Here is a 72,089-nt window from a genome sequence, read left to right on the forward strand (position 1 = left end):
GTACTTAACATCTCTTCAACACGTGCTAAATGTACGTAACACGACCTAATAGGTTGAAAGTCGGTTTCGAATACAATGCGGTCGTGAAAATTCAATATTCATCAACAACGAATGTTACTACACAGTATCGGCATAAGCTAACGTGTGTATCATTTGCGTTCAACGCTGATTGACCTTTTCAAGATATTCCGGATTGATTTATACTGCGCTCGATATAAATGGTCAGTGTTATTCATTCAAAGAAAACTGTCACATTATAATTTTTTGTTACAATCTGCAAAGGCATAGGATTTAAGCGTCAGAAGCTACGATTTACAATTCCTTGGACGGATTTGACAGTATTTTCATTTAACAAAAAGTAAAATTCCTGCTATTCATTAAGCAAAAAGTAATATAATTACATAATTCAACAAGTTTACAGCTTGATTTTGCACAGTGTTGTAGTGTTGTGTGACTTTCTCTGTTCACTGAATTTCTGAAAGTAGTATTTAAAATGTAACAGGCGTAAGGGAGTTCCATCCACGAATGAGGACATAGATATTTACTATCCAAGATTAAAGTACAATAACAATCTAAATATATCTACCAGATAGATATACAGTATGCCTTCAAAAAAATAACCTAACTGACGCTATTCGCGGTAAGCATGATTGGATTGTTGGTGAGTTTATCAGATAATTTAAACCCAAACAACCACAAGCCACAGCTTATCCACCGTAACTCTGTATTATATTATACATGTTTCTAAAGCTTGCAACCGCTCCGGGTTAAACATTCTTTGCCCGATACCTCCATTTTTTAACTCGTCGTTGGGCAGCCTAGTTTGACGAATGGAGTCGCTCAGCGGATACCTCAGGGTTTACTTATGGCAAGTAGGACATGTAATCCTACTGTAGAATTCGCTTTACGTGAGTCTAAGAGAATTCCAACTCACGGGTGTCACCTATCGTTACTCACGACATAATGATAATCATTGCCGACAACCTTATCAGAGTTAGACCTTGAGAGAACTTACCATGGTTGTATGAACTTTTAAATATTCGGTACCTTACTTAACTAGTAGTTAACTTACAATCTAGACAGTAATTAAAGAATTCATGACACCAGCAATTAGAAAAATCACAAGATATTTATTAATAAAATATTGAATAACTAATTTCATATAATGCAACGCATTATTCAAATTAACTGAGAATATGTAATGAAAATGAGTCAGCGCTGGCTCGTATAATAAAATTAAATAATATTCAGTATTTAAATTATTTAAAATGATCAGTTCCTTTGTGAAGTTGAAGTTCAATATTTGCTCATTTACAACAGATCACTGGACACATCTGAGGTCCACCTCGCATTTGAATTATAAGTATAACATCGACACAATTAACTCGTTCCGAAAGTTCACTTTCTTTAGTCGTATTTAAACAATCTCACTTGGATATAATATCCAGCCGCAATACATCACAAATAGATTAATAAATTAAGTGTGAATTAATTGGAATTACTTTTAAGTAGATCTGAGTGAATTATAGGAAATCGAAAATAGAACTGAATATATTAAGTTAGGTTTTAATAAAATCCGAAAACATGATTTTGTTGCAACGATCTCGTTGTGCATTGAAACTCCTTACGAACTAAGGCATTCTTTCCTAGTGCCAGTTAAATACGGCTCCTACTCTATCCTTTCCCTAGCTGAAGTTCGTTAAAGAAATGTATGTTCAAAACGGAGAATATTAACCAATCTAGCTATCTATCTAACTTCAGCGTAATCTTTGGCTTTCTCACACATGCCCTAATAGGTTCAATGTCCCTTTTATTAGTTATCTTTCAATAACATTCAAACACAATGCAAGCTACTTTATTCTCTTGCAATTAAAATGGAAGCGCTAAACTGTGAGGTTTGGAAATCATGATCTCATATATATATATATCGGTGTCGCAATACTTCTGCTTAACTACAGCTATTCAAAGTCGTATTATTCTATATTCATTATAAGTCATCTATACTGAGATACAATTTCGTCACGAGCATACATCTATACTAATAAATCCAGTTCGTACCTTGGCTTATATAGCTCCCGCGGAGTGGGCACTCTTACGCAAATAAATCATATAATTCACTTGTAGTGTGGTATAACTTGAATAGCAGGTACACGAAGATCCTGCATCGCATAAAAACCTTCTCAAATCACTATACAAAACTCGAAACTTTCATCTAATTACCATATTCATTTTTTCATAACAACATCAATCCATTATAAACACCGTAGCCTCCATAAAAATATATCGTGTTTCCCAACTTGATGACTACGAGAAAATACCACATTGATTCTTAATAATAATTACAAGTCGCAGATTCTCATAACTTACATATGAAGTTCAATGCCCTTTCTATGAACCAAACAAATGCGTAATTCCATGTTTCTTTCTACACCGCGCACAACCATACGTGACGTCAACTTCATGCATTACTTCAATGAAATCTCTATACACTCCCAGTATGTCATTTCAATCAGCTGTTTCATATTTCTCTACAAACCTCACGCTTCTTTCAAATGTTCAGGTCGATATAGCATAAACTATTGCTATATTATTAAATCGTAACTTCAAACTTAATTATCTTACACTTTGTTGGTAATCATCACTTGCATTGCTATATTATCGGTCTACAATTGCCATCAGCACATACCTAAGGTACATGTATAAGCAAACCAAAAATTATGCCAAAAAATGTTATGAATGACTTAGCTCGCTCATGGTTGTCTCTGGTCCAGCTGTTCCATTCCCAATGGATGTAGATGGGTCTTCGGTTCGGTCACGGGTTAGACATCTGGAACGTCATCCGCTCCTTCGTTCTGGTAGTACTTTCTGGTTACCCGTCTCCTTCCTTCGTCATGGTTCGGTCGGATGGTTACCCGTCGCCTTCCTCGTCATTTCCAGGTCGTATGGTAAGATGAATTGTTCCCAGGTCGGTCCATCATTTGAATTTAGCACATCATCTTGATCATCTTCTTGATAGTCTCAATGTTGAAGATAATAATGCTATATACTGCCATTTCAGTATTCTTCTCTGACGTCGTTTATCCTTAATTTAACTTATTTTTATTTTTCTTCGTATCTTCGTTGTATCCGCACTTTCTTACGTAACGACTTCAGAACATTTATTTTCGTCTCAACTGATTTTGAATTCAGGCGAAGACTTATATTTTATTCTTATTCAATCGTTGTATTCTTTCTTTTCTCTTATACAATCCTTTGCTTCTCCAAAAGAAATATCCGATGACGGTAATTGCGTCCGCTCTCGATGTCGTGAAAATTCAAGATGAAGATTATATAATAATAATGTTTTTTCTATTTTTTTGAAAACAATACTGTAGACCGTCCTCTGACCGTTTTACTCGAATACATGACCATTCCGAGAAGTATATGGCCCTCTGAGACATCATAGCAGGTGACTATTCCTTGCTTGTTTTAGATTACAAGGCCCATACCTTCGGTCGGCGCCACTTTGTAATCTGTCGTGGACGTGCGAACGGGCACATTTATTGTCCCCCGTCACGGACAAAATATATTGGTCACAATATATTTTCCTTTCTTAAACTCGAATCATAAATGTGCCTTCGCTTCTTATACATATTCATTGTCATATTGCGACAGGCTAATCGATTTTAATATATCGACCGTTTATTATCGCTCCTGATTTAGAGATGTTCTTTGCTACACTCGACTGTATTTATGTAATCAGCTGAATCTTTCCTTCAATAAACATAATAAATAGAAATTTCAAATGACTTGCGGATGATAATTTGATATAGGTATGTGTCTCCTACATTCTTGGCCTTTTAATCTTCTAGTTCTGTGGTTTCATTAGTCTGATTTTCTTGGTAATAAGGCTTGATGTTACAAGCATTGTGTACATTTCTGTACTTTCCATTCATGCTTGTTAATTCGTATGCATTATTTCCTAGCACACGCTCTACTTTATATGGGCCATTGTATAACGGTAGGAACTTCGCACATACTTTATTCAGTGCATTAGACATTGGTACTGTTTTAATTAATACAAGATCACCTCGTTTGTAAGGTTCATGGAATTTCTTGTTTTGCATCCTCTTTAATCGTTTTTGTGACTGTTCCAGTAGTTTTTCTTTTATCATAGTCTCTATTTGCTGTGGATCTGGCATATTAAATATTCTGTCCCAACTCCTTTCCGGATGTATATTCTTGTGAGCTACACTGGGAATCTGTCCGATGGATTGATTAATGGTGTTATTCAAGCTCCTTTCAATAATACTTAATATCTCCACCCATTTCCAATGCTGTTGGTTGCAGTATATTCTGCCAAACTTGGCGATTTCTCTCATGTATCTTTCTACAGGGTTCGCTTCTGGGTGTCGTACTGAACACATTGTATGTCTGATACCTTCATTTTTCATTCGTTCACGGAATATTTCAGACGTAAACTGTGTTCCTCTATCTGTGAGTATTTTCTTCGGCTTACCCATTTCAGGAAAAACCTTTTCCACTAGGGCCCGTATGACTTGCTTAGCATTGCCTCTCTGTATAGCTTGAAGTGAAATGTACTTGGAAAATATGTCAACAACCACTAGTGTGTACCTTTTTCCTCTTTTTGCGGTCGGTAGCTTGCCAAAAATATCTACCGCATATATCTCGTGCGATCTTAATGGAATGATTGGCACTGGTTTATGTCCGCATACATAGTTGTTGTGTTTAACACGCTGGCATATGTCACAAGTTTTAACTAAGTTCCTGACAGATTTTCGTAGTCCCTTCCAAGTGAATTTTTCTTTCAACGTACTGATCACTTTGTCTATGCCCGCATGGCCCGTGATGTTATGGGTATGCCAAATCAGTTCTTTTTGCAATACTCATGGTATTATTATCCTTCTTTTCCGGTCAACTCTACCCATAATTTTGATCAGTATTCCATCTACAATCTCATAACTGTTCTGCCATTCAGAATCCGGTTCCTTCTCTGTTAACCTGTCGATGATATGTTTTAATTCTTTGTCAGACTCCTGGAATTCCTTTAGTTTTTCGAGCTTTCTCAGTAGTTCTTGCTCTCGAATGTCTAACTCGATTTCTAAGATGTGTTCTTCTTGTTCTGGAGGGTTCCTACTCAGAGCGTCAGCTAAAATGTTTTGTTTACCACTGCAATGCTCTATCTTCAAGTCAAATTGCTGCGTATATAGCATCCAGCGCGTTATCCTCTCGCTTACCATGACTGCCTTTAACCCAAAAGTTAATGCTTTATGGTCAGTTCTTATGGTCACTGGGTATCCATAAATGATTCTTCTCCACTGTTGTAACGCGTGAATTATCGCTAGAAGTTCAAGCTCGGTGGTAGTGTAGTGCATTTCATGTTTCGTTAATTTCCGGCTGGTGAATGCCAGATATGTTCTTTTCTGTTCTTCTTCGTTTTCCTGATACAAGCATGCACCTACACCGATACTCGATGCATCTGCCTGAATTATAAATCTTTTCTCATAGTCTGGATATCCCAGTTTTATGCTCTGTTTCATCATTTCTTTCATCTTATTGAAAGCTTGCTCAACCTCGTCATTCCACTTCCACTTGTTATTAGCTCTCAATAAATTGTGTAGTGGTGCGGCTGTCTCAGTATATCCCTCACAGTGGTCTGAGAAAAATCCCGTCATTCCTAGGAATTGTCTGACGTGCTTGACCTTTGTCGGCCGAGGAAACTCGCAAATAGCTTTAATCTTATTCCCTCGCCATCGATTAAGTGTCCAACAAAAAGTACTTGACTTTGGCAAAATCTTGACTTCGAGATATTTATTTTGAAACCAGTTTTCTGCAGATTTTTGAGCAACTTTTCTAGGTTAATGCAATGCTCTTCAAAAGTGGAACTTCCGAAAACTATGTCGTCGATATAACAGTTAATAAATTCCTTCACTTCGCTAGTAAGGCTTCTGTCCAATGCTCTCACCAGAACGGCAGAACTATTCTTCAGTCCGAATGGAAGACGACAGTAGGCATATGTTTGGTTGTTGAACATAAATCCGGTTAACAACCGTGACCTTTCCTCGAGGACAATGTGATGGAAAGAGGCCGTGCAGTCCATGGTCGTAAAGTACCTCTGACCACGAAATTTCTTTACTACCTCCTTGATCTTAGGAGCCCTATTATATTCAGGAATTAGTCTTCCATTGATACTACGCGAGTCTAGGCACACTCTCAGTTTCCCGTTGTTTTTCCTTACAATTACAATCGGATTCAAATAGGGTGTGGTGGTCTTCATGATTATTCCATCGTCTAACATTTGCTGGATAATCGTCTTCACTTCGCTGAAGTACTTCTCTGGTACGTCATATATTTTGCCCATATATGGAGTCCAGTCATTCACTATTATCTTGTACTTGAAGTTCGGTATTTGCCCTGGTTTATCATCGAAAACGTCAATGTATTTATTGATAATTTCGTGCAGTACTTTTTTTCCTTCAGATGGTACGTCAGCTTGAGCTAATGCCTCCCAGATCTCTGTGTTTTCATTATTTACTTCCTCCATGGTTATGATTTCTTCGATCCTTTTTGTCATTTCGATGTCTTCTTGCTGCCTATCGTCTTTCTCTACCAAGGCTGAATCCACTTTACTTAATAAGTCAACTTCCTTTCCCTCAATCTTCAAGTATTCTTCAGGTTGTAACATGTCTTTAAGTTGGATTGTTTCTATAGTTTTATTCCCATCATTCTCTCTGATAGGGAATCTAATTTCATAACGTTCCATATCTATCGTCATTTGGGAAGCCATCATGAAGTCTATTCCGAAAATTATACTGTATTTTATCTTTTTCATTACCAGAAATGGGTGTTCGAACTCGTGTCTACCTATTTTTATTGTTAGATATGCTTGAGTCTTGCATTCTACCGATTTATCTGGAATGACACCCCTGATCTTAACTCCAGATACGGGTATTATTGGTATTTCCATCCTCTTTAATAATTCTTGAAATAGCGTACTTGACATGACACTGATGCTGGCCCCGGAATCAACCAAACAGTGTATTTTGACATCTGCTACCCTAACTAATATTACTGGCAATTTAAATACAGGTTCCTTGGTGTCGCATGTCTCATCTCGGACCAAGTCTTCTGGTCGGATGTCCCAGTGATCAAATTGTGTTATTATCCAACTGCGAATTTTGACAAAGTTTCTATTTTCCTGATTATTTACATCTTCCATCTGAGTTATTGTTCCATTGGCGTTTTTTTTCTTACCGATGGCTCGGAATCAGTTGTACCCCTCTGCGTATTGTTTTCTCTATAACTCTCCTCTTCTCTTTTCCTCTTGTAATCTTGGAGCTCGAGACTCTCTGCTCCTTCGAGGTCTCCATTGATATCTTTGTCTCTAATAGCATCCTCCCATCGGGTCTTATTTTGCCTTTGCTCTCGAAGCTCTTGTATATATCTTCTATTTTCTTCATTTCTATTATACTCATTAGGCCGTCGTTTTTCATTATACCATCTTCTGTTTCTTGGATAGGGTTGGCTCCTATTTCTATTATAGCGAATGTTATTCCTGTATTGTGGGTTACTTCTATTATCTCTTGGTTCCCATCTCGCAGGTTGCTCACCGCTGCATCGACAACAATGTCTTTTTCGTGTTTTATCTTGTGCGTTGAAATGATTCTCCGTCCTGTCTTGATCAGACCTGCTCACTCTACCATTCGTGCTTTCAGAGCTCATGGTGTTGATCGCCTCTACTTGCCTAATATTTCTGGGATTTCTTTCTACTAGGCATGATGATGGCATATCTATCTGCCTCAGCCATTTTTCCATGTCTATAGCGGTCTGTATATCCGTGGCGGCTAACAATCTCTGCACCTCTAACGGTAGTTGTCTTTGTATAGTCTTGATCGCCTCTAACTCACTCGGTGCGCAATCTAAGTCTTGGAAACGGTGAAACTGGTAAGAAAAGAAATCGGAATAGCGTGTTTGCCCTGCATTAGAAAATTTCCTAGAGTAGAGCTCCAATCTCAACTGCTGTTGTATTTCTGAGTCCCAGAATTTTCTCAGGAAAGCAGCTTTAAATTCATCGTACGTGTGAAAGGTGTATTTAAATGCTCGAAACCATATATTCGGGTTCCCATCTAAGTGCTTCACGATTATGCGTAATTTCTTTTCCTCCTGTATTCTCCCTTCCCTAAAGTATTCCTCGATATCTCTAAGGAATTGTTTGGGAGAGATCTTCGCTGAACCGTCGAAGTGTTTGGGTCGATCATCATAATTCTTAATGATATTAATAATGGGAGTGCTATCACTCTGGTTGCTTCCGTTCATCATTTCCATGTCTCGCCTACTCGAGTCAATTATTACTGAAGGTGTGTTTTCCCTTTCCTGTACTTGTGTTTCCATAACTCTTTGCCGTTCACTTGAGTTCGAAAACACGGATTTCGCCGATTGGTTTTCTACCCTCATCTCTTGAAGCTCTTTCCTTATTTGCTTCATTTCCTCATCGGTCTTCTCCATTTTCCGCTCTGAATCAGCCTTATCAGTTTCCATTTTTTCCTTCAGTTCGTTTATTTTGTCAGCTACCTGATCTGAAGCTCGGTTAAATTTTCCTACTAAGTCTTGTTGTTTCAGGCTTAGTCCTTCCATGCCCTTCGCTATTTCATTTATCTTCTCATCTTCTAACCTCTTCATAGTTTCCTGACCTTCTGTTATCTTTTTCTTTATTTCATTTACTTCTTCCCATTTCTTTTCATTACTGCCTTTGATTTCCTCTAGCTTGTTAGTCAATTTGGCAATTTCTTCATCCACCAGTGCTGTGATGATATTCGGATTCTGTGCCACTTCTGCCCTCATTCTGTTTATCTCCTCTCGCATCTCTTGGTTTTTATTTTCCATGGTTTCGGTCAACTCGGCACGCAAACCTTGTATTTCATTCCTTACTCCAAAAAACTCTTCAGTCATTTTTTCCTGCTTCCCTTTCAATTCTTGGATCATCCCTTTATGTTCGCATTCTATTCTGCTAACAATTTCCTCCAGAGTCTCCTTTTGCTTAAGTTGCCACTCTTCTTGTTTCTTGTCCAACTCCTGTATTAGTTCGTGGCGTTCTTTTCTCCTTTCTTCAACTTGCTTCTGATATAATTCCTGTATTTCTTTTTCTCTATCCTCAACTTGTTTTTGTTGCCATTCTTCCAATCTTCGTTCCTTTTCTGCTCGTCTCCTTTCCTTTTCTTCTCCCTGCCTTTTCTCCTTCTCTTCGCGTTCCTTTTTCTCCTTCTGTTTTTCTTCTTCCTGCTTTTTCAAATACTCTAAGAACCATATCGGGGTTCCCTCATGTCTTTCCTGTATTTCTCTCATTTCTTCTTCCTGACCCCTTCTGGTCTGTACTCTTCCTTGCATCGCCATATTTCCGTCAAGTAAAATTCTATTTAGTATGCTTTCTCTAAATTCCTTACAATTTTTCTATTTTCCTAAGGTACTCTAAGTTTCCTATCAATACTCCAAGTTCACAGGATATAAATACACATACATATATATATAACACAATTCACAACTCCTTAAACTACTTATACTAAAATAGTCTCTTATGTCACTATTGTGCACTAGCTTAAAGTTTCTTGTTTCCAGTCACTTATGATATGGATGGACCTTGCTGGAGAATAGCATCATCTTACCAGGTAGACGATGAACAACTAGACCATGAGTTCGGATTTTATCATTTTGAATTCACTCCGGAACTGATCTCAAAGAAGAAAATAAATTATTACTATGTGGCATCTAACCTACACTCAGTAATCACAAGCCTACATAGTGTTTAACATGTGGAGTATTCATTAAATATTACTTAAAAATAACTAATTATTAACTTGACCAGAAAAGAAAAAATAAACGTTTGAGAATCCTCATTTACTCCACAACATTGTTCATTTCATCTGATATAACCATATACGCATACATATTACACCTATTTCACCTTCACAAACTCTCGTCATATGTCTTGCAAATGTTACAGTCCTAATAAATCCTTTCCATTATACCTCTATACAATACTATCTATATTAATCAAGATTATCTGTACTTATTATATTCCATTATAATACGTTCCCACGGTGTCTTCTCTTCTCGCCACATTGGAAATCAATTAAAATTAAACACATACTGGCGCTCCTTATTTTCCTTTCTCGGGTATTCCTCTTTAATCATCCCCGCTGGAACGATAATTAATGTATCACATTCCCACGGTGTCTTTCTCTTCTGGTCAACGTTGATACGGCAATTAAATATATTACACTCCCGCGGTGTCTTTCTCTTCTGGCCCACGTTGGTGCGACAATTTAATGCAACCACTCCGGGTTAAACATTCTTTGCCCGATACCTCCATTTTTTAACTCGTCGTTGGGCAGCCTAGTTTGACGAATGGAGTCGCTCAGCGGATACCTCAGGGTTTACTTATGGCAAGTAGGACATGTAATCCTACTGTAGAATTCGCTTTACGTGAGTCTAAGAGAATTCCAACTCACGGGTGTCACCTATCGTTACTCACGACATAATGATAATCATTGCCGACAACCTTATCAGAGTTAGACCTTGAGAGAACTTACCATGGTTGTATGAACTTTTAAATATTCGGTACCTTACTTAACTAGTAGTTAACTTACAATCTAGACAGTAATTAAAGAATTCATGACACCAGCAATTAGAAAAATCACAAGATATTTATTAATAAAATATTGAATAACTAATTTCATATAATGCAACGCATTATTCAAATTAACTGAGAATATGTAATGAAAATGAGTCAGCGCTGGCTCGTATAATAAAATTAAATAATATTCAGTATTTAAATTATTTAAAATGATCAGTTCCTTTGTGAAGTTGAAGTTCAATATTTGCTTTTTTACAACAGATCACTGGACACATCTGAGGTCCACCTCGCATTTGAATTATAAGTATAACATCGACACAATTAACTCGTTCCGAAAGTTCACTTTCTTTAGTCGTATTTAAACAATCTCACTTGGATATAATATCCAGCCGCAATACATCACAAATAGATTAATAAATTAAGTGTGAATTAATTGGAATTACTTTTAAGTAGATCTGAGTGAATTATAGGAAATCGAAAATAGAACTGAATATATTAAGTTAGGTTTTAATAAAATCCGAAAACATGATTTTGTTGCAACGATCTCGTTGTGCATTGAAACTCCTTACGAACTAAGGCATTCTTTCCTAGTGCCAGTTAAATACGGCTCCTACTCTATCCTTTCCCTAGCTGAAGTTCGTTAAAGAAATGTATGTTCAAAACGGAGAATATTAACCAATCTAGCTATCTATCTAACTTCAGCGTAATCTTTGGCTTTCTCACACATGCCCTAATAGGTTCAATGTCCCTTTTATTAGTTATCTTTCAATAACATTCAAACACAATGCAAGCTACTTTATTCTCTTGCAATTAAAATGGAAGCGCTAAACTGTGAGGTTTGGAAATCATGATCTCATATATATATATATCGGTGTCGCAATACTTCTGCTTAACTACAGCTATTCAAAGTCGTATTATTCTATATTCATTATAAGTCATCTATACTGAGATACAATTTCGTCACGAGCATACATCTATACTAATAAATCCAGTTCGTACCTTGGCTTATATAGCTCCCGCGGAGTGGGCACTCTTACGCAAATAAATCATATAATTCACTTGTAGTGTGGTATAACTTGAATAGCAGGTACACGAAGATCCTGCATCGCATAAAAACCTTCTCAAATCACTATACAAAACTCGAAACTTTCATCTAATTACCATATTCATTTTTTCATAACAACATCAATCCATTATAAACACCGTAGCCTCCATAAAAATATATCGTGTTTCCCAACTTGATGACTACGAGAAAATACCACATTGATTCTTAATAATAATTACAAGTCGCAGATTCTCATAACTTACATATGAAGTTCAATGCCCTTTCTATGAACCAAACAAATGCGTAATTCCATGTTTCTTTCTACACCGCGCACAACCATACGTGACGTCAACTTCATGCATTACTTCAATGAAATCTCTATACACTCCCAGTATGTCATTTCAATCAGCTGTTTCATATTTCTCTACAAACCTCACGCTTCTTTCAAATGTTCAGGTCGATATAGCATAAACTATTGCTATATTATTAAATCGTAACTTCAAACTTAATTATCTTACACTTTGTTGGTAATCATCACTTGCATTGCTATATTATCGGTCTACAATTGCCATCAGCACATACCTAAGGTACATGTATAAGCAAACCAAAAATTATGCCAAAAAATGTTATGAATGACTTAGCTCGCTCATGGTTGTCTCTGGTCCAGCTGTTCCATTCCCAATGGATGTAGATGGGTCTTCGGTTCGGTCACGGGTTAGACATCTGGAACGTCATCCGCTCCTTCGTTCTGGTAGTACTTTCTGGTTACCCGTCTCCTTCCTTCGTCATGGTTCGGTCGGATGGTTACCCGTCGCCTTCCTCGTCATTTCCAGGTCGTATGGTAAGATGAATTGTTCCCAGGTCGGTCCATCATTTGAATTTAGCACATCATCTTGATCATCTTCTTGATAGTCTCAATGTTGAAGATAATAATGCTATATACTGCCATTTCAGTATTCTTCTCTGACGTCGTTTATCCTTAATTTAACTTATTTTTATTTTTCTTCGTATCTTCGTTGTATCCGCACTTTCTTACGTAACGACTTCAGAACATTTATTTTCGTCTCAACTGATTTTGAATTCAGGCGAAGACTTATATTTTATTCTTATTCAATCGTTGTATTCTTTCTTTTCTCTTATACAATCCTTTGCTTCTCCAAAAGAAATATCCGATGACGGTAATTGCGTCCGCTCTCGATGTCGTGAAAATTCAAGATGAAGATTATATAATAATAATGTTTTTTCTATTTTTTTGAAAACAATACTGTAGACCGTCCTCTGACCGTTTTACTCGAATACATGACCATTCCGAGAAGTATATGGCCCTCTGAGACATCATAGCAGGTGACTATTCCTTGCTTGTTTTAGATTACAAGGCCCATACCTTCGGTCGGCGCCATTTTGTAATCTGTCGTGGACGTGCGAACGGGCACAAGCTCTTCTTAAAATTTAATAGTGAAAATTGTAATAATCCGCCTCTGTGGTGTAGTGGTTAGTGTGATTAGCTGCCAGCCCCGGAGGCCCGGGTTCGATTCCCGGCTCTGGCACGAAATTTGAAAAGTGGTACGAAGGCTGGAATGGGTCCACTCATCCTCGGGAGGTCAAATGAGTAGAGGTAGGTTCGATTTCCACCCCAGTCATCCTGGAGGTGGTTTTCCGTCGTTTCCCCACTTCTCCTGGCAAATGCCTGGATGGTACCTAACTTAAGGCCACGGCCGATTCCTTCCCCCCCTCCCTGTCTGTCCATTCCAATTATCCAATCCCGCCACCAGGTCCCTGTTCAGCATAGCAGGTAAGGCCACCTGGGTGTGGTACTGGTCATTCTCCCCAGTTATATCCCCCCACCCAATGTCTCACGCTCCAGGACACTGCCCTTGAGGCGGTAGAGGTGGAATCCCTCGCTGAGTCCGAGGGAAAAACCAACCCTGGAGGGTAAACAGATTAAGAAGGACAAAAAGAAGAAGAAGTAGAAGAAGAAGAAAATTTTAATTCAGCATGCACATTATAAAAATATTTGAGGTTGTAGGCCTAACTCTCTGTTGTATCTGGTCAAAATACGTAAACTGCAATGAAAGTAAATACACTGACTGACAGAGCAAATGCAACACCAAGGAGGAGTGGTTCGAAAGGGATGAAAGTTGGGGAAAAAAACAGAGTCGGCACGGAAGAATAATTGATGTTTATTTCAAACCGATATGCAGGTTACACAATGCGCACGGCATCGACTCAGTAGCATGTAGGACCACCGCGAGCGGCGATGCACGCAGAAACACGTCGAGGTACAGAGTCAATAAGAGTGCGGATGGTGTCCTGAGGGATGGTTCTCCATTCTCTGTCAACCATTTGCCACAGTTGGTCGTCCGTACGAGGCTGGGGCAGAGTTTGCAAACGGCGTCCAATGAGATCCCACACGTGTTCGATTGGTGAGGGATCCGGAGAGTACGCTGGCCACGGAAGCATCTGTACACCTCGTAGAGCCTGTTGGGAGATGCGAGCAGTGTGTGGGCGGGCATTATCCTGCTGAAACAGAGCATTGGGCAGCCCCTGAAGGTACGGGAGTGCCACCGGCCGCAGCACATGCTGCACGTAGCGGTGGGCATTTAACGTGCCTTGAATACGCACTAGAGGTGACGTGGAATCATACGCAATAGCGCCCCAGACCATGATGCCGCGTTGTCTAGCGGTAGGGCGCTCCACAGTTACTGCCGGATTTGACCTTTCTCCACGCCGACGCCACACTCGTCTGCGGTGACTATCACTGACAGAACAGAAGCGTGACTCATCGGAGAACACGACGTTCCGCCATTCCCTCATCCAAGTCGCTCTAGCCCGGCACCATGCCAGGCGTGCACGTCTATGCTGTGGAGTCAATGGTAGTCTTCTGAGCGGACGCCGGGAGTGCAGGCCTCCTTCAACCAATCGACGGGAAATTGTTCTGGTCGATATTGGAACAGCCAGGGTGTCTTGCACATGCTGAAGAATGGCGGTTGACGTGGCGTGCGGGGCTGCCACCGCTTGGCGGCGGATGCGCCGATCCTCGCGTGCTGACGTCACTCGGGCTGCGCCTGGACCCCTCGCACGTGCCACATGTCCCTGCGCCAACCATCTTCGCCACAGGCGCTGCACCGTGGACACATCCCTATGGGTATCGGCTGCGATTTGACGAAGCGACCAACCTGCCCTTCTCAGCCCGATCACCATACCCCTCGTAAAGTCGCCTGTCTGCTGGAAATGCCTCCGTTGACGGCGGCCTGGCATTCTTAGCTATACACGTGTCCTGTGGCACACGATAACACGTTCTACAATGACTGTCGGCTGAGAAATCACGGTACGAAGTGGGCCATTCGCCAACGCCGTGTCCCATTTATCGTTCGCTACGTGCGCAGCACAGCGGCGCATTTCACATCATGAGCATACCTCAGTGACGTCAGTCTACCCTGCAATTGGCATAAAGTTCTGACCACTCCTTCTTGGTGTTGCATTTGCTCTGTCAGTCAGTGTAGCTTATTTCTTACAACGTAAATCGAAGATGACGTGGATTTCTGCCCTCATTCTTTCAAACTCGATATCGCCGCAGTGATCGAGAGTGACCGGGAGAACTTCGCTTAACCTTTACTGCCTGCGACGTAGCCGCCACAACGTCACTGTGGTTGAATAGCATACGCTGCGCTCATTGCCTGCCAGTCCGCCCAGTTACAGTGGTGGGTGCCCGCGGGACGGAATGTGCAGCGTGAGCACCACTGTGGTGTAGCTGTGTGCAGAGGGGTGCGGGGTTTACAGCTGTCGCCAAAGCTGCCCTACTAAATCTGGAAGTCAAGTGTAATGATTTGAAATTTTTCAAATCGATGACTATTAAGGAGTTTAATAATAAGAATAATGTTTATGCGAAATGCTGAACTCTGAGGGACGTTCTAATAACAGACGGAACGCGTTTTTTTAGACTAAATTATTAAGAAAAGCTAGAGTTATAGGTAAAACAGCAATACCTAATTTAATATTGGAACAGAGAGATCTGAAATTTATTACGTGATTTCGAATGAAGTGATGAAACGAAATAAAGTGAAAATGACACTATTCTTTTTATTGTTTACTTTTGGGAAAGGCAATTCAGAATTAGGCTCTGGAGAGCAGAGATTTAAATTACTGGTGCAAAGAAAAAAACACTAGGCATTATAAAACATATTACAGCATCTGTTAAATTTAATGGATTTGGAAAATCTAGAATAGGGTATGCACTTTTAGTGAAGTAAAATGTACATACTGCATTTTCGCGTACAAAATGTTCAAGGCAGTTTACCCATCATGAACATCCACGCTTCTCCCCTGTATCTCTTACAAGTTCTTAGGCTTACGGTCACGTTAACGAGTGTTATACTTCTGTTGGATAAGCCCCAACTCTTCGACCTATAATGAGTTAGTGTTATAAAAAATTGGTATCGTTGATGTGGGGTGGCACATAGTATCATAGAGGTAAGGTAAGTACAGCGTTTTATGGAAGGTGTGGAAGAATACGGGATTTAATACATTACATAACATTTTGTTAGTAACTAGATGGGATATGGATTTATTTTAATAACACAATTCTTATTCACAGAGTAAGGTTTATTTATACAGGAACTGTTAATGTACAGTGCCGATGAAGTTATGGACAACCACCTTGCATATAAATTATTTTATCATTTTGAATTTAGCTGATGAAAGTGCAGTGATTTTAGTTGTTTCAGGTCGTGGAGAGAAGCCAATCGACAATTTCTGCAACAAATACATTATTTTATAGAGTAACAGTTTAAGATAAGTTTTCTTATAAGTTTATAATTATTCATGTGTTCTAATCCAGAGACTAGCCCTTGAACTAAAGTGGCTAACATAAGTGATATCTTACTTAGCTAGTTAAATGATTGATTTATTTATTGATTGATTGATTGATTGATTGATTGATTGATTGATTGATTGATTGATGCTTATATTAGGTGATACAAATAAAACAACACATTATATTTATCTATACAAACATTATAACAAAAAATACGTAATTAAGTATGTGGTAACTGAAATGACGAAACAATAATTAATAGTACATAACCATTTTCACACAAGCAAAACAAATTTAACACAAATATTATACTCATCCCACTTAAACGTATACTAATAGTGGCCAACGAAAAGTCTTAGAGTTACTGTAAATGATTGCATGTAAATAATTAAGAACAATTATGAAACAAGAATGTTAATTAAGTAACAGTTAATTAAGATACATATATACAATAAGATGCAATCTAAATTTGTATGTGTGAATTTATTGTGAGTCAGTGAGTAGCATTTTGACTTTTTTTATAAATTAACTTTAAGGTGCAATTGTATTTTATTAAATGCACGTGGTGCATCGCACTGGTGACATAAATGTAAACTGTGTGAAACGTAGTCTGTCTCAAAACAATTCGTAATTTAATTCAAATTTACCCACCCAAGAACTCTCATTCAGCTGCGTTTAATATATTTTTGTTATACGCCGCCCTAATATTACCAGGAATTCAATTCCACTCGCGGAATGTGAAAACAGTGAAGAAGTTGTCATATATGGCATATCATTGCATAATATTGTATAAAATTTATGTCTTGATGTGAGGAGAGATAAAGAAAATCTCAGGTAACTATTTCACATTTTGTAAAAGCGATTTGGTGTGTGACAAATTGGTTACACTGGTGATAGAAATGAAAATCATATGAAATTTATTGTAATCGTAATGGTTGCAGAACGTAATGTTTCTTAACAGAATGAGGAAACTCGGATGAACTTTTCAGTTCACAAATATAAATATCACTATATATACTCCTAAATCTGGCAAGATATCACATAATTCCCAGCAAGTCATTTTCAGCTGTAGGGAAGTAATGTTTGACTTATTGTTCAAGACTCTGAAAGACTAATTATTATTTGAGCAGTAATGGTGTACACAATGCAGATATTATAGTTAATAGTAATAATACATTTATTGGAACTATATTCTGCTACTCATTCAATGGTCTCAGAGCTGCTGAGTCATGAATCAAGGCCATGGAATACTGAGATCAATTTGCAATTTTTTGTAATTACATATACCAGGATCCTCATTCTTCTTCTCTGTTCGTTTCTCTCGTCTTCTTCCACAGTGCCGATGTTATGGATGTACCTAACCTATGCGTATTCACTGAAACATTTTAGTTTCGGGTTATCTGTGCTTCGAATCGTGGTACTGAAAATATTATACTAAAAATGATTTTGCACGTGCTTTCATGTAAAATAGATGGGCGATGTCTTATTTTTAATTTCAGGGCATATTTGGCAATACCAGCCTTTAACTCAAACACAGAGATATTGATACACGTCGCTATCAAACGGGTTTACATCATATGAATAGAAATCAAGGATTAACTCAATATAATTGGAGCCACATATCTTATGAGTCTTGGCTGACGACTATCTTCCACTGGTCAAGACAGAGTATTGTGTGGTTAGTAACGTGAACCCTAATGCGATGTGGTGTTAGGTTTGTTATTATTCTTTCCCCATTTATTGTTATGAGGTTGAGCGGACTTGGTTTAGGATTTCCATATCAAGGAAACCATCGAAGCATCATCAGAGCCAGATCGAACTGATGACAGTGATGAGTATTTGAAGCACGAAATATGCCCACTTCCGACATTGAGCTTTATGCATTCTTTGCAAAAAAATTCTTAATACTTTTCAGCAATCACTCAAACAATGAAATTGACTGCAAGGCATGGTATTGTGGATTTGTATCGCTTCCTCGCAGGTAAAATTTTCACAGAGACAACTGGACATATAATGTAACGTTTATAGTGGGTACAGGCCTACACAGGAGGTCGATTATATTTTGACAATAGTCAGAATTAAGTCTGACAAAATATCAAATGCGGGAAATGTACAACACTTTGCGCCCGTTCTCTCTTTGAGCAATTATACATTACGGAAAATTAAATGTCGAGTTCAACTATTCTCTTTGAATGTTCAGAGCGATCAAGCAACTTGGCTACACGTTTTGTTGCGTGGAGCTGTGAGCTTGCAATCGGAAGATAGTAGGTTTCAACCCCACTGTCGGCAGCCCTGAAGATGGCTTCACCGTGGTTTCCCATTTTCACACCAGGAAAATGCTGGGGCTGTACCTTAATTAAAAGACGGTCACTTCCTTCCCATATTTAGCCCTTTCCTATCCCTGAGTCGGTGCGACGTAAAACAAATAGCAAAAACAAAACGAATAGAAAGCTGAGGGGAATATAATATAGTCTAAGTCTGAGTACGTAACTGAAATGTAATTCCCTTGGACACTAATTTCAATAGTACCTGCCTCTACTTACCTTTATTCGTCAATCTTGAAATCAAAAGTGTGAAGAACGGCAGCATAGAGCTAGAAGAGACAAAACATCAAGATTAGAGGAGGTAAGTTTATAAACTCGTTAGATAATCTATTCATTGTTAATAATATTTTGCTATATAATTCATAAAACAAGAAAATAAAAAGTAAAACGTGACTGTATCGTCGGTAATTTAATATTTAAACTAAATCTTATGTTCCTACAACAAGACTTCATAATAAATATGATAATGAAATATTGCTCCCCAGGGGTGGGTGTTTGTGTTCTTATTAATACACATGATAATTTAAATACAACACACCACACTACAAACAACCACGGAACCACGCAATAGTGAATGCAGTACATTCTTCCACATAGGGTTGGCATCAGGATAGGCATTCGGCCGTAAATCTCGGCTAAATCCACACTAAAGTGCTGAATCTAGGCAACTAAGAAAACACTAGGCAGGAGAAGAATGACATATTGTTCTTGTTGCCATCTTTTTTGGTGATTTCTCCTCACATAAGATTGGTGACATCATCGAATAATTATTCTATTTTGGGCTTAATATAATGTTAAGATTTAAAAATAAGTATATGATTTGAAAGCTTCTACCTCCCCTTAGCTACACTGTAAATTTCACATATTTGCACATAATTCACTAAAAATCCAAACCCCATAGCGCAACAGCTGCGAAGTACCATGGCTACCAAGGAACCGCTGCTCAGCCCAAAGGCCTGTAGATTACGAGGTGTCGTGTGGTCAGCACGAAGAATCCTCTCGGCCGTTATTCTTGGCTTCCTAGCCGGGGCCGCCATCTCACCCCAGATGGCTCCTCAATTGTAATCACGTAGACTGGATGGACCTCGAACCAGCCCTCAGATCCATGTAAAAATCCCTCACCTGGCCGGGAATCGAACCCGGTGCCTCCGGTTAAGAGGGGAAAATGCTACCCCTACACCGCGAGGCCAGCAAAGAATTTACAAGACAAATGATTGGACAATATCAAAGACCCACATAACTATGTAGCTCCTTTAGCTTTTCTTAGAATTGTCATTTGGACTCGGATTCCAGGAGGCACACTTTCCGAAAATTCGTATTTCAAACATACGAGAAGCTCTTCCTCAAATGCATAACCGAGCCATAATACAGAGAAGGTGATGAAAGATGATGGTGTTCATTGACATTCCAAAGTGTCCTCATTCTGGTGAGAATATAGTAGAGATCGGCACGTACAGGTATGAATACTGAGTTATTTATAATTTTCACCTCGAATGTTACTGAAGTTATCCGGAATTTTTATAGTTAGTATCTCATTTCTGGGACGTTATATCGTGCTGGTCTGTTACATAAGTCTGTTACAAGACCTCTCTCCTGTCTCTTGTTCCTCACATTATTCCAAAGCAGAGCAGGAACACAACAGCTTTCCATCATGGTCATTAGTGCACTTCCCATGTCAGTCATACTGACAAATCAGTTGTAAAATGGTAGAACTGTAGGAATACTAGTCATGGCAATAAAATGGCTATGCAAGAGTGCAATTAAGTAGCGGATTTTTTTACATCGGGATCTCAGGTGCCTTAAAAAATAATTTATTTGAGTAACTAACATTATCGTAGCAATCTAAAGAGATACGTAGGTAAGCAAGCGAATCTATTCAGGTACTTGGATGTTAGTTAAACTCACCTGAGGGTTGCTGCGGTTGTAACACATGTGAATTTGATAGGCAGTGTCGCATGCGTCAACTCCAGCTGAAATACAAGACAGGTTCGATGAGAAATGAGTGAAATATAAGAAACAGTAATTCTTATTATACGTTGGTAGGCTTAACTGTTATTTTAGAAAGAATTTTAGCCCAAGAAGCATACCTTATGGTTAATTAATTAACTTATTTCAATTTAAAAACTTGTAACGGTAATCAGATGCCGCACGTACAGCCTTGCAAGTGCATTTACGTAATCAAATTAAAGGTGATAGTGAAATTCAATTCAGTGGTGGGTTAAGCTGACATTAAACGGTACCATGCTATGCAATCAATCTGTGTGTACAAGCTATGTCTCCGCATGAAAAAACAATGCGCTATAAACACAGCCATACGTATAAAACGCACTATTACCAGAATAGAATAGGCCATTCAATATGAATGCTCTTGACGTGAAACTGATGTGCATTCGACTCGTATGAGGTTGGTCGGATGATGGTGTTCCATGCACTGCAGGTCCCACAGAATATCATTTTAAAGTTTTGACAGATACCCTGATGAGGTGAAATACTATAGCAGTAGGTATTCAAAAAGTCTGCCTCCATGAGATGCTTGTTATTTGCTCTTAACTATCCGATGACTCAATCATTAAGATCTTCATGGTAATACGTATATTATTATAATATAAATATCCCAAGCAACTGGCTTAAAAAATACGTACATGGGACTTGAACCTTCTAACCTTCGAGCTCTGTCATCTATCACACATCCTACCGCGCTAGCCATGTGAGCTACTGCGACACTCGACGTACTCCGCCCACTTCCCAGCCTATACAGTACCGTGCTCCCGGTCTATGCGTCCACTTCTTGTTTTAAGGTACGTGTTCTGCGTATCTGTACTCGTTTTACGGGTTCATTCGAGGTACCCATAATGAATTAATAGTGGTGCTCACGATTTCTGCTACCGGGCGAATTGGCAGTGCGGTTAGGGGCGCGCGACTGTGAGCTTGCATCCGGGATATAGTTGGTTCGAATTCCACTGTCGGCAGCCCTGAAGATGGTTTTTCGTAGTTTCCCATTTTCACACCAGGCAAATGCTGGGGCTGTACCTTAATTAAGGCCACGGCTGCTTCCTTCCAACCCCTAGGACATTCCTCTCCCCTCGTCGCCATAAGTCCTATCTGTGTCGGTACGACGTAAAGCAACTAGCAAAAAAAAAAAAAAAAAAAAATCCTGCTGTTTTCCACCCCGTAAACACACATGTCTGTTATATTCCCTCGGTTTAGGGAGAGGGACCGATGTCTTTCAGAATTGTAGTAAATGTGAAGGGATGGATAAAACTGGATCGCAAGGGGCTGGTGGACCACCCGGTATATGCTTACGCAGAAGATCCAAAAGACTTCCTCTTTTAAACACCTCAGGCAGTAGAATATGTCCAGAAGTTTTAAAGTGCAGTTATTTTATTTTACTATGCATGTTATATATTGAGTCATACGCTTAAGAATGATAATTTCAGTAGCTCAGTGTGAACGTGTCCGGCTCCAAGGCTAAATGGTTAGCGTGCTGGCCTTTGGTCACAGGGGTCCCGGGTTCGATTTCCGGCAGTGTCGGAAATTTTAACCATCCTTGGTTAATTTCGTTGGCACGGGGACTGGGTGTATGTGTCGTCTTCATCATCATTTCATCCTCATCACGACGCGTAGATCTCCTACGGGAGTCAAATCAAATGACCTGCGCCTGGCGAGCCAAACATGTCCTCGGACACTCCCGGCACTAAAAGCCATACGCCATTTTATTTTAGTATGAACGTCCTAAAATATTGCCATTTGGACACAGTGGTTTTAGAAACATACCACACTGTAAGAATGATAAGATAATGTCAGTTAGCATATACTTACTTGTGGTCTTACAGTCGTGGACAATCCTATGTCCCTCCTCTCTGATTTCTGGGGGCACGTTATCCAGCTCCGCTTCTAGAGAAAATACTCCGTCATCTGAGAGCTAGAAGCCAAAAAAAAAAAATGATGAAGTGATTATACTATTACATAATTAATTTCATTTTCTTTAATACGCAATTGTGCTCTCTTGATTGTTCACAATGCTGCCCCGCCCTAAGTGTGTGTCAAGTTTTCTAAATTTGCATTTTTTTATCATTGTAATGTTTAGGGGTCACTCTACCTATTTCTTCAGCGAAGTAGCCGTATATCAGTTAGAAAGTGACGAAACATTCAAGTAAATTATGCCGTACCTCGGACGTTTATTACCGAGAAAGTGGCTATGTAGTTTGGGCCATATAGCTGTAGCTTGCTTTCGGGAGATAATGGCTTCGAATCCCACTGTTGGTGGCCCTGAAGATGAATTTCCATTGTTTCCCATTTTAAAACCAGGCTAATGCTGGGTCTGTACCTTAATTAGGGCCACGGTCTCTTCCTTTCCACTCTCATTCTTTTCTTATCCCATCGTCCCCATAAGACATGCCTGTGTCGGTGCGATGTAAAGCAAATTCAAACGTGTTTTAAAATCCCAGGCGAATTGGCAGTGTCATGTTTTCGTTAAGAATATAGCCGTAACTCTGAGATGTACGTAGTTTTAAGTGAAAGTAGCATCAAAAACATCAATTTAAGAAGTGAGGCGATTTGTAATTTAGAGAATAGGTCATTTCCCAAACTTTTAAGCCTTGACATACGGCCTTTAGGCTTAAGACGACAGAATAGATGTAAAATACACTATTGATTATTTTTGTAAACTTCTAGATTTAGAAATTTTGACGCCGTGTGTAGCAATTAGGAAACCATGGTAAAAATTAGTTAATTACGTAAGGACTGGTGACCTCCATATTGTTCCGTGATCACGCTTATTAGGCATGACACCAAGTATGTGGAAGATTTTAGAAAATACTGGTTGATTAGATAACAGCATATCAGGCTTTGAGATCCCTGGAGGTGGGGAAAATTGAGGCTCTCATTACCCGTAACCTCGATGTTTAGTGGGTTAGAGAGATTATTTGTCTGCCTTATCACCTTTCCCTTCAGGAATTAATACGGTACGCTGAGTGAACCTCAGGGCCTTATGCCTCTCCAGAAGTGGAAAACATGGTTCTAAATTTCTCGACTTTGTCACGGATTTTCCAATCTCTCACATCTGATATTAGGAATCTTAGAGGTGAAGCTTCTACGGCGTGTAGAATTATTTAGTTTATTTTCCGGGTTGAATCGTGTTGTTGTTTTCTGTACATTACGTACAGTTTGCCGCCTGGGAGACTGATTACCTCGGACCGAGTAGGGGTATTTCAGTCGCCTTGACAAAGAACACTGCAATGTATTCGAAACGTCGGCAAACTGTACGTAATGTACAGACAAAAACAACGCGATCCAACCCGGAAAATAAACTAAATTATATTAGGAATGTTTGGTTTAATGATCATTGGCATATGTTGTTCAGACGGTTCATTATTATTTTCGAAAGAATACGTAGAAATATTGCGGTTAAAGTACTCTGATTTTTATATGAAATGGCCCATTAAGAGTCTTCGAAAATTTGAGGTGGTTTCAACAGGAATTAAATCGAACATTTTGACGAGAAGGAATCAATCTATGTATAAACACAAGGAATAGAGATAATTTGCAAAGAAGTGAGTGTGGAGATTGTCTTTTCATTACTCTGCTTTGAGGCTCACTTTATTGTTCAGAAAAGAAGTCTCAGTAGAATAGGGATATACTGTATTATTCGTAAGCTGATGGCAACTGATATGAAAACGATTTCTGGTAAAAAGGTGGAAACAGAAGGAGAAGTATATTCGTAATCAAGAGATAAAAACATGATCACTTTGAAAAAATGCCATAGTTAGCCTTGACAAAGCCTACAGTGAGGATGGAAAATATTAGCCACTTTCTAACCCAGGATACTGCACAATAGCTCAAAACTTCACAGAAAACAGAATTAGTTCAGTTTGCGAAAGCCTACGAAGCATGTTGGTCAAAGGTGAATGTATGAACCGTTTCAGTCAATGGGATCCTGCGAGATGAATAGAGAAAGTTATTTTGTCTGGAAGAGTAATGAACTGGGCATTAGAAAGTAAAAGAATAAGGAGACATACATTAAATGCATTGAAGGAGAGGGATGTAAAATTAGAAGACACCACTATAGTGTACTAGGTGCGATTAGAAGATCTTGGAGACGTATAATTACTGTAACTCACAGGAGCTTGACAGTGAGGTCAGTGAAAGGAAGCCATATCTAAGGATGTGTACAAAGTATATCTGCCCTAAATCGCTTGTAATAAATCAACCTAAATTTCCTATCAATCTAAATTCTAGAGCTGGTGTCATTAACTGGCATAATGGAATTATTTTAGAAGGAACAATGTAGCCTACAATAAACTAAATTAGATAACACGTTCTAACTGCGCTATTAAAATGATAAAAGTAGTTCCACACAAGTTACACATTAATCCTTCACAAAACTAACATTATTTGTAACATTATTCAATCGATTTATTCGTAACTAATTCAACTGAAGAGGAAAGGAAGTTCACCAAGAGAAAATATCCCCTGTTCTTATTACTGTGTTCATGGAGTGAATGTAACTCATGGCGACTGCTGTAACTATCTATGTGTTAATATCAGGAAAGATTTTCATTGGGATAATCACGTTAAATAGGTTGTAAATAAGGGTTAAAGATCTATTCATCTGGTTGTTAGGGTATTTGGGAGTTGTAGTAAAGATGTGGTCCGCCTCTGTGGTGTAGTGGTTAGCGTGATTAGCTGCCACCCCCGGAGGCCCGGGTTCGATTCCCGGCTCTGCTACGAAATTTGAAAAGTGGTACGAGGGCTGGAACGGGGTCCACTCAGCCTCGGGAGGTCAACTGAGTAGAGGTGGGTTCGGTTCCCACCTCAGCCATCCTGGAAGTGGTTTTCCGTGGTTTCCCACTTCTCCTCCAGGCGAATGCCGGGATGGTACCTAACTTAAGGCCACGGCCGCTTCCTTGCCTCTTCCTTGTTTATCCCTTCCAATCTTCCCATCCCTCCACAAGGCCCCTGTTCAGCATAGCAGGTGAGGCCGTCTCGGCGAGGTATTGATCATACTCTCCAGTTGTATCCCCCGCCCTTGAGGCGGTAGAGGTGGGATCCCTCGCTAAGTCCGAGGGAAAAACCGAACCTGGAGGGTAAGCAGATGATGATGATGATGATGATGAGTAAAGATGTGAAGGAGAGGGCCTGTAAGTCTCTGGTAAGACCCCGATCAATGTATGGGATCTTCAACAAAATTACTTGATTCGAAAGCTTGGAAAGATCCCAAGGAAAGCAGCACATTTTGTTCGGGGTGATTTGCGACAAATGAGTAGTGTTACGAAAATATTAAAGTCTTTGTGCTCGAGGACTTGGGAGCAAGGAGACGAACTGCTCGATGAAGTGGTATAATCCAAGCTATCAGCTGACAGATGGCAAATAAGCTTCAGTGGGGTTTTTGAAAGTAGGAAGGATTACAACATGAAGATGAAGTTGCAATTCAAGAAGACAAACTGGGATAAATATTTATTCATAGTAAGAGAAATCAGAGGGAGATGTTAGATAATTTACCAATTTATTTGAAATCATTTCTGCTACAACCATTAAATATTCTTCAAAATCATTTAAGAAACGACTAGGTGAACAACTGACAAGGAATCTGCCACCTGGGTGACAGCAGATCCGTGGTAAATGGAGGAAGGAATTATATATTTGCTCTGGAAAGAAATGTTTTACTGCCAGAATGTCTGATTTCATAATATGTCTTGGGTGAAAACTGACAAGATTAGAGGATTTGGCCCTTCCCTTGTGGGCTTTTACTCGTTCTGCTCCCTAGGGTCCTTTCCGTTGTGTTTATGAGAGTGATAATGTGCACACTTATAACTGGAAATTCTTATCGGTTGTAAAGTTAATTTTGATACTGAGACACCATTTTATTTGGCCTCTCATGATTTACAAATATATCTAGTTCCACAGTGAACCTGGAACTTGAGGACGTCATTAGAACAAATTATCAGTCCATTCTTGCCAACTGCCTTACATGTATATTGCAAACACAGGGTACTTGCCCAACTAGTACGAGTGTACCTACAAGGTGACACACTGTACATATTTCATGTTATCAGGAAAGCATTTCATGGAAGACAAACCACTTCCCTCTACCTTCACGTTCAAAGCAATTCATGGCGAGAGTTTGGAAACCTAAATGAGCATTTTACGGGAGTTACAAAGTCAATTTTACTCGAACGTCGATTGTGAACACGACTTTAAAACTTTATGTTCTCGTAGGAATTTCTGTGATTAGAATGCCCCTTCTGATTAAGCTAAATCAAGATTTTAGAAGTGATACAATCACGTCTGTCTGCTATTACTATAAAAGTGGGTTGACAATGAAGAGTTTATATTTGAGATTACTGAATGTACACTCGTCAAGTTACAAAATGTTGACATGACTGAAACAGATTTCTACTTATTTTTTCTAGTAAGGAGTATGTTGTAAAGCACAGGTCTCCAAAATACAGACCGCGAAGGAGTTCAATAAATCCCCCGACGACCTTGTCAAAGGTTTTAGACATAAGCTGACTTTTCTTGAACAGTGCATTCCACAAACACAAATTACACATTTTCTCAGTTGCCAATCATTGACTGCCTGACATTTTCCACTCTTGTTTGTAATGGAAATTCTTGGTGATCTGAAGAAACAGTTCTCAGAGATTCTCAGGCTCAGATCCACATTCTAGGGCGAGCACGATTTTCAAACCCCTATTCTGATGAAACTGAAAATCTTCAACCAGGTTTGTAAATGGAATTAATCATTCTTCAGTCTGATGACACAATGAAAGGCAAGTTCGAAGAAATAAGCCTTGTTCAGTTTTACAAATATCTTCAGAAGAAAACTACCCTAAGATCAAATACTTTGTATTTAGTGTCTTATCTGTTTTCGGGACTAGGTATACGTGCGAGCAAACCGTTTTATTGTTGAAGTTCATAAGAGCAAAATACAGGCGTAATTTGAGCGACCAACCTTTAAAGGTGATTTTATTTACTGAACAGACTAAATTAGAACCACGGTTTGACAAAATTCTGGCTTTTTAAAAGCATGTTTCATATCTCTTTACTATACAATATATTTGAGTTTTAAACTCTACACTGAAAACATTGTAGGCCTGTAAACAATTTTCTTAATTTTTTTACATTTCTGATAAAGTGTCTTAATCCGACTCCCACTGAGACTCAAAGCTTGCTGTGTGGCCCTCAGAGACCCCTGTGCTAGGAAGAGACACACGAGTTTTAATTTGTTTCATTTTTCGCATATAAGCAAGAAATATATATCTAATACGGTATAGATACATTTTCCTCCACATGATGACAAGAGGGGTACTGATGCTGATGATGATGATGCTTGTTGTTTTAAGGGGCCTGACATCGAAAGTCATCGGCCCCAAGAGGGGTACTAGCCCGTCTGTTGGCTATGATAATTCAGGCGTGAAATGTACATCGTCTGACACCGTGATTAGACCTTTCGAGTCTCCATGGTCGAAAAAATTGCCACCATGATAATGTTGGCCGCAGGGTATGAGAGGTGATGGTATACAATTTCTAATCACTAGATTGCGTGTCAAAAGCCTGGATTCAGTTCCAAACCTATCTGCAGTGTAATGAGTGCATATGCCATTGTAGATGATCATTTGTCCGTCGGATGGCGAAGTTAAGCCTTGACCAGACCCCTTGGTGCTATTAGACAGGAGTAGGCTATATACCAGCGCTGGGTTTCACTCTCTCTTTTCCTACTATCATATATGACGTCATTCATTTCATTTCCTTAATTGCTCTTATGAGGTTGACGTCAGGAAATGCCACGAAGATTAATCTCACTTCATACCCGACCTCGTAGAGAAACGGTTTAGGACACAGAAATAAAAACTGGGAAGAAAGGTCGTATTATCACCATTCTATTTCCTTGAAGTTGAATCTCACATTTCTCTTTAACAATGTTTATTAAATGCTCCCGACTATTTATCAACTTCTAAATCTGTGGATATTAAGATTCGGCATCGAGAAAATATTTGAAAATCTTGTGTTAGCAGTAAAACTCTTGCTTAATGTAACTTAAGATAATATTAATACGTAGGTTCCACTGTAAAATTTCAGCTCTTCAGGGCATTTAGATGTTCGAAAGCGGTTAAGAGAAAAAGCGCAAACAAGTAAGAAAGCAAGAATAAACATAGAAAGAAAAAAGGCAATGTGGTAGAAACACAAGGCCATTTGGTTTAGGTTAATCATCAAAGTTGATGAAGGGACTGAAATATTTATCATCCCTTATCAAGTACAGGTTCTGATGAACAGTGAATGGGATTGATGCACAAAATTAAGAAGTTATCATCAATAGGAATTGCTTGATACTTTACATTAGTATGTACTTACCGAATCGATCTGAACCATGATACACTTGATGTAGCACTGAAAGTAAAAGAAAGAAACACGATGTCATTAAAAGCAAATCTGCATTCAAAGGCGTTTAAATATATTTATATTTTATGTAGCAGAAAAAAAGAGGAATAACCGCAGCTTTCTTTCGTGTCAACAATTTCCAGAATCTTTCTTTCTTTCTTTCTTTCATTCATTCTTTCTTAATCTGCTAAGCCCCCAGGGTTGGCTTTTCCCTCGGACTCAGCGAGGGATCCCACCTCTACCGCCTCATGGGTAGTGTCCAGGAGCGTCCGACTCTGGGTCGGGGGATACAACTGGGGAGAATGACCAGTACCTCGCCCAGGCGGCCTCACCTGCTATGCTGAACAGGGGCCTTGGTGGGGGATGAAAAGATTGGAAGGGATAGACAAGGAAGAGGGAAGGAAGCGGCCGTGGCCTTAATTTAGGTACCATCCCGGCATTTGCCTGGAGGAGAAGTGGGAAACCACGGAAAACCACTTCCAGGATGGCTGAGGTGGGAATCGAACCCACCTCTATTCAGTTGACCTCCCGAGGCTGAGTGAACCCCGTTCCAGCCCTCGTACCACTTTTCAAATTTCGTGGCAGAGCCGGGAATCGAACTCGGGCCTCTGGGGGTCGAAGCTAATGACACTAAACACTGCATCACAGAGGCGGACACAGACTGTATTACCATTGTAAACTGTGAAATCTATAGGCCTCAGAAATTTTACGATTTTATAAACCAACGATATTTGCATTTACCGTACAGGCTTCCAAAATACAAAACTTCCATGTATGGGAGCTAATAACAAATCAATTCAAAGGGAGAAAACATTCAGTTATGCCCTCAAAATGACGCAAAAATGGGGCACAGTATATCTTTGTGTTGTTCATACCAGTCGTAAGAGGCGAATAAAAGGGAAACCACAAATGATCTCAACTTGGGAGCGCGGTTTACTCTTCTGATAGGGTTAAAGGGGGTAGACTTCCTCTTAAAATAAAAATCACCACCAATCACCAGGACTGACGTGATCACGGAAACCACGTGATTTCATTCAATACGTCATGTGGTTTTGAGATACATGAGCCTTGCTCTTTATATCGATAGTAGTCTATTAAGCTGTCACTTACTCATTATGAATGCTATACTTATATAGTATGAAGTATAGTTTTCACTCATGTCTCATATCATTAGGGCTCTATTGAAACTGCTTAGAATTATGAAAATATAAACGATTGGCCATACAGTAGGTACTCTTTTACTAACCTTGAACTGCTCATTGTCCGCCATCAGACCATGGATGTACTTCTGCAAGCTGTCTGTAATTAAATAACATCATATTTATACATATATATGCAGAACAGAATAGAAATTTATTCACTCATTATGTTACATAAAATAGACAAAGCCAATAATAAACCATAATATACATACACAGATTAGGAATAACATGCAATTTCAATACACAACAGATTTATTAATTTCGAAGTATTCCTCATCTGAGTAAAAGGTGTGCATGAGTAACCACCCCTTGCCTGTCTCCGTAGCGTAACGGTTAGCATTATTAGTTGTCGCCCTCGGGGGTCCGGGTTCGATTTCGGGTACTGCCCGCAATTTAAGAAAGGCATCAGGGCTGCTATGTGGGTAAAATGGTTCATGCAGCTCACCTCCAACGGGGGTGTGCCTGAAAATAGCTGTACCACCTCGGGACTAGGCCACGAGTTTACTTTTACCACCCTTAAGCTTATTTCTGATTATATTAGGTGGTACTTCTTTCAGATGTGATAAAAGTTTATTCAACATATTCAAGTGAGCAACGAAATGGCATGAAGCCGTCTTTTGTAACCTATAACGAGGTACATTGACTTGGTTTGCTGACTTGGTATATTTATGAACATCACTTCTGAGCTTGCCTTCGTCCGATTTTGTATATACATTCAGAAGTGCATTATAAATATTTGCGTTTACAACAGTCATGATAGATACCTTAATAAAAAATGGCTTACGGTGGGCCGTTGTAGGCCATTTTATGACAAAATGCCCTTTTCTGGAGAAGTAACATTTGAGAAATACGGATGCAATTTCCTCACAGCAGAATTCCGTATTGAAGAATACCATGGAAGAATGCGAAGTAGGCATTTAAGATATTTACTAGGAACGTTATCTCTAATGGCTCTCAGTATATACCGGTATTCTCTTGATATTTTAGTAGAAACTAATTAAATTTTTAAAATGAAGTATAATTGAGTGAGATTTTAAAAACCATTTATGGAGAGATTGTTGGCAGAGAACTATTCAACTGCCTAGTTTAATGTTTACTTACATAACACAGTGAGCTTTTGGACTATTTTAGCCTCATTTAAAAATGTGGTATCATCTGAATATAAAACTGAACAGGCATTAGACTCTTAGATATAAGAAGGCAATATATTTATTTGTACATGAAATAGACAAGGACCTAAGGCAGAACCTTATAGAATTCCATGTTGAATATGAAGTTTATTTGCTTTCAACTCCTCCTACTTCAACCTTGCTTTCGATTAAACTAGAATGTTCGGCTGTTCATCATTAACACCATAGTTCAATTTTGAAAATAAAGGTGAAATCGAGACACAATCAAACGCTATGCTGAGACTTGGACAACTACCTTGTTTTCTAAAGCTGAAATTATATGTTGCAAGAGGGATTCTGTTGCTTCGACAGTTGATTTACTTTCGAAATAACCAAACTGGTCTTGAACAGAAGGTTATTAGATTCAAAATAAACTAGTAGCTGTTGTGTTACTACATACTCTAGAATCTTACCAAATATTGATAAAGCTGAAACTGATTCGGGAATAGCTGGGGTCATTCATAAGACCCTTTCTGAAAACAGGGGTTACCGTAGGATATTTATACAGGTTTCAGAATATATGGAATTACCATCTTGAGGATGTTATTCCATATACCATATATGTACATCGTTACTATGATAATTTTTTTAAATTGATCACTATACACTTAGTTTCGTTGTCTGTCACTGTGTTCCACACCATGCCCTGTTCAGGTGCAAGTATACTGCTGCTGATTAGGTAATTCAATGCATCCCTATCAGTGGCAGGACCATTGTAACGATTATTGTTTACTTATAGTTTGCTACATTTATCAATTTTATTGCTTTCTCTGTTAATTACTTCCAATGCTGCTTTTACTTTTATTACCTGCACTTTCAATGTAACATTAATTACCTTTCTGTTTTCGCTGTCGCTTGTTTGTCCTTAATCCTTGCATTTGTGTAGGCTGCACTGCACTGACCATTGAGCCAAGGAGTCAGATATTAAAGTAATATTGTGCAGCGAACAAGTGACCACGTTCTTATGCGCTTTGGGTTCCTGCCAAAGCATGCGCCATTTTTGAAATTAAAAGTCACGTCCCGGTGTTTGGGTCCCCGTATTGGGTGGAGGAGGGGGGGAGCTTACATCCACGGTACCCCTTTCCTGTTGTAAAAGGCAACTATAAGAGGACCCTGAGACTTTTAGCTTGGGAGCGTAGATTGGCGACCACGGTCTGGCATTGCTTCCACTTATTTAATAATGTTATTTATTTTACGTTACACTAACTACTTTTACGGTTTTTCGAGGCGCCGAGGTGCCGAAATTTAGTCTCGCAGGAGTTATTTTACGTGCCAATGTACGCGAGGCTGGGGTATCTGAATTCCTTCAAATACCATCGGGCTGAGCGAGGATTGAACCTGCCAAGTTGGTGTCAGAAGGCCAGCGCCTCAACCGTCCGAGCCCCTCAGCCCGGCTTCCACTTATTTGTGTCAGGCTGCTCACCTTCATCTTTCATTTCCGATCTCCCTTGGTCAATCCTTGTTCTCTTCCGACTCCGATGGCATTAAGTTAGCGAATCACGGGGAATCTTCAAATTTCATGATCTGCATGGACCTTCGCTGTCATTTGCTGATATTCTCATTCCTCGAAGTGCAGGATCTCTTCCATTTTCCTTATGATTAGTGTTAATAGGGGATGGTTTTCCTAGTTGTACTTATTAAAATAATATTTACCACCACCACCACCACCACCACCACCACCTGTAATTTAGATTCCACGTTAAACTGGAGGTCTCGTGGCTATGATGTCGATGTCAATAGTAACGAAAATCTACAAGTTTTGTTGTTTTCAAAATAATTCGGTATGATATTATCTTTAGGGGCGGAAGTTGCAACATAAGTTTATTTAAACAGCTTTCACTAGTATTGTTTGACGGACATAAAGTGCGTCGTAAATTCACCATTTTCACCTGAGGTACGGTAACATTCTTGTTATCAACTACTTCTTGTAGCGAACATAATAGGGCTCCCTGACTGGTTGCACCTTTGTTTTGGAGTCTTATTTATGAGAACACTGACAGTGTTTTATGGTCAAATGTTATCTTCGAAGTTCCTCCACACTTATCTGATACCACACGCCAACGGATCCATTAAGGCAAGTGGAACAACAATGCACGTTTTCATAAGAAAGAAATGAATTTATTAATGACGTCAATGACATTGTTTAATGGTTTGTGTCACGTAGCTATCAGTCTTCATTTGGGAGACAGTGGGTTCGAACCTCACAGTCGACAGCCATGAAAATGGTTTTCTGTGGTTTTCAATCTTCACATCTCAGTTAAGGCCACGGTCACTTTCTGCCTATTCCTAGCCCTTTCATATCCTATCGTCACCATAAGACCTAACTGTGTCCGCGCGATGTAAAGCAAAATTAAAAAAAAGGAAAGATTGTAGTCAAAATCTAAATGAGAGGGTTTATAAGAATCTGGTAAGAGTACGGTTCCAGTGTATGGGACCCACATCGGGAATAGGCGTAGGGGAGACCGGGGCAAGATGACGAACGGGGCAAGATGACGAATCAACCATAACTTTTGTAGTATTCTGTTCACTAAGTTGGCTACCATGTGACCTTGGGCCCGATATCTCACAGGTATTGACGTCAGAAAAGTTGGATGGCGCAGCCACGCGGAAGAATGTTGAAGCTGCAACATAGTGACTGGTGAGCTTTATTTACATGGCGAAGCATTGACGTCGTGATGGAAACAGAAATAAAATTGTCAAATTTGAGGAGGTACTGCTCTGTATACGGTTGCAAATCGTATAAAACGGATGCGAAATCTCTTCACTACTTTCCTGTACAAAAAGTTCAGAGAGAAAGATGGGCTTCCGCGCTGTCAATTGGAAAACGCGTTACGCGATACATGACAGTGTGCAGTCTGCATTCTCGTGAAGACGACTTCTTTCCACAGCGTAGGTACCGGTACTATTTATTGTACTCATTGATAGTTATTGTCTCTAATTTGTATTCACAAAGATTTAGCTACATCAAAAATACTGATAAACTTGTAGCCTAATACTTCTGTGCCGCACATAGAATGTAACCCGCTCTTTGTAAACTTCTTCATATGCGTAACAGCAGACAGTAAATTAACTATCTACGTGTGAGTAATATCTTTAACTGGTAGTAATTAAACACTGCATTTAAATTGTCTATAAAATACTTCTTTCAATGAAAGAAAATACGTAGTATTTTGCCATCATAAATTAGCTTTTTTTGCTATTTGTTTTACGTCACACCGACACAGATAGGTCCTATGGCGACGATGGGACAGGAAAGGTCTAGGAATGGGAAGGAAGCGGCCGTGGCCTTAATTAAGGTACAGCCCCAGCATTTGGGAAACCACGGAAAACCATCTTCAGGGCTGCCGACAGTGGGGTTCGAACCCACTATCTCCCGGATGCGAGCTCACAGCTGCACGCTCCTAACCGCACGGCCAACTCGCCCGATCATCATAAATTAGAAGCCATAACCTAATTATTTGGTAGAATTTGACAAACCAAGTATTCTTCAACCCCAAACAGCTGTGACTGTAGAGGTTATAGTGTTCTTTAATTATAATTTTCAAACTTTGCTCTGCATATTCTGTAGGTAGTTGTAATTTTTATACTTATTATTGTCGGTTGTAAGTTCTAACTTTTGTGCTGATGGTAAAAATGGAAGAATATTAAGATTCGGATGTGGGCTGTTCCAACACAAGCCTGTATAAAGCCTAGGATTTATTTGCTTTACAACATTTACTTAGTAGAATTATTATTTTATTTCTTCCCCAAGATTACAGTTTACAAGACAGGTAACTCCCCGTCACCTGGCTAAGGCTTTGGCATGGACCAAATCAACAAGAAATTACTCCATAACCTCTAATAGTGGAAATTTACAGTAGCTTAACTGTTAAGGTGCATTAGCGTGTCAACGGTAACATTTCTCTGACAAACCCGCTTTACATGTACAGTTGCACTTCACATTTTCACTCCCTTTGTTCAAGACAACATTAACTTTGTGGGGTTTTGAATCGATGTGGGATGATTGTAAACACAACGCTACAACACCAGTTTCATCTTCTGTTTGAAACTTTTTACCTACACATATCAAGTAATTACTCTTGAATATTTCTTCCCCTTCCACTAATGGACGCGTGAAATCTCCGACAACTTTCAACAGTTGCGCACATGACACCAAAGACATTTTGAGCACTTAATAAATCCTACAGACGCACACCCGATCACTGCCGTGTTTATTTCCCGTCACTATCTCGCCGCCATATTGGAAACAGCTGACCGTAGGCTCCTCCCCCGTTTCGGACGTCAATAACTTACACATAGAAGGAAATTCCTTTCGGTCTGAGACATGCAGTGGTAGTGGGGTGTCTGTCTGGCGCTGTCGCACTAAAATATCTGAGGTATGTGCAGTAAGCTTCTACTACTAGTGTGCTCACTATAGGAATTAAATGTTTTATTTTCTTTAAATGTCAATGTATTTCTTACTTACTTCAGTGTTAACTGAATCTTGATTGTAAGATGTCTGTCGATTATAAGGACAAACCGCTTCCTAAGCAACCTGGGGCAAGATGACGGGGGCAAGTTGATGAATTCGTCATCTTACCCCAGGCCAGCTATAGGCTACACGTAGTCACCCGTTCCCTTACGCTAATTACAGAAATGCCTAGAAATTATCAGCGGAAGACGGACAGATCTATCACAACGAGGGAAAAGAGCTAGGAGATCAGCATCCATCATAACCAGCACACCCAAAAAGGACATGCTTCATCAAAAATAAATGCTGAAGAAAAAGTAGGAATGTAAAACCCAGAGAAGAAAAGTAGTCAGGCAGCTGGGCTTCATATCGGAATCTGACAATAATCGGCTGCAAGAAAATTCTGCATGTCCTGTGCGTGAAGAAAAGTATGTTCATCCTCCAAATGAAGACTGGATTCTGGGTGATAACTGTAAAGTGTGGTGGCATGAAGACTGCTCAAGTTATGAAGGCAGTGGACGATTTCTGTGATATGTGCGGAGTATATTCTTCGTCTTCTTAATCTGTTTACCCTCCAGGTTCGGTTTTTCCCTCGGACTCAGCGAGGGATCCCACCTCTACCGACGCCCTCAAGGGAAGTGTCCTGGAGCTTCAAACTTTAGGTCGGGGATACAACTGGGGAGAATGACCAGTACCTCGCCCAGGAGGCCTCACCTGCTATGCGGAACAGGGGCCTTGTAGAGGGATGGGAAGATTGGATAGGACAGGCAAGGAAGAGGGATGGAAGCGGCCGTGGCTTTAAGTTAGGTACCAACCCGGCATTTGCCTGGAGGAGAATTGGGAAACCACGGAAAACCACTACTAGGATGGCTGAGGTGGGAATCGAACACACCTCTACTCAGTTGACCTCCCGAGGCTGAGTGAACCCCGTTCCAGCCCTCGTACCACTTTTCAAATTTTGTGGCAGAGCCGGAAATCGAACCCGGACCTCCGGGGGTGGCAGCTAATCACGCTAACCACTACACCACAGAGGTGGACGCGGAGTATATTCCAGTTTAAAACTGTTTTCTTCAGAGTTCTTGTATTTAGTGTAGTAATTTTAGCAAGAACTTCTAAAAATTATTAAAATTACTTTAAATTATTTTAACATTTTTCAAATATATGTTCTTTAGAAATGTATGTCCTTGTGTCGTACATAATTAAAATCAAGTTACTTCAAGTTTTTATGGCGTGTTTTACAAATTTCAGTGAAATTTTATGTTGAAGCAGTTGAGAAGAATGCTCGTCATCTTACCCCAATAGGTTCGTCATCTTACCCCAGGCACGGGGCAAGATGACGAATTTACATAAAATTAAACTTTACTACTTTATGAAAAAGCTATTAAAACTAGAACTTTGAAAATTGCAGAACTGTTGCATAAAAAGATAGGCAGTAATACACACGTCATTACAGGCGTAAAACACGCCATGTTCTGGCGGAATGTTGAAACGAACCTTACCATCGTCAACTTGCTCCGGTCTCCCCTACTTGATACGAGAACTAGAAAAGACCTGATGGAAAGCAGCATGATTTGCTCTGGGTGATTTCCGACAAAAGGGTAGCATTACGAAAATGTTGCGAACTTTGAACTGGGAAGACTTGGGAGTAAGGAGAGCTTTTGAAAGTAGGCGATAGTCCTAAATGCATATCAATTATGATTGATTGATTGATTGATTGATTGATTGATTGATTGATTGATTGATTGATTGATTGATTGATTGATTGATTGATTGATTGAGGAGTTTACATGAGATGTATTTCTTTATTTTTCGTGGCTTATCATCTACGTACAAAACATCCTTTCATCGAATGTTCTACGGGTGGCGGAGGGGGTGGGGGAAGACACTGAACGTACAGTATTTCCATCGATTTAATAATAATAATAATAATAATAATAATAATAATAATAATAATAATAATAACCTAGACCTAGAGTGTCTTATTGCAAGAACCTGCTTCAGGGGATGAACTGTAAGATCTACGTTGAGTTGAAAAAACTGGCTTTAGACAGACATCTATGGCTGCGGCGACAAGGCTTAGCCTTTAGAATATGATGATGATGATGATGAATATTATTGGTTTTACGTCCCAATAACTACTTTTTCGGTTTTTCGGAGACGCCGCAGAAGTCCCGCAGAAGTTCTTTTACGTGCCAGTAAAACTACCGACACGAGGCTGACGTATTTGACATCTTCAAATACCACCGTACTGATCCAGGATCGAACCTGTCAAGTTGAGGTCAGAAGGCCAGCGCCTCAACCATCTGAGCCAGTCAGCCCGGCTCCCATTGATTTAAATATTACTGTGTTGCGAGGTAAAAGTAGTTCTGTAAACCCCGGTGCATGATAGCTGAGTGATATTGCCATAAGCTTCTCACCAATGGAGCCTATTCATATCCTGGAAAATACATATGGTCTATTTAAAATTAAAAGTCCCGTCCCTGTGATTTGAATTCATCTTAAAACTGTAGGTTCTGTAGCTAACGATCACATGATCAGCAGACGCGTAAAATTACAAGTAGGCCACTCCTTGAAACTATATTAGGTAACCAATGATTCTTTCACGTTTAGTTTTATTTATAAACTTACGTAATCAAATGCTGGATTTGTGAAGATCATTGAAATAAGTACAACGTGTCTGCAAAGCTTTAAAACACATTTTTTCTCCGTGATAGAAAGCATTTTGAAGCACAACTAAGACCAAAATATTTCAGACAGTTTGTTTTATGTTACCTCGTGGGGCTCCTGTCTCCGTCCTGCATGTTTTATCCAATTCCTTGGCCATTTCCATGACTTTTCCTGAAAGTTCCTGGAAAAGAAGGTTTATAATTAGCGTGCATCAGTAGTTATGATAAATACAGTACATTAATTACAATAATAAAATTATATAATGAGGATCTCAATATAAGTTCGAGTGGAAAAATTGGGAATTCAGCGTGGTATTTAATTCACTTTTTTCCTACTTGTTCAGTAGATTAATGTGGTCACTTTTGTCTGGCGATGATGAATGACTAATGAAGTTAAAACTTTGCACTTCATTTATTCAGTGATGCTTTTGAGCGTTCTCTTTCCAAACGTTTGACTTAAGAATTAATGTATTTTAGTTTGATTGCCTTTACTATATTAAAGATACTTTGGTCCGGCTGATTGCCCCTTTTCTTTGGTATGTACCCTATATACTGGAATTACACGAAGTTAATAATTTATTGTCTTTCTCATCAATAAAGGAAGTCCTTTCTCTGCACGAGCCAATATACACCAGCTCAAGACCTCTAGAATACTTTCCTCGTCATTCTTATTATTTCGGAAAATCACGTTTATCAACAGTTACGTAGAAAATCTTTACCTCTAAGGTTTTCGTTTGTACACGTACAAGTGATAAAATTAGTGTCTGTCTCAACATTAGTGCGTATCAGTAGTGAGTGAGTTTTACACGACAGTTTTTTTTTTCTTGTGGACTAAACTATTCACGAAGTTACATGATAAGTCACTTCTGATACATTGGCACAATTGGGATTAATTTCTCATTAAAAGGATATATTTTCTCTATATTGTACTATTTCCAAAATTTAGAATTGTAGTAAGCAAGAAGACCTGGATTCGATATTCTACCCTTCAACGAATTTAAAACAAATTAACATCGAAAACATTATGTTTTGAGCTAGATGAGTGTGATTGATAAAATGTATCATATGCACATGTGCATTAATCTATTCAAGCAGGAGAGTAAGAAAGAAATCATCCTCCATTCAATACAATATTAAAATTAAATGACTCTAAATTACAACATTTCAAGTTTATGGTACCAGTTTCGACCTTCTCTTGAGGTCATCCTCAGGCAGACAATTCAAAATAGCCAATTGTTAAAATGTGTACAAAACATTTTCAAATATACTTCAAGAATAACACTAACATTTAAGCAAGTCAGTTTATCGAGTTCTCAAAAGAGTATTAAATTGTCACAAATGAGTTAAACAAAAGTGTCAGATGTATGAAACACTTTAAGTTCACATTTGCTCACTGTGTATGGATCAGGCTTTGTTGTTGAGGTTCCGAGGTTCCAGTCTAAGATTATTTTGCGACCTTAGATTGATATAAAAATGAAGAAAGTTGGTGAAGCAACTCCTGATTCTTTATGCCTTGAATAATAATATTTCCAGTCAATCTTTTTCCTGGTATTTCTAGTTGAGGGGGACGTCAATCTTATTAGAAGGTCGAATGGGTCCAAAAGTATGCTCCTGATCGTGTTAATTTGAATCGAGGTTAAAGGTTCATAAAGGCGTCCCTCATCGTTGTTCCCAGTGAAATGAAATGGCGTATGGCTTTTAGTGCCGGGAGTGTCCGAGGACATGTTCGGTTCGCCAGGTGCAGGTCTTTTGATTTGACACCCGAAGGGGACCTGCGCGTAGTGATGAGGATGAAATGAAACGATGAAGACGGCACATACACCCAGCCCCCGTGCCAGCGAAACTAACCAATGATGGTTAAAATTCCTGACCCTGCCGGGAGTCGAACCCGGGACCACTGTAATCAAAGGCCAGCACGCTAACCATTTAGCCATGGAGCCGGACGTTGTTCCAAGTATGTCGAGTGTATTGGCGACCTGGTTGGTCAAATAAATTCACGTTGAGAGGGTTGGTGGTATCCTTCGGGCTTTATACGCTAAATACGGATCTCAGTTAAGATGGCAAGCATTAATTAGTTGGCTCGAGGGGCCGGAAGTCCGTAGCGTCAAAGTTTTTTTTTTAACAAGATTTATCCCAAATTCGTTTTTATTTTGACCTCAGAAACGTCAGTTGTCAAGAGTGTACCGTATTTAAAGACGTGTCCAACTCGTATCAGCGTGGCTTAACAAACACAACAATGTTGATATTTTATTCTACAGGTGTCCTTTAACATGTAGAAAACAAAAAGTTTGTTATCACCTTTAACAACTGACCTCAGTCAGGATCGAACCTGCTGCATTTTTAAAATGTTTTAAATTAGGTTTACGCCGCACCGACACAGACAGGTGTTATGGCTACGATGAGAGAGGAAAGGCCTGGAAGTTGAAAGGAGGTGGCCATGGCCTTAATTAAGGGACAGCCTGGTGTGAAAATGGAAAACCACGAAAATCATCTTCAGTGCTGCCAACAGTGAGGTCCGAACCAACTATCTCCCGCATGTAAGCTCACAGTTGCGCGACCCTAACCGCACGGCCAACTCGCCCGGTGCCTGCTGCCTTAGGAGCACAAGGTGAACCACTAACCGACTATGTCACTAGACTATTATTTAATTACTATTTTCAAATCGCGAACACAATTTGAGGAAAATAATCAATGAAACAAACATGAAGTATCTACGGGGTGATTCGGAAGTCACTGTGATGATGATGATGATGATGATGTTGCTTGGTGTTTAAAGATCATCGGCCCCAGGAAGTCGATGTACAAACTTTGTGGGTGAATGTAAAGACTAAAATGTTATTTACAACATTTTCTGAATTGCATTCGTCGCAGAGTTTATTAATTTTCTTCTTTCTTAATCTGTTTACCCTCCAGGGTTGACTTTTCCCTCGGACTCAGCGACGGATCCCACTTCTACCACTTTAAGGGCAGTGTCCTGGAGCGTGAGACATTGGGTCGGGGGATACAACTGGGGAGGATGACCAGTAACTCGCCCAGGCGGCCTCACCTGCTATGCTGAACAGGGGCCTTGGTGGGGGATGGGATGATTGGAAGGAATTGACAAGAAATAGGGAAGGAATCGGGCGTGGCCTTAAGTTAGGTACCATCCCGGCATTTGCCTGGAGGAGAAGTGGGAAACCACAGAAAACCATTCCAGGATGGCTGAAGTGGGAATCAAACCCACCTCTACTCAGTTGACTTACGGAGGCTGAGTAGACCTCGTTTCAGCCCTCGTACCACTTCAAATTTCGTGGCAGAGCCGGGAATCGAACCCGGGCCTCCGGGGGTGGCAGCTAATCACACTAACTACTACACCACAGAGGCGGACGTTTATTAATTTAAGGATTGCAATTTGAACTAAGGTACTGTAGGCCTACGAAGTCCCTAAACCGGGCGCGCTGGTGAATTTCGTTCACCAACCTGCGTATTTCACGTGTAGTTTTTAGTTCCTAAGTGCTACAGCCGTCGTGCTGCTAGTACCTTCCGGCGAAGCCTTATCGATTCTCTCAGTGTAGCGGTATCTATCCAGGAAATTGTACGCTATTCGACACTGAATCGCACGTGCCATCATTTGGTGAACTTTCTTCACCACGCGCCCGGAAATGTAAGTAAATTTGTACCTTAAACGTTCTTGGAATTTCATTATTTTAAAATATGGACTATAGAGGAAACAAAAGTAACTACCTATTTTTATTGTAGGGCGAAGTTTGTGAAGGCTGAAGACATACAAACGCTGTTACAGAAATTATCTGATGAGGAGGAAGGATCTGAGGGAGCTGAAGTTTGTGATTTTTCTGATGGTGAAGATGAAGTGGTGAATTATTCAGACATTGATCATGACAGTGAGAGTGAACAAGAAGGTGATGTAGGCGTAGTTGGTAGCGATGAACACGATGAAGTAGGGAGATTTGCCTTGGGAAAGACGAAACAATGTGATGCACCACTAGCTCTTCAATGGCTACATCTAGGATTGACAAATCTTTCTTTTCAACTCATGAATAAGTGGTTGGTTGAACGGGCTAAGATAGGAACACTGCCTCTGGATAGCCGAGCATTGTTATCCCCATACCATCAGGAAGAAACATTAGAAGAAACAAATTGCCATCGAAGAGAGGACGATGCATTCATTCACTGTGAGTGAAAACAAAATCAAGTCACCACAATGAAGTGTAATCAGTGTCATAACTTTCTTTGTGTGTAAAGCACACTCTAAAAGATGCATTTGATGTGTAAGCTGTGAGAATAATGATAATTATTAATGAAGATTGTTAGAAGTATTTCGTTTTAAGTTCTCATGAGTTAAGTATTCATCTCTTTCAATTTTATTTTCAGTCTTCTACCCCATGAACATTTTTACCTTTTAATATTATATGTATGTACTGTCACTTGTAATTTGTGTCGTAATTATTATGTCTAAGGATTATAAAACACATAAGGAGTAACAATATCAGTCGTGTAAGAGTTAGTACTTGTTAACCAGTTGCTAAGGCTAAGAAAAATGAATGGTGAACGAAATTCACCACGCGCCTGGCAATGTAACATTTATAGGCGCGCCCGCTTTAGGGATAAATTTGCAGTAAATGCATTCTACCCAGAGTGAAATTCTACCCGGTGCAACACAAACAAAATAAAATTAGTTCCTCCTAGATTTCAAGAAAGCTACTCAATACAAACTGCGTATAATAGCCTACAGTACATTCATTTAATCGTAAAACATGTTCAAAGTGACATCCATGAAAGTGCAGACTAGGGTTACCAAGTGTCCCGTGTTATACGGGATTTCCCAATCGATCCTGCATTTGAGTTCATTATTCTTCGATTTAAAGATTCTGCACTATGATCGAAACGTGTAGTAGGCGAGTGAACCGCCGACGCCGAGCCTAAGCGCGGGCCTCGCGGAGGCAACTGGTGTATGTTCTAAGTATACGTGGTTCGAATGCATATTTAAAAGATTTTTGTAATTCTTTAAAGTAAATGGAATGGTGAAATGAAGAGATGTTCGACAACTCTGATAAAGTCGGAAATTCAAGTCTCAATGAATTTTGATCACAGTTGTCAGAAATTTTATGACTTGATTAAGGGCGGTTTAGTTTTACTTAAAAAGACAATAAGTGAAGGAAAAATACGGTTTTAAATTTTTACGTAGAATATGTAACAGCAAAATACTGTAGTTAAGTTCGTGCCTAGCACAGTAAATTATATCTCTGTGTTTTTTTCAGCAAATGTTATGTCGTGTCGACATGAGCTATTCCTTATTGGCATTTCAAAAATCTGGCAATCCTAGTGCAGACAGAGAACTGTTCATAGACGGACTGCTCTTGGCATGTCACAGACCCCATTCAGACATACGCACAGTAAACAAGGCTCTTATATGCCGGAATCAAATGTGCATAATGGGGTGAACAAACGAATAACAAACATTAACTTTACTACAGCCACTAGTGAAAATGAAATGGCGTATAGCTTTTAGTGCCGGGAGTGTCCGAGGACATGTTCGGCTCGCCAGATGCAGGTCTTTTGATTTAACTCCCGTAGGTGACCTGTGCGTCGTGATGAGAATGAAATGATGATGAAGACGACACATACAGCCAGGCCCCGTGCCAGTGAAATTAACCAATGATGGTTAAAATTCCCTACCCTGCCGGGAATCAAACTCGGGACCCCTGTGACCAAAGGCCAGCACGCTAACCATTTGGCCATGGAGCCGGACACAGCCACTGGTGAACATAACGAACATAATGAACTCAACAGGGAAATTTACAAGAGTTTAGTTGATGTCATATGTATTTCAGGTATGAATGAATTCTCCCCCACAGACTATGCTTTCTCTTAATTCTGGCAATTTTTGAATCGCTATGTAGGCGAACTTGACACGCCCAGGCTGTACTGGCCCATGTTTCTAATGCCTATCAAGATAGGACATTATGCACAATAACTCTGAAATGAACCACATTTCATTCGTACTTTTACCTCTACATTACAACCATAGATTGTGTACAGTGGCTTACGAATCACCCTATATACTGTATATCCTTATTATTTAAAAATCGTTATTAGCCATTCTATACCCATACTGAAAATTTTAGCCAATCACCACTCTTTTAAAGTACAGTTTGCTTCATGGAATGTTTCTTATTTGGTAACCAAATTTATTCGGTATACAATATATATTATTCCACCCACTGAGATCAGAATAAACACAAATAAATTAGAGACTTAATTGCTGAACATTTAATAATAGTTGGGAAAATTAAATATTCACAATGTCACAACCCAACCTCTCCTCAGAGGAGATCTGAATTCAACCCCCAGTAATGGTAGATATTTAATTCTGCCGTCCCGATTGAAAGTTGGTTCCTGGTCGACCTGGTCATCTATCCAATTTTGTATGGAAGAGAATTGCTCTATCGTCAGATTCCTTCATGGCGTAATGAGGCTGAGTTGCTGATTACATAATTTCTTTATTCTTCTCTCTAGGTCAGAATTCGTGGAGTCTTACTTTTCAAAACATTTTCTAAATCAGTCTACATCATGCGTCTTGGGGAAGAGACCTTTTCACCTCTTCGTTTGTCAACTTTCACCTACACAAATGTCCCCTCTTTGTAAGAGTTCGATACCTTTTCAATTCTCCGAACAAGCAATATCTTGGTGGATTTCCTTTGATGACTTCTTTCATATCTTCTTCTTCCTTTTCTACCGCTTTTCCCACACCCGTGGGATCGCGGGTGCGAACTGTGTAGCACGTGTGGATTTGGCCCTGTTTTACGGCCGGATGACCTTCCTGATACCAACCCAATATGAAGGGATGTACTCACTATTGCGTGTTTATTTGGTGGTTGGTAGTGTAGTGTGTTGTGTGAATATGAACATGAAAGTGTTGGAAGATACACAAACACCCAGTCCCCCGGGCCAGAAGAATTAATCAAAGGCTATTAAAATCCCCGACTCGGCCGGGAATCGAACCCGGGACCCTCCGAGCCGAAGGCCTCAATGCTGACCATACAGCCAATGAGTCGGACATGATGGTTTCTTACATATATATATAAACTTCTCTTTGAGTTCGGCTTATGGTTTCACTAATCTAATCTCTTCAGAAATTATATATACCTAGCATATCCCAAGGGTGTTAAATGTGTCAAATAGTCAAATTGTTCAAGGAGTCATTATCGCTACTTTCATGTCTGATGCTTCTAACTGCGGATGTACTGAAATCCACATACCTTTCACTCCGGTACAGCAAAGTCGGTTTGAAGGCAGACCAATATAAACATACTGTAGTTTATTCCGAAAACGTACTTCTTCAATGAATACCGTTGATCACAACTGCAAGCTCATCGTATTAGCTTTGCTGCACCTTGTTTAAATTTCACTTAGTATTATCGTAGTATTACCTTGTATCCTAGTATTATCTTGGTATTACCACCCCAGAAGAATACCTATCTTAAATACTTGAAGTGATCCACTTATTTCAGTTCTGTATTCACGACGTGACATTCAAGTCTCGAAAGTTTCTTCGATACTGACATCACTTCAGCCTTTAAGTGCTAATGTTCGTATCATATTTGCTACACCTCATTTTAAGCTCCAAAATTGCAGGCTTGAACAAATAATGACGACGTAAAATCCGATACTTACTATTTTGTTAGCAACACAGACGACAACGAGCCAGAAGGCGATAGCACTGATGAGTTTCAACATCATGACGGAGGTTGATGTACGAAGGTTGGAGAAGTATCTGTACTGTAGATGAGAAGCTCATGTTGAATCTAATTTATATCATATCCAAATGTACTTGAGCGAATTACAAAGCGGAACGAATCTCATGAAAGGACTTCTGGATTACTGTCATTAATACAATTCGATGGACAGAAAGAGCTGTTGTTATTTGCTTTAATAAATGTCCTTCCAGATGGAACATTTCTGGGTGTATATTACGGCACTAATTGCCGTGTTTCCAAGGCTGATTTACAGTAGTACTAATTATATACATTGACCTACCACAAGTTTATTACGTAATGTTCGAAAGGAAATGAACATTTCATCATTGTTTTAATTGTTGACTCCTGTTTAGCAAATGCTTCTAATAATATTGGCCATGTTGGTCTCTTCTATTATTTTATTTCATGTAGGATTGAAATTACTTCATCAAGTAACTTTCACTGAGCAGTCAGGTTCGTATTACACTACCAAATAAAGTGGCCAAAGCTCTTCTGTAAGTGGTGGTGGTGATGATTATTGTTTTAAGAGGAAGTACAACTGGGCAACCATCCTCTATATAACACTAACCAGAGACAAAAAAATGGGAGGGGTCCGACACTTCAAAAATGAAGGTATCGGGCAAAGAAAGACAAGTGCCACGAACGGCGTGAAAATGGAAGACTCCCTGGATTCGCAGACCTAATACCGTCGGGGTCGGAAAAGAACAAGAGTTGACCAGGGAAGGTCGGATAGGATAGATGAGAGTGAGGAGCCTGGCAGAAGTAAGTGGAAGCAATACCAGGACTCAGGTAAGGGACCCGTCGTCGCCAATCCACGTTCTAAAGTTCAGAGCCCCTCGGTCCCCTTTTAGTCGCCTCTTACGACAGGCAGGGAATACCGAGGGTGTTACTCTGCCGTCCCCACCCAGAGGGGGAAGATCTTCTGCAAACCATTTGATATAGCTAACTTTTATCAAAAGATTGTAACATGCAGTGATTGCACTAGACAACATATTTTTTCACAGTAAAGTCATCTCCATACAGACCATGAAGGCTCTTGGAGGAATGGAAGGTAACCTATGTGGCACTAAGTGGGATTAAGAGGTTAGCCTTCCTGCCCCCAGGAGTTAACCTGGTACTCATTTCTATTATAGACTTACTGAACCTCAGGGTTATGTACCACTCCAGAAGTGGAAATCACGTTTCTGGAATTTTTTCGACTTCTTGCCTGGAAATCGAATCCAGTCGTTCCACGTGAACCAACTACGCCTTTACATTCTCGGCTAGGAAGCTCCCATTTGATGATAGTTGAACGAAAATGGATGAAGGACAGTTCTACGCTTGTGTAACTTGGTAGTTCAATAGTTATGATAGGCCTACGTGTACCGTTAGTACTAAAATCCTCCTGTTGTTAATTCTTGACAGGGTAGTGAATTGTGCAGAGTTGACAGCCGTTTGCTTCCTTAGTTGCAATTATTATTATTATTATTATTATTATTATTATTATTATTATTATTATTATTATTATTATTATTATTATTATTGTACCGGCTGGTACACCTCTACGCCGCACATTTGAATTTTCCGCCTTAAAGTACTCCTCTACAGGAGAAACTGTGAACTTAAAACTGGATCTACTTAAACTTTTGCTCTGAAGATGTCACTGTGTTAATTTCGACGTGTTTTTGTTTACTATTTATCAAGAAGTTTGGACATTATCTCATAGATGTCTCTACTAAAAAACTATGATCATGCACCCTGGTGCGAAGTGAGGGAACTTTCTTGAAGATATTTTGTACTCATAAGTTTTCTTATTACTAAATTTCGTTCTTTCATTTGTGGGTTGGCAATATTAATCTTATCTTTCCGCCACTTTTGAAGTTAGCCAATCAATTATTTCTGTAATTAATTTTTGACCAATCGTGTCTTTCTTCTTCGATTTTATGTGTAACTGGGTACTGTAGCCAATAAACGCCTGTGGGTGTGTCTTAATTATTCATGAAAGGTCTCGAATTTTCCCCGAGGGTATAAAAACTGCTGATTTTCTTGTTTCTGGGACACTTCATCAACTTCTAACCTAGTGTATGGACATGTAGCAGGAGGCGGGAAGCGCCTCTTTCATCAGGCAGCAGCTCTTCAATGAGGTAATGGCCCTTTAACATCTTTATTTTCTTGCTAGCTCAGCAGTTTAATCCTCGAACAAAGATCCGAATCCCTTTACAATATAAACTATCTTTTCGACATGTATTTTTTGCCGTTTGATGTAAAAACTTCATTAGATCTGTAACTACAATTCGGGGATAGAGAGTGCTTTACCCTCTCGAGCTCCCCTTCATATTGATTGGAGGTGACTACGTTTGGTAACTGGTTTCCTTCCTTTCTGTAATGTCTTAAAATTTTCTTATACGAGTCACCTCCATAGTTTGGGAATAGCCCCTGTTTCATCGGCCTAGTGCTTCGTAGGTCTTAAAAAGTTTCATGTAGGAGTGCAGGTTCACGCCGCCATTCATTTTGAATTTTGGGCCATTTACTTAACCTGTTCTTTTCTGATAAGGCCCAGTAGGTTGGGTACAAGATACCCTGTTTCTTTGTAAGTGTGCCTTGAGGGCAGTTAATGGTAAAGTCTGTTGCGGCCTTTAATAGGCTCAGAAAATTGAGAGCGGGTCAGCTCTTTTATTTGTGGTGAAAGTGCCTCAGAGAGGCTTGATATTAAAAGTTGGGAGTAAGTGCTCCATGTATGGAGGGGTTTTCTGCCCTTTGGTAAATATGTGGTTGTGAGCTGAGAGCTCAGGAATTGTAAAAATTGGGGCTTGAAGCCCAGATTGTTAATTTGTCCATAAATCTTGGCTTTCCTGGTCTTGTACCTGATAGTCGGTTATTTGTTGACTCGTTGTTATTTGTTAAATTTTGAAATTCTATGTAAAAATTGTTAAGTTTTACTATTTTCGAAAATATAACCTTTAATGCAATTTTAAGTTAGACCCATTCACCCCGGCACCTTCTTTCACCTCTGCTAATCCACCCAAAACACGGTAACAATTATTATTATTATTATTATTATTATTATTATTATTATTATTATTATTATTATTATTATTATTATTATTAATATTATTATTAATATACCGGTGGTACACCTTCTCCGTCCTCTTAAACTACGCGCCTTCTATATGGCCATCTATGTAACTGAACTAGAACTAATATTATACAAGGTACTTGGATTTTCAACCGCTAGATGTCTCTATCATCGGTTTTGTTGCTCCCCTGGCGGGTCGAACTACCTAATCTATTAAGAAATTTGTATTGTGACAGGTGGCAGACCTTATGTTTGTGAAGATTGTTTTGTTCTTATGTCGAAGTTGTCAACGCTCCTACAGCTTCCTTCTTCTTTAGTTACCAACCAATCAGGAATTTTTGGAATATTTTCTCTAGCCAACTGAAATTGGGGGTGTTTTCGGGCACCCAGCCTATCTATAAAGAGTTCTGGAAACTTCCCTTCGAAATGCTATGAAAGCTGGGTGCTTTAAGGCCGTATGTTCATCTTCATTGCTCCGGTTTAGTGAGAGCGGCGTGTTATTCGGAGGCAGGGGCTACATGTCGGCGTTCGGAAGGCCTAAATACTCAAGGTAATGGCAGAAATTTCTTAACATGTGATAGCTCAGGGCAGATAGCTTGAGGGGAAGGTTTCAAACTTCCTTTATTCATGTAAAGTTTTCATTTCATGGTTTAAATGTAGATTTTCGGCAAGTCTGTGGGCTCTGTTCAAAACCCGGCTGGGAACATATAAACTAAGGGAACAAAGTGTGATTACCCTCTGTTGATTCCCTTTCATCTTGGTATAGGGTGACTAATTTTCTAAACCTATAAATTCTTCACATATTTTTGGAATTTAATATTTCACGTTAAGTCGCCCCTCTGTAGAATAGGCTTAGCCTCTGCAACTTCGGGCCATAAGCCCACTTAGGGTTTTAAAAGTTTTTTCTAAGAGGAGTGCAAGTGTTTCGCGTTCTAGCCTTTTTTTTTCATGGCCGACCGTGTTAAAGCCTTTCTTTTTACATTAAGGCCATTTAGAATGGGCACTCACTGCCGCTGTTTATTTTGTAATTGTTTATAGACGAATGTGTAACAAACTGTTGAGCAGAATTGATTATAAATACATTATTTGAAGTTTGTCAGGCATAACCTTGTAAGAAACTTGTGCCTCTGGGAGGCTGGACTATATTAACTTTTGGAGCTGAGACTCCTAGGGTATGTAAGTTAGTGGAGCAAACATGCTCTTATAAATAGTGTACCCCTTCCGGACTACAATGCTCATCCCGTTGTATATTATCACGTTGATGATTCTCTCTAATTTTGTACCTGATTTTGGACTTTAAGTCATTGTTTTTGAGGGAGCTGACGGGCTCATTATTAGATTGTTGTTGTTTGTTCAGATTTTCTATCTATCAAATTTAAAATTAAAAAAGAAAGAGGAAATAAGTAAAATTTCAAATTTTGCCTTAACTACTTATGCTCTGGTTTTCCTTGTCCGTCCATTCTTTCCGGCACTTTCTTACACCTCTGCGTTCTACGATATTTCCGTATCAATTATTACTTAATGGTATTAATATCTGATATATGACCTTATAGGTACTCTACTGTATCATTTTATTCATTATATATTAATAATCGTAATTGCAGTTTTGTCTTATCGAGTTTAAGAACGGCGGTGGGAGGGATTGCAGTAATTAAAATCGACCCTAGATAGGCCTGATGAAACAGATCACAGGCTTACATCTTCGAGTACTCTGAGATATGCAGAAAGTCGTCAAGGACAGAAGCAGATAACAAAACCTGCAATCTAATGGGGCCATGGCGCTCAGTAATGAGTGTAACGACTGATGATGATACTTTAATGTATTTTATAGAAGTTTTTCAAATTTGACGAAATTTATTTGATAGTAATACCAACCTCATACAGAGTGATTAAGAAATGATGCTCGTGAGAGGAACTGAACGTTCTTAAGTGGGGGTGATTGAAACGAGGGAATTATTGCTTGTACTCTGCTTTGAAATGCGTTTGCGTTCCCTATTCTTTCTTGCTCCACTGTTGGTGAGCAAAGTCGATTGTTTTAGATTTCGAGTAAATTTTGGCACTAAACTAAGAACCAGGAATGCCAAGGGATGCAGCAGTGATTCTAGGAAAAAATAAATGAATGAGAAAACAGATAGTCACTTGTTCTTGTTAGTTAACAATGAATAAGTTCACGTGCATTAGTAAACTAAGCCGGGTATAGTATACTCTAATATCTGCAAGGGTTTGATAGCGATTCTTTGCACCGAAGTGAAGAAAGTGAATAATGTAAATATTTCTTTATCCATATCCTTCTTCTTATTCTTATTCCCTTCTCCTCCTCCCCCTCATGCATATCTGAACAACGAACGTTTTTGATCAATATTGCTTTCAAATATTGCTCTTTAACATCCAAAATCCTCATTTTCAAAGGTATTGAATGTGTCTTGGTCCCGTATTGTATCGGTTTGTTTGTGTCAATCCTCCTTGATCAGTTTATGCTTTTCAGATCCAGATGGCATCATATTTTCACGACCGGCCGCCTCATAAAATCCTGTTTACCTTTATTCGTTTCCACTGGGATTCAATTTACCTTGCCTCTTTCTTCTTCTTTTATTTTGCACTTTTTGCCCCAGTGATGCCCAATAATAATACAATACAATTTGTTTTACGTCCCACTGACACAGAGTATGGCGACGGTGTGATAGGAAATGACAAGGAGTGGGAAGGAAGCGGCCGTGGCCTCAATTAAGGTACATCCCCAGCAATTTCCTGGTGTGAAAATGGGAAACCACGGAAAACCATCTTGAGGGATGACGACAGTAGGGTTCGAACCCACTATCTTCCGAATGCAAGCTAATAGCTACGTGACCCAAATTACGTGGCCGCTTGCTTGGTTTTCTTCTTCTGTCAACCATGTTACTGTTAGTCGCAGAAACAAAGCTGATCATAAAGTTCTTCTCCAATCAGTTTAACGTCACACTAATATTTACCGGACAGGAAGTTGAAGTTGAGATTCAACAAAAATATGCAAATTTTTATTTTATCTTTAGAAAACATACGCTGGAGAATATAAATTCATTTTTATTGTTCATTCTTGGGGAGGACAAAATAATCCTATTCTTTTCAATGAGAATTCATTACCTTGAATAGCAAACGTACAAGTCGATTTAAAATAATCCAACCCAGGTGGATTCCTTTCTGTCAATCACGCGATTGATACGTTTCCAGACAATAAAGGCTCCTTATAAGCAATGTACAAAAGAGCCGATATTTTATTACAAGAAGAACGACAGATTAGTAAAAGGGAAGATGAAGTGAAAATTTGTTCACTTGTTCACAACCAATTATTATCTCCAGTGTTTCACAACATGATAATGTTCGCATGGTTAATTCACTTCAAAGTTACTTCCTGAACCAACAGTGCTCATGAACTCAATGAAACGTGCTTTCCTGAGGATCGAAGAAATTTCAACAGTGGTCCGCCACGGCAATCTCTTAAATGTCTGACAGGCCCGGAAATCATACCTGGGCCTTTGAAGACACCAGATAATAACGCTAGCCATTACACTGCTGAGGTGAACGATTAAAGTGATGCATTACTAGTAGCGGAAATGTTCACGAACTTAACATTAATTGTTATTTGAATGGATGAAAACCATAACGGTATAAGTAGCATTTTGGTCATTCAGAGAAAAAGGCATTTAAACATCTTCAACACTCATATTAAGTATGCTATTTGTAGTTATACCACCCATCACTAGAGCGCAGAATATTACCGCTATCACTTAACTCATTTAAGAAAAAAAGTCATTTAAATTAAGGGATTTACAAGAGTGGCGAACTGCCTCGTTTTCTTAGCACGTTCGAGAACTTCCTGATATTCTTTGTAGTTTTGGTCTCTAGATAAGGTGAGGAAGCTTTAGGAAAAACAGTAAAAAATCCAATTTAGGTCTATTTTTCGTACAACGGATAGTAATTAAGATACGATTTCACTTGTTTATTTTTCTATGAAGTTCCTTGTATAATATAATAATTCAGATATTAATTCTGAATGAACATGCTTTATACAATACAGTGTGGGGACACATTCAGAAAGGGAAGTTGGTCTGAGTGGAAGAACGATGACAATTATTACAATTGAGGAGCTATCTGACAGTGAGATGGCGGCCCTGGTCTAGAAAACCAAGGATAACGGCCGAGAGAATTTGTCGCGCCGACCACATGACACCTCGTAATCTGCAGGCTTTCGGCTGAGCATTGATCGCTTGATAGGCCATGGCTCTTCTGAGTTATTGCACCATGGGATTTGGTTTGGATTTTAGTACTTCTTCAGAATTTTTGATTGGATCATTCTACGAATGCAAGTGATAATGTATTGAATAGGTGGTTGATAATAAATTAATGAGCATGCTACAAGTTATTCTACGAAGTCAAAAGAAATTAAAAACGATATTTTCACATCTGGAGGCGCGAATTACACTGAGGTGCACTCAACCTACATAAAAAATGAGTACCAGGTTAATTCCTGGGGACAGAGGTGGCTGGACATAGAGCTAACCACTTTGCCCCAGCAAGTGCTGAGGTTACGGATAATGAAGCCTTTACCTTCCACTCCTCCAAGGGCCTTCATGGCCTGGACGGGGATGACTCTGGTTGCTTTGTACTATTTTACAGTCCAAGAATGTTTGTTGAAAGAGAGGCAGAATTCTCTACGCCTGAGGACGTGATCAGCCAATTGGTATAGTCATTTGGTTCTCACGAAGGTGGCCGTGATTCGAATCCCACCTAAAAAGGAGAGATATATGACATTAAATGTAATTTCCATATGGTTTGGTATTCAATTACAACATGGAGGTCCTTAGTTGGCCTATCTATCACTACAAGATTGATTACTTTTTCTCTCTGTACTCCGAAAACGATTGATACTAGCAGCTCTGAATTCCTGAGAGAAAAATCCTCGTGATTAATTCCATCCGTAGCAGTTTATTGATAGCATTATCTCCATATGGCCAATGTAACCCGAAGCGAAAAATACGATTGTTAGTTGTCTAAGAGATTGATTAACGTTTAAACTCTTGGTGCACCTCGAAAGTAACCATCTGCGTTCGAAGGACAAGTTACGCTGGCAAAATGTAGGAAAGGAACGACTGATAGTAACTGAAGATCACTTGGCAAGGCATAGCATTACAACACAATCCTACCCCGAAGTACCTCGGAGTCACTCTGGATCGTGCCTTAACCTACATAAAACATTGTTTGAACATTAAGCAGAAAGTGGCTGCTAGAAACAATATTGTGCGGAAGCTAACTGGAACATCTTGGGGAGCACAACCAGAAACAGTGAGGACATCTGCCCTTTCGCTCTGCTATTCCGCAGCTGAATACGCATGCCCGGTGTGGTACAAATCTTGCAATGCCAAAGCAGTTGATGTAGCACTCAACGAAACCTGCCGCATTATTACTGGATGTTTGAGACCTACACCTTTGGAAAAAGTGTATTGCCTTGCAGGGATAGCACCTCCCGATATCCGCCGTGAAGTGGCAGCCAAGAAAGAAAAGAGAAAGATGTTGACATCGGAAGCCCACCCTTTGTTTGGATATGAGCCACCACGCCAGCGGCTTAAGTCTAGGAAAAGCTTCTTGAGAGTAACCGAAACACTTGCAGGAACAGCGCAGCAAGCAAGAATTCAAGAATGGCGCGTCAGGAGTCAACATACGAGGATCAATCAATGGATGACCCCAAAAGAGGAACTCCCTCCTGGCCATGTCACAGATTGGGTGAATTGGAGAGCACTGAATAGACTGCGCTCTGGTGTTACGCGGTGCAGGGCAAACCAGAAGAAATGGGGTTTCGAAGTGGACAGTACCTTGTGTGTATGTGGAGAAGAGCAGACCACAGTCCATTTGCTGCAATGTAGTTCATGCCCATTCAGCTGCACAACAGAAGACCTGCTTAAAGCAAAGCCAAATGCACTTGATGTTGCAAGATTTTGGGCTCACATAGTTTAACGTGGCTCTTCGTTATTGAAGTATTTATATTATTTTATGTTTTTTCCTTATATTTAATTTTAAAATTATGTGTGCTTCTGACACGATATAAATAAATTAGATGGAAGCACACAACAACCTAGAAATAATTCTCTAGAATGGCTTTTGCTCGGCCATATTTGAATCCACTTGAACGCAGTCTCTGCCATATTTTAAGCGACCAAAACAAGTGGGCGAGGTGATGAAGCTAGTACACAGGCTTCAGGAATAGAGTCCGTTACATATTTTTCTTAATTAGTTAAGCACTCAAACGTGCTTGCTGAGCTTTTTGTTTTATTTTACCATCTGCTTTACGTCACACCGACATAGATAGGTCTAATGGCGACGATGGGATAGGAGAGGGCTAGGAGTGGGAAGGAAGCGACTGTGAGCTTAATTAAGGTTCAGCCCCAGTATTTATATGGTGTGAAAATGGAAAACAACGGAAAACCATCTTCAGGGCTGCTGACAGTGCGGTTCGAACCCACTATCTCCCGAATGCAAACTGATAGCTACGTGACCCAAACTGCTCAGCCACTTACTCGATATTAATGCCCTTTTAAAAGGGATTTCGAATACAAGCCCTTTATACATATTGTACAAAGAAGGGAAATCAAAATGTTTCCAGTAATTGTAAAATAAATCACAATACACTGCCATTAAATACATTTTGCTTAGCAGTACTTGCAGAGAATGAAAATAATAGAAGAGAAAACCTTGAAAAAAATTTACAACATACATACATCACACTTGCCTACAAAGATAAACTTTATTGTGCGATACAAACTCAAGTAGGTGGGTTTTATTAAGTTCGTCACGCTGAATTTAAAAATAAATATTGTTTTGCCGTATCACGTCTGGTTAAATGGTAATTGTACAAAACGTTATTTTGTCGTTACTTAACATTTTCTATGCGTAGTGTTGATTGAATTACGCATGCAGAGTAGAGAGATAGAACAAACGAATTGAAGAAGTTAGCAAGCGAAGTAAATTATATATAAATTGAAAGCTTACTGACATTTATTCAGTCGTATTTTTCCGTTTACCGTAGAATTTGTGTATTTTAAAGTTCGTGAGTGGTCTCTGGAAGGGCCTTCACGTGCAATCGACCAACAGTAATCGGCCATCATATTTACATCCCAACGTCCCTGGAAGCGCAATTCTGAATCTTTGAGTTCCTAGTGGAATCCTTCACCTTGCTCTTCACTTACAGCTCCCAAATGTGAAGGGAAATAATCCAGATGTGACGCTAAGAAATGAAGCTTTAGGCTCATATTAAAATCAAGTTCGTTAAATTTGTCGAACATGTTTCTTACAATTTCTTTGTATGGATGATTTTTGATGTTGCCAAGGAATTTTGTCACTACTTCTTTGAATGCGTCCATGCATCTTCCTCAATTTTGGTCATCGTGTCTGTGAAACGTTTGTCCATCATCAGTTTACGAATGTGTGGTCCATCAAATACTCTTTCTTTAATTGTTGCATATGATAATGTGGAAAATTTTGTGCATAAATATTTGAAGCATATGCCTTAACATAGGCTACTATTTCACTGTTCCCAGTTTGATGCGCAAGTGTGGAAGTAAATTTTTATCATGGTCAACAATACTTACATTCAAGACATTTTTGGATCTTTGTTGAGTTTGTTCCTCTTTAGGTCAATGTACAGTATCACATTATTTATTCCGTGTCCTGCTATCTCAATCGCATAGGAAACAGGGAACGTTTGTGTAGCCTGTTTCTTTGTCCCAGCAGCAATCCAATGACCTTCAAATCACTGCAAATTTGCCACCAACATTAATGTCTCGAAAGTTTCGGACAGCTTTGTTGAGTGTGCAAGTGGTATGGAAGCCAGAACGTTGCTGTTGTGAACCAAACAGCATTAAGACTTCTTTTGGAAAGGTCAATAAAAAGGCGCCAGTTTTTAGGGTCATGCTCTTTCTCCCCCAATTGATGCAGAAGATACAAAATACAATTTGATCTTCTTGTGTGTAATATTTTCGAAATTCTTTCTAACGATTTCTGTGCCAGGAAAATGTAATCCCGGATGCCAACATATTCTTTTCGCGTACTCTTGGGCCAAGTAATTCACTTTTTTCTTTGGTTAATTTTAAATCGCTTGTCAAATCATTCAGTTCAATTTGTGTACATTCGTTTGTTGGTATGCCATATCGATGTAGATCGAAGTCCATTTTTTCAGCAGCCGATTGCAAGGAACTGCTTTCAGTTTCATCACTCATGTTACCAGATGGAGTAGGTCCTGGTACGTCAGGTCCATGAGTAACGGGCCGAATAGCTGACGAGAGGTTTGGATATGTAATTTTGTTTTTGTTTTTCTTATTGTAACCGAAGACATTGGTCATATAAAAATAACAGTCGTCATAATGATAGTTTTGCTCTCGCCATTGCATGGGTATGGCGTATGGCACTGCGTTTTGTTTACCCTCATATCAGTAGCGAAGTCCCTTGACACACGCATTGCCTGCAAAAATATAAAATTTCCCTAAAGAATAGTCTATTCGACGTACTTTGGAATCGAACACATAAATTCCACAAATTTAGGAAAACTTTCGAGGCCGTTGCTTGCACTCCCTTCTGTGGATCCCTGATACACTAGCCATTTTGGTCTTAAAATACTAATACAAAAGTATGAATAATGATCGCTTGAAACACATTTTCTATATTCACATTAATGCACAAACGCACGGATACAACTGAATGTAAAAGACGCTCTAAAAGCTTACTTGTTGGGACAAGTCTCATCCACAACTGACTATAACAACCTAGTGTATCGTTAAGAGAAATGACAGCCCTAGACCCCGTATAAGGATTGGGGTTTAAAACAATTCTATTTATACAAATGGTCTGAGATAGTAACTCCACTTTGTCATATCTGATATCCAACTTCCCTCGCGCTCTTAATATTGCGTATCTAAATTCCTAGAAAACAGAACGCAGATATGTTTGCTTTCACTTATGTCTCGTTCTGCCATTTTCACACACGGGAATAATCACACATTTCCCTCCATTGGTGCATAATATACTATTATTTGAAAGTGAATTGCATGAGAACATCTCTTGTAACATTTTACGAATACATGTACTACAAAAGCGAATTGCGTCAAAACTAGACGTGATACGAATAAGAAAAGGTCATCATTTTCGGACTCAGGGCATCGATTTCCATAAAAGAAACGTACCGTAGTTTATATTTTACTGCAAAATCATGTTGACTAGTGATTCATATCACTTGAAATTGATGCAATAACACAATGTACTGGATTAGCCCATAATAAAATAATCGATATATATATAGCAATGTATATATAAATATTTAAAAATGAAAAAAGGACGTGAATTAATGAGGCACTTCCAGAAATCTCAGCAATTTGAAACTTGGTATGAGAGAAGCTGATGACCCCAGGATCCCTAGAAAAATCGAAAATTCTCAAAATTCCCTGAAGGGGGCACGCTGGGGGGCCTCAAATTTTGGACTCAGCGTAAGAACGCAGTCGTATAATCCATAATATATTTGAAGTAATAAGAACAATACTTGCCTGCTGCCATTTCTTGATGGATACAGTACTTTTGTATCCATCTCTTAGCACAGGCCAGAATAAAGTGTAGCTTCCACCGAAGTCCCAGTCTCATCCATGGCTGTGACAATATGGAAGCTGCTGGGGTATGGGTGGTGCTGAGTAATGACATTCAGAGCACGACTAGTGCATCTGAGTGTTATGAAAGGTGTTGCTCATAGGGTCAGTCGTGCTGCAATAGCACTTTCTGACTCAGTGAGGAAAGCAATGGCAAACTACCTCACTCCTCGTCTTGCCTAGTACGCCTCACTCTGGTGCTGGCATTGGTTTTTGCGGTTTCCTTATAACCGCATAACTTTTGGTGGTGCTATTTGAGGATCCAACCAGCCTCTGGGCTGATGACCTAACAGACAGACAGACAGACAGACAGACAGACAGACAGACAGACAGACAGACAGACAGACAGACAGACAGACAGACAGACAGACAGACAGACAGACAGACAGACAGACAAGAACAATACAGTACCATGGTGGAAATTGCTCATATTCCTTGAACGATAATAATAATAATAATAATAATAATAATAATAATAATAATAATAATAATAATAATAATAATAATAATAATAATTCCTTTTAAACATAAACTGGGTTGCTATAGTCAGTTGTGGATGAGACACACTCCAACAAGTACGCGTTTAGTGCGTCTTTTACATTCAGCCTCAGGAGAGGCCTAGTGCAGGTCTTACGAGCTGACGTCCTTGGTCGTCCTGCTCGCCTGTGAGGATATAGCCCTATCTATAGGATGATACTTGTTGCTGAAGACGGCACAAAACCCCTAGTCCCCGATCTAGATGAATTAACCAATTGAGGTTAAAATCCCTAAACCGTTCGGGAATCGAACCTGGAAGAAAGGCCTCCGTTTAACTAATTAGTCATGGAGCCTGAAAATCAATAATAATAGTTCGTCTAGGCACTTGGGTTCAGCACTTAGTATGGTTTCGACCAGATTTACGGCCGGATACCCTTCGTGACGCCAACTCGTAGTGGAGGAATGTATTAATTATTGCGAGTTTCTGCGGTAGTTTGTAGCGTGATGTGTTGTGTGTAGATGAAGGCGGTTATTGAGAAAAGCACAAACACCCAGTCTCCGAACCAGAAAAATTAACTATGAACTACGTAGTAAAATCACCGACTCAGTCGAACCCGGAGCCCTCTGAATCGAAGAGCAGCACGATGATCATTCGGCCAAATTCGGACAATAATAATAATAATAATAATAATAATAATAATAATAATAATAATAATAATAATAATAATAATAATAATAATAATAATAATAAAATAATAATAATAATAATGACGAACTATACAATCACTTAGAGAAGATTAACGATACCATCCGGAAGAGAAGAATGATCTTGCACGAAACAAGACTGACCACAGCATCATTACCTTCTTTCAGCAGAAGAAAGCCAAAGGGGCTTGTTTCATTGAGGTGGATAGAGACCTTGAAGAAGTGGTAATCACACATGATTACATCCACGAGCTTGTCCCAATTAATATGAAACTTCACGCGTTCCAGTGTTTTCGAGACAAGCCAAATTTAAAAAGTGGAAAGGCGTGGACGCAGGAAAGGGAAGGACGACATCCAGAACGCATGTGGAAGTATTGACCAGACATCAAAGTCAGAAGTAGCCAGTTGAAATTACGTGATCCAAAGTTGGCCTATACGACAATAATAATAATAATAATAATAATAATAATAATAATAATAATAATAATAATAATAATAATAATAATAATAATAATAATAATAATAAACAGAAGAAGAAGTTGTAGGGCAAACCGACTAAATTAATTATTTTAAAACAGGACAGTCCTATTTGGGTAAATTATGTTAAATCCAATATTTATCTGAATAATTAAATTTCATATCTCGGGGTGAACATTCTGGTAATGGCAATTCTTTCTATTTGACTTGTCAGACCGACTGATATCCATGTAATGGCTAAGATGGTAAAGGCCGAGGTCGTCAATAACTACAGATATAAAGATTAGAAGATTACGGTGGTTGGGACATGTGCAGCGAATGGAGGAACAGCGAGTGCCAAGGAAGGTGTTAGTCAGCGAGCCCGAGGGAAGCCGCTCAGTGGGACGACCAAGATTACGATGGCTGGATGATTTAGAGGCGGACTTGAGGGGACTAGGAATACGGAACTGGAGAAGGCTGGCCGCTTCGAGAGATGACTGGAGGAGGCAAGTGATCGACAAAGCCCAGGTCATTCAAGGACTGTAGCGCCGGATAAGTAAAAGTAGAACTGTGGAAGAAGTGGCCATGACTGTGGCCTGAATTAAGGAACAGCAGCCCCAGCATTTGCCTGATGTGAAAATTAGAAACCACGTAGAACTATCTTTCAGGGTTTTCGACACCTAAACTCGAGCACACTATCTCCCGAATGTAAGCCAACAACTACACACCTCGAACCACGTAGCCAACTCGCTTGGTGGTAGTGGTGATGCAGAAACGAAAGCTCGCATATTCCTCCGTATTGTTGGCAGAGGTGATGAGACCAGATATTTCAAAACATTGTAGGTATGGCGCTGGACAGCAAGCATTTGTGCATTGTATATTTATCTTCCAAATGCCGTGAACCCGACAAATCGTTCTCTAACGGAACAGTAAATCTACTGGCACAAGGCTGACGTATCTGAGCACCTTCGATTACCACTGGAATGAATCAGGATCGAACCTGCCAACTTGGGCTATAGCAGCTCAGCACTCTACCATCTGAGCCACTCATCGTGGCAGGATACCGTATTTCACGTTTCACTGTTTCGTCAGTTCTTATTTTTCAAGGGGAACCTACAAAACAGAAAATTAAGACTACTGCTGTTTTTTTTTTTTTTTACAAGGACAGGTCACATAACTGCTAATCAGCAAAAAATCTGTAGCTATCAATATTACTAAAAATAATATTTGAAATATGATAGGTAATTTGTATTTTTCTACGCTTTGTGCAGTTGTATGCCGCACACACAGACGGTATAAAACAGTTAATTTATTACATCTAATTTATTAAGAGTAACGCACTATAAGCGGTCGGAACTATGGCGTGGCTATTTTGCTTTGGCACCACCCAGAACGCTGTAGCACACATAATAGCCGGTCAACAATAGTCCCCTTTCCTTGCTTGTTGGTAGCACATGAGATAAGCAGGGCCGATTTTTGGTACAGTGCCACCCCTAGGAAATGCTAAAACTTGCCGCTTCTCACTTCCAGAAGGGCAGGTAAATTGTGTAAACGTGGCCCACAGATGGCCGTATCGAGGAATGAATGAATAATAATAATAATAATAATAACAATAATAATAATAATAATAATAATAATAATAATAATAATAATAATAATAATAATAATAATAATACATGTTTTCACGTCCCATTATCTACTTTCAGGGTTTAAGGAGACGCCGAGGTGGCGGAATTTAGTTCCGCAGGAGTCCTTTTACGTGCCAGTAAGTCTACCGACACGAGGCTGACGTATTTGAGCACCTTCAAATACCACGGGACAGAGCCAGGATCGAACCTGCCAAGTTGGGGTCGGAAGGCCAGCGCCTGAATAGTCGGAGCCATTCAGCCCGGCTGTAATAATAATAATAATAATAATAATAATAATAATAATAATAATAATAATAATAATAATAATGGGCTATATGAATGTCATGTTAAAATTGTTTTTAAACTATCTTCTACCCGCGGTTAAAACGTTAAAAGCGTAAGAATGATCAGAGTGTGTTATCTGATTTTTGTCCCTTCAAGCTTGCTTCGTCCCTGTCATGACCATTTTTCATTGAGCTGCAAATACCCTGTGTATTTTATGGTTTAAAATACACTATTTTCCAGATAAAATACTTTTGTTTTCTTCTACGGTCTCCAGAACTGAATTACGTTTCTGGTGAAGACATTTTCGGTAACCGCTTTTTTTTTGTTTGCTAATCGCTTTACGTCGCACCATCACAGATAGGTCTTATGGCGTCGATGGGATAGGAAAGGCCTAGGAATGGGAAGGAAGCGGCCGTGGCCTTAATTAAGGTACAGCCCCAGCATTTGTCTAGTGTGAAAATGGGAAACCACGAAAAACCATCTTCAGGGCTGCCGATAGTGGGGTTCGAACCCACCATCTCCCGATTACTGGATACTGGCCGCACTTAAGCGACTGCAGCTATCGAGCTCAGTAGGTAAACTTTTTTCAACGCCTCCAGTTTTATGAGTTAATTCCGCAAGTTTCCAGCTATAATAATACAACTGACTGGTTGACTTATCTAAAATGTAAAACGTTCCACTTCTACTAACGAAAATGAACAAATGACGTAAAATCCTCGTTAGTAAAACACGTTGATTTGCACAGTGGACTAAGTACCATAATGGCATGCACTGCCATTCATTGTTTCACTTCACTGCTCTAATGCCTAGCATTAATAGGAGAAGGTCGGGTACGCTTCAGCAATTACAACTTGCCGAGTCTTTGTCACCACGCCTTATGGCGCACGCAACTGAGATGTCTGTCTGTTAGGTCATTAGCCCGGAGGCTGGTTGGATCCTCAAATAGCACCACCAAAAGTTATGCTGTTATAAGGAAACCGCAAAAACCAATGGCAGCACCAAAATGAGGCGTACTAGGCAAGACGAGGAGTGAGGTAGTTTGCCATTGCTTTCCTCACTGGGTCAGAAAGTGTTATTGCAGCACGACTAACCCTATGAGTAACACCTTTCATAACACTCAGATGCACTAGTCGTGCTCTGAATGTCAATACTCAGCACCATCCATACCCCACCAGCTTCCATATTGTCACAGCCATGGATGAGACTGGGACTTCGGTGAAAGCTACACTTTACTCTGGCCTGTGCCAAGAGATGGATACAAAAGTACTGTATCCATCAAGAAATGGCAGCAGGCAAAGTGAGATATGTATGCCATATTTAACAACTGCCACATACTATTTACCATAACGTCATGATAAACGGAGTTCATACGTAACTGAAGGCAATCGCTGTTATCTATTGCCAACAAGGGCACGAGACCTAAACGAATCTAACGACGCTGCAGCTTAACTGCTAATAAAACCTCCCCCATTGTGCAATATCTCCTGTTATATTTCATCTGGTTCAATGTAGGAAATCGTATGTTATTGAAAATGGGAGTGCCTTGTTGTTAAACGTTGAAAAGTAGCAACAATCAATTACTATGTGGAAAAGATTCGATCCAAAGATCACGTGCTTATGAAACGAAGAGCCTGCTCGTTGTACTGCGCATTCGTGGTGGACATGTGTCGCGTTCTGATGTTGTGAAACATCGTATTGGAAAGAAACTGCGCCTTGCATTTTGAAACTATCGCTCCGAAACATGGGCATTTTTCGAGTTTTACTTCCCTTACTTTTTACCCCTTAGACCCGTCGGATGTCATTATCTCGTTATCTTATTATTTAACGTTCACTTCTGTATTCAACACAGAATTTATTATCTCGGTTTACCAAAACTACTGTAAATTTTTCTTTAGATCTGAATTTCAACCTTATATTTTTCATATTGGCGCATGAAAACAAATCACTACGTGCTATCACCATTATCGAAATGTAAATACAATTTTAATTAGGTTCGGTGTTAGCAAATGTTGTACGTATGTTTAGTCCTCAGCCCGAAGGCTGGTTGGATCCTCAACAGTTCTGCCATCAGCTGTCACAGATGGCCTAGGCATCACTGAAGAGGCGTACTAGGGAAATGAGGAGTGAGGTAGTTTCCCGTTGCTTTCCTCACCGAGCCACAAGTTGCTATTACACATCAGTTTGCCAAGCCCACCGAAATGCATGCACCAACTGACCCTATGAGCAATATTTTCACACCATTCATAGCAGGGACTGGCTGCAGAAGGAATGGCATTACTAGCATCACTCATACCTCAGTCACTTTCATTTTGTCAAAGCCAAGGATAAAGCTGAGACAGATCAATGAAAGTAACAAAATTGCTCTAGCCCATACCAAAAGACATGGTGCACTGTAAACACTAAGTCCCGCCAGCAAATAATTAAGTAATTGATGATACATTATGTCGTCTACTGACCAGAAACAAAGAAAAGAAACCGACTTTTTTCCTACTGGCTTTACGTCGAACCCACACAGATAGGTCTTATGGCGACGATGGGATAGGAAAGGCCTAGGAGTTGGAAGGAAGCAGCCTTGGCCTTAATTAAAGTATAGCCCCAGCATTTGCCTGGTGTGAAAATGGGAAAAAACGAAAAACCATCTTAAGGGCTGCCGACAGTGGAATTCGAACCCACTATCTCCCGGATGCAAGCTCACAGCCGCGTGCCCCTAACCGCACGGCCAACTCGTCCGGTAGAAAAAGCCTAATATGACGTTCGAAGAGAAGGAAATATTATAAAATTTGGTGGCAGAAGACCTTATCATAAAGAATAAGTAAAACACTTATAGGCTACAAATTGTATATTTCGATTAACAAATAAGGTAAGATTTCTTAGTTCTTCATTAATAAATCATACCCAATCGTGTACCGTACAAGACATTATCGAGAATTCATCTTAGGTCTACCTGTGTGTTGGGAAATCCACGTTATGTTTGATCATGGGTAAGAGTTGTCCGGCTCCATGGCTAAAAGGTTAGCGCGCTGGCTTTTGGTCACAGGGGTCCCGAGTCCGATTCCTGGCAGGGTCGGGAATTTTAACCATCGTTGGTTAATTTCGCTGGCACGGAGACTGGGTGTATTTGTCGTCTTCATAATCATTTCATCCTCATCACGACGCGCAGGTCGCCTACGGACGTCAAATCAAAAGACCTGCACCTGGTGAGCCGAACATGTCCTTGGACACTCCCGGCACTAAAAGCCATACGCCATTTCAGAGTTGACAGTGTCGAAGCTTAGATAACTTAAAATATGTTTCAGTACCAGTATCATCGTATTGCATAATCTTGGTCATATTCTTCGTCGCTGTGATTTTTTCTTTAAATATTCCAGTCGTTTAAGAGCTGCCATCTTGAAAGGCTATCTTCGATTATCATGTGCCCCCATTTTTCCCGAGCTAAGCCCAGCCATCGAGCGATGAGTCCCAAGGTGGACCGTTCGATCGTTGGCTATCACTTCCTAGAGGCATTTAAGGGTTGTAAGGATTGATGACCAAGCAGGATAAAAAGAAATATTAAAACAACACTCTGACATTTATTCACATAAGCAATTAAACAACAAAATATTCTTGCTAATATTTCCTTTTTACATAACAGAGCTTTCATAATATCGGGTTTCTTCCTCGATTTAGAGTGACTTGTGTTCATATCTCCAGCTCTACTGTGCTGTAAATGAAACCAAAGAAGTAATTAGGCCACTTGCCTTTTTAAACCAAACATTTGACTGAAAGAACTAAATAAACATGTGTTCAAAGTTTCACCAATTTAAAGTTGCCTCAACACGTGGTCTTTACGATGTACACAGCTGAATTAGTCATTTACAATATTTAATAATGGTTAATGACGCTAACGTGAACTTTAGTAGCAAAGAAAAACTGTTTCCAAAATCCTCAAAATTAATTAATTATTATCTCGATTATTATTATTATTATTATCATTATTTTGTCATACAGTTAACCTGTTTCATTGTAACACGATCGTGTTCTTACTAATTCTCTACCGCATCATTTATCTAATATTCATCATTAATATTTCAGAGTAATGATTTTTGATTAATTATTAATGACTTATTTTCACAATGTTTCAAAGCAATCATGTGGCTGACAAATTTCTACCTTTAATCTTTGCATTTCATTTCTATTCAGATTAATCTTAAAGTATTTCAGATTTTTAGAAATTTACATTACCAACGTGTGAGCTAGTTAAATAAATTTTGTTACAAATCGAGTGCCTTTACGAAGTAACGAGATGATCTTTCCTTTTAAATCTCGCAACAAAAAAAATTAAATTCCTTCCTAGTCTTCCTTGACTTAATTTAATTAAACTTTCCCTTAAGGGCATGAAATTATTTCTTAAGGCAACACACAACGATGAATGTGATCCGCGTCACGGCGAGTGCGCGACCAGATCAGAATTAAATGAAATAAACATGGCACAAGAGAAATATACACATTTACACACACATTCACACTAGGGAAACACGTTTTATGTACACTATTTACAATGAATCCTGACTTAGCAATTTTAGTTATGATTTTTATCGATGGTCGGGACGCGTAATGTCTCGCAAAAATAATCCGTGCACAGAAATTCTCTTACATTAATGGTGGCTAGTGATCGAAGTCATGGGTATCACTTGATAGAAATACATTTCACATATCAGCGCAAGTTCATCTAATTCATGAGATTATAATAGAAGATTCTAGTAAAATCCATAAGCACTACCATCATGTGGGCTACAGGTTGAATTTACCGCAAGCGTGAGCCTTACTCGCATTATTTTTACTTCCTACCTGTGAAATACACTCACAAACACGTGCTCCACTAATTATAATCTATCTTGCGCTCCAAATACACAAGAATAAATCAATATCACCACTAATTCATCATTTACTCAATTATGCAACGAATATCCCTCAGGATAGGCCATATTCCAGACCCTTCATAAACAGAGCACATTCTATCTCACATTTAGGAATTCTACAGTAGTTTTATGGCTCACGAGCGTTTACTTCTGTTTTACCCGATCTTTAATCAATATTATTATTATTTAAGTGATTATTACATCTACTGATTCTCCTGGAATGTCGTAAAATTAGATGACTTCATCATAAAAACAACAAGTGATTTTAAAAGACACTAGGTTCGACCCTATTCACTCAAAATGTACACGCAAATTTTCCGTCCGGTAACTTTCAATATTACAAATAAAGTAGATTTATCGTGTGGTCAGTGATTATTAAACTTAAGCTCCTTAAGCATGGGAAGTCAGTCAAAGACAACCTACATGTCTACTCTAATAGATTCCAAAATTTCATTCACACGTACCTAGTCTACCATGACACCTTAAGAAGTAGGAAAATGAAATATTTCTAACTACAGCAAACTGATAGATCTACGACTTAAGAAGAAAGACCTCTAGTTGTACAAAAGATAGGACAGATAAATTAAATTAAAAAGGTACTCAAGTTTTTGTAGAGTTCGATTCCCGTCGACAGTCAGTTATTTCAGCATACTCCGGCCAGTCTTCTTCCAATTACCAGAGACGCCTTACATTTTTACAGCTCCATGGAGGCTCTGCGATGGATGTCCCTCGATGAAATGATGTTGGTAATTGCAGAATTCTTCATCTTGAGATCTTCAATTCCAAGACGTCTTCGTTGATTGCTGGTCACAAGCTGTAACTGAGATGACAAAATTAAGTATTTTGCACAAGCACACGCAGAATATAAACAGCTCGTCTACACTGTCACACTTAACTTGGCTCCTAGGTGTTTTTATTCCACAGAATTCACTAATTATCAGACTAAATTCTGGTAGAACGGGCGTCGACTTGTCTTGAAATTTCTCCTTCCACGTGGTCCGGTAATGTGATGTCTCACGCAGCGAACAAGCATTAAGAAGAGCGTAAAGAGAAGAGCATTAAGCATTAAGAGAGCGATTCACTCGAAGCAAGGCCTTTTATATCTAATTAGCCCAGGGAGGTGTGTTCTTCAGCGAGTACGGTAATTGGCTGATGATCATCTTTAATTTGCGCAGACTATTCTAGAAACAGGCTGAGTCGCGCGTGCGAAGGCAGTCACGTGGTTAGCTATAACCTTGACACAGTCTTGCTGGTGACGTATCGCACCCCTCTGAACGACAAAAAAAAACTCGTTCACGGCTCGCCACAAGTTCCCAAGTGGTGTGTTGTAGCTTCAAGCAGACAATAAAATTTTTGCTTTCCACTTGTTAAAATATTCGTAAGATCGCCAATTTTCACGGGGACATCTCTCCCTTGGTTGGATTATAATTTCGTTTGTAGATGAAATTATTACATAACAGTGTCCATTACTATTGTTCCGGAAAATTGGTTGTTGAATCACCTGGTAATAACTTAGTTGAGCTCGCGATAGGTGTGAGACTCGGAGTTCTTCGTTCCGCTCCTGGCATCCAGTAGCCTAGTCTCTCCATACAGGGTGTTTCTCAAGTTTTATTTCCCTCTTCAGTAACTTATTTTTCCCTTTTAACAGATGGTTACACGGTGTCAGCTAGTGGTGTAGGTGTTCGGTAGAGTCTTAAATTAGCGGCATTGTGGACAGCTTCGTAAGATTTATCCAAACTTTGTATTTTATAGGAGTTGTTGCCAAAGACTTTAATGATCTTGTAGGGTCCCACAAACAAGGGTGCAAATTTAGCATAAAATTTGCTCGTAGGCTCGGACACAGCTGGTCTCCTCAATAATACGTATTCGTTTAATCGGAGAGGTCGGTGAAATCTCCTCCCTTGAACTCTTCGGTTTCGTCTCTCAGCGTGGCGTCTCAGTGATTCCGTTGCCTTCTCAATGTTTTCCTGGGGAGTAGGTCTTATGGTTCCAGGACACTGAATGATGTGATCCCAAGATCTCACAGGGTAATTATTAAAATGAAGCACTGATGGAATTTGGGAGGTAGCTTCGTGAATAGTGCCATTAGAACATTCCATAATAATCGGAAGTACATCTACCCATTTCCAATGAGCATTCCCGCAGAATATTCTACAGAACTTGGCCAGCTCTTGCATTACACGTTCCGCTGGATTACTAGACGGATGTCTCACGGAATTTAGTACATGTTTGATGCCCAGTTGGGTCATGGCTTGTTTAAATTCGGCCGAGGTGAATTGTGGTCCGTGGTCTGTTAGAATAGCCTGAGGCTTTCCCATGTGAGGAATTATATTCCGGGTGATTCTCCACAGAACGGCTTTAGTAGTGGCCTTCTGGATTGGATATAACGTCACGTACTTGGAAAACACATCGATGGTCACAACCACATGACGGTTCCCTCGCTTAGAAGTTGGAATCTGACCGAACAAGTCCATTGCGTAGAGTTCTTTCGGAGCAGATGGCAAAATAGGAATGGGACTTTGCTGTAATAAATGAGAGCTTGGTTTGACTCTCTGACAAGTGTCACATGTCCTGACGACATCATTTACAAAGGTTCTCAATCCTTCCCATGTGAATGATTCTAATATCGTGGCAACAGTCTTATCTACTCCGCCATGACCTGTAATTCGATGGACGTGCCAAGTAAGAAGTTCCCGTAGCTTCGGCGGTATAACAGCTCGTAGTTTCGTCCTAGCAGAGTCAATGAACTTATACAAGGTTCCATTGATATAACGGAAATTTCTAGCTTGTCTCTTTATTTTCCGAAATCCTGGCTCGTTTGGGGTAAGTTTGTCTTCGAGACAGTCAATGATAGGCCGTAACTTAGGGTCCCGCTTCTGTGCCTGTCGAAGGTAACCAAGTTTGCGTAGGAATTCGTGGTCTTCCTGAATTAACGTTATCTGATGTATCTCTGCGACTTCAGAATTAGGGTTTCGACTCAGGCAGTCGGCTAACAAGTTGTTCTTCCCGGAGCAATGTTCTAACTGGAGGTTAAATTGTTGTACAAAGAGTGTCCATCTGAAAACTCGTTCGGAAGCCATAGTTGTTTTTAACATGAAAGTTAATGCACGATGGTCAGTCCTGACAATGATGGGAAATCCGTAAATTAATTTCTGCCAGTATTTGAGAGCGTAGACTATGGATAACATTTCCAGTTCAGCTACGGAGTAATGTTTTTCGTGCTTCCTTATCTTCCTGCTGACGAAAGCCAAGTATGTCCTGTTTTCGGGGTTCTCCTTATCTTCTTGGAAAAGAACGGCTCCTATCCCAATGTTTGAGGCATCAGTTTGTAGAATAAAGGGCCTAGTAAAGTCAGGGTATCCCAGCTTAACGTTGTTTACGAGCATTTCTTTCGTCTTAGTGAAGGCTTTGTCACATTCGGCGCTCCACTTCCATCTATTGCCCTTCTTTAGGAGATCCTGCAATGGAGCAACTGTCTGAGTGTAGTTAGGACAGTGGTTCGAAAAGAACTGGGCCATTCCCAAGAATTGCCGGACCTGTTTCACTCTCACAGGCTTAGGAAAATTACTAATGGCTTCGATCTTGACTGGGTTGGGTTTCACGCCATCGCCGTCTATGATGTGTCCCAGAAATAAAATCTCGGACTTGCAAAAGTGAGACTTCTTCAGGTTCACGTGGAAGCCAGCGTCGGATAAATTCTTAAGGAGTTTCTCCAATTTAACGAGGTGTTCCTCTAACGTTTCACTCGCTAGGAGGAGATCATCAACATACCTCGTCGTAAAGGCTTTAACCTCGTCGGTTAGGCATCTTTCGAGTGCTCGGATAAGCGCGCAGCCAGCGTTACGGATTCCGAAGGGTAGCCTGCAGAAAACATAGGTTTGCTGGTCGTATATGAAGCCTGTCAATAGCCTAGATTTTTCTTCGAGCAGAATATGAAAGTAGGATGACGTAAAATCAACAGAAGAGAAGTATCTCATACCCCTGAATTTTCTAATGACGTCTTTGATCGTCGGAGGCTGATCATTCTCCGGAATTAGCTTTTCGTTCACGGATCGAGCGTCTAAACACACGCGCAGCGATCCGTCCGGCTTAGACACGACTACTAAAGGGTTAATGAATGGACTGCTAGCTTTCATGACGATTCCATCCCTCTCCATTTCTTCAATAATCTTGCCGACTCTGGAGTAAAATTTTTCCGGTATCGGATACGGCTTCTTCTTGAAGGGTAGCCAGTCTGTCACAAGAAGTGAGTATTGAAAGTTGGGAATAAGACCTGGTTTGGAATCGAACAAGTTCTTATATTTCAGTAGCAAATTCTGCAGCTGAATCTGTTCTTTTTCCGTACCCATGGCTTGCCTTGATTTCTCAAAAATGAGATCGAAGGGGTGTATGTCGTTATCGCCTTCTTCTAATACTTTATCCATGGCCATTAAAATTTCCTCAGAGGCCTCATGGTCTTCGGTTTCCCTCGGAGATAAGGCGTCTGTTTC

General features: G+C 39.6%; 1 protein-coding gene across 1 annotated transcript; it reads right to left on the reverse strand.

Annotated features, from left to right (window-relative positions):
- Positions 1 to 16,268: 16,268 nt before the first annotated feature.
- LOC136867164 (general odorant-binding protein 69a) lies at positions 16,269 to 46,445 on the reverse strand. Its single transcript, XM_067144280.2, has 8 exons — positions 46,354 to 46,445; positions 38,786 to 38,861; positions 30,439 to 30,491; positions 29,166 to 29,201; positions 22,632 to 22,734; positions 20,718 to 20,782; positions 19,032 to 19,081; positions 16,269 to 16,427 (listed from the first exon to the last, which is right to left on the reverse strand). The coding sequence occupies exons 1-7, from the start codon at positions 46,417 to 46,419 to the stop codon at positions 19,034 to 19,036; spliced, it is 447 nt and encodes a 148-aa protein (XP_067000381.1). The 5' UTR covers positions 46,420 to 46,445; the 3' UTR covers positions 16,269 to 16,427; positions 19,032 to 19,033.
- Between the last annotated feature and the right edge of the window lie 25,644 nt (positions 46,446 to 72,089).

This window comes from Anabrus simplex, chromosome 3 (assembly GCF_040414725.1).
Source record: "Anabrus simplex isolate iqAnaSimp1 chromosome 3, ASM4041472v1, whole genome shotgun sequence".
Lineage (NCBI taxonomy): Eukaryota > Metazoa > Arthropoda > Insecta > Orthoptera > Tettigoniidae > Anabrus > Anabrus simplex.

Coding starts and splice junctions, on each gene's coding strand:
- LOC136867164 (XM_067144280.2), bottom strand. CDS start 46,419: ATGATGTTGAAACTCATCAGTGCTATCGCCTTCTGGCTCGTTGTCGTC. Junction 30,492..38,785: donor GGAGACAGGAGCCCCACGAG/GTAACATAAAAC, acceptor ATTTAATTACAG/ACAGCTTGCAGAAGTACATC. Junction 19,082..20,717: donor ACAACCGCAGCAACCCTCAG/GTGAGTTTAACT, acceptor TGTCTCTTCTAG/CTCTATGCTGCCGTTCTTCA.